At 43.1% G+C, this 71,008-nt stretch overlaps 3 protein-coding genes and 1 pseudogene across 9 annotated transcripts; all 4 read right to left on the minus strand.

The window, feature by feature from the left end:
* Nucleotides 1-330: 330 nt before the first annotated feature.
* CFP (complement factor properdin) lies at nt 331-6,519 on the minus strand. The gene is made up of 9 exons (XM_081563519.1): nt 6,364-6,519; nt 6,131-6,281; nt 4,750-4,928; nt 4,106-4,276; nt 3,777-3,968; nt 3,420-3,593; nt 2,977-3,168; nt 2,701-2,812; nt 331-1,327 (listed from the first exon to the last, which is right to left on the minus strand). Exons 1-9 carry the CDS (start codon nt 6,443-6,445, stop codon nt 1,177-1,179), a joined length of 1,404 nt encoding a protein of 467 aa, XP_081419645.1. The 5' UTR covers nt 6,446-6,519; the 3' UTR covers nt 331-1,176.
* Nucleotides 6,520-10,867: 4,348 nt separating this feature from the next.
* On the minus strand, nt 10,868-26,123 carry ELK1 (ETS transcription factor ELK1). 7 transcript variants are annotated; one of them, XM_081563523.1, is made up of 7 exons: nt 25,947-26,123; nt 25,256-25,303; nt 17,076-17,319; nt 14,243-14,686; nt 13,120-13,587; nt 12,348-12,449; nt 10,868-12,262 (listed from the first exon to the last, which is right to left on the minus strand). In XM_081563523.1, the coding sequence occupies exons 3-7, from the start codon at nt 17,283-17,285 to the stop codon at nt 12,164-12,166; spliced, it is 1,323 nt and encodes a 440-aa protein (XP_081419649.1). In that variant the 5' UTR covers nt 17,286-17,319; nt 25,256-25,303; nt 25,947-26,123; the 3' UTR covers nt 10,868-12,163. The 7 variants fall into 7 exon arrangements, with proteins under 7 accessions (XP_081419649.1, XP_081419652.1, XP_081419648.1 ...); XM_081563526.1 differs by having other exon boundaries at nt 14,243-14,401; nt 17,076-17,349; XM_081563522.1 differs by having other exon boundaries at nt 17,076-17,349.
* Nucleotides 26,124-28,096: 1,973 nt separating this feature from the next.
* Nucleotides 28,097-35,454, minus strand: UXT (ubiquitously expressed prefoldin like chaperone). Its single transcript, XM_081563528.1, has 7 exons — nt 35,399-35,454; nt 35,108-35,214; nt 34,031-34,112; nt 33,828-33,895; nt 33,454-33,561; nt 28,393-28,456; nt 28,097-28,187 (listed from the first exon to the last, which is right to left on the minus strand). The coding sequence occupies exons 2-7, from the start codon at nt 35,203-35,205 to the stop codon at nt 28,137-28,139; spliced, it is 471 nt and encodes a 156-aa protein (XP_081419654.1). The 5' UTR covers nt 35,206-35,214; nt 35,399-35,454; the 3' UTR covers nt 28,097-28,136.
* Nucleotides 35,455-48,830: 13,376 nt separating this feature from the next.
* The window catches only part of LOC145535695 (cyclin-C pseudogene), a 27,841-nt pseudogene continuing 5,663 nt past the window's right edge, over nt 48,831-71,008 (minus strand).

Genomic DNA, 71,008 nt, shown 5'->3' on the forward strand with positions numbered 1-71,008 from the left:
CTACCCATCAGTTGATCCATTTTATACAAGGGAAAATTGACCCAGAGAAGTGAGCAGCTTGCCAGACTCTGGGTGTCACAGATCTCCCATCTGAAACCCCTCCACTCACAGGACAAACTCCTAAACTCTGCTCCTGGCATGGTGTTTCCCAAATGTATAGCCCATTACCTTTCTATGCCTGTTCCCTCCTGGGTAAAATGCAGATAATAATATTGACCTCATATGTTCGTTGTGGGTTAAATGAATTCATGCTATGGGAAGTCTTAAAACACTACCAGGCACACATCCTTGTTCCCTTCACTGGGGAAATACATATCACTCTGACTCTTCTTCCCCATCTCCCATGATGTCCAACGCTATTATTAGTATACAGTAAGCATTGATAAATGTTAAATAAATGTTCGAATGAAAGGATCACCCATTCTTGTCTGTTCCCTCGCTCAGATGTCCTCTCTACCAGCCTTCCTTTACCAGAAGCCCAGACTTAGCTCTAGTATACAGTAGATGCTAATAAGTGTTGAATGAATGAACGAACGCTAAAGAAATGTCTTAGTGTCTTGGGGGCTCCTCCTGGCAGATGCTGACTAGAGCTTCTCTGCTCCTGTCCCAGTTTAGAGCCCCTCGTAGGCACTTCCTTGGTCCCCGCCACCCCCACCTTGCGGAGCTATTTGTCGCCCTGTAATTGTGGTGTTGGAGCTGAGCTGTTGGGAGTGGGTGGGTGCAGATGTTCGCTCTGCGGGGCTCCAACCCCAGCCACGCCTCTTCGCCGGATTGACGTGGAATCTGCCAGCTGAGGGAGCTTTAGTAGGGAGGAGAAGGAAAACAAGCACGCCAGCCAATCAGAAAGTGCCTGCCAGGGCATATAGCCAATCAGAAAGCTCGTAAATCAGAGCTCTGCAGAGGGACGTGCTGGGTGCCTCAGGGCCCTGAGAGAGAAGGGGACAGACATCGAGGCTACAGCAGGGATGGGTACTCGGAAACGCGCCTTCACTTCTGTCACACCGTGATCACAGTGGAAAATACTGTTTTTCACCACAGGCCACTGCGACTTTGCCTGTGCTGCGCTCTTTGGCCTAGAAGATGCTATGGCCCCACTCCTGGGGAAGAGGCTGGTTTATTGAAGTCTGAGAGGTCACGGGGTCAAAGTGGAAGAGAGAGATGTAAGAATTCTCATCCTCAGGGTTCTTTGCAGGGAGGCACGTGTAGACATGGCCGTGTCTCCTCCACCATCACCTTCTGCCCCTGCAGCACATCGCACAGTACCGACGGTTTCCCCCAGAAGGTCACATTCTTCTCACCCTGTCCTTCGACCATGGTAACGGTGGGCCTGGTGCATTAGTGGGGGTGGGGATGAAGAGGAAAAGCTCAGGGAAGGCAAGAATGCATTCAACAAACTCTTACTGAGTGGATACTATATATTTTTTTAGCTGGGAGATACTGGGAAATTTATCTCCTCTGTGCCTCAGTTTTCCTCATCTGAAAAATGGTAATAATAATACTCCCCTCACTGGGCTGAGTGAGGATAAATGAGTTGATTCAGGTAAAGTGCTCAGAGTCATGTCTGATACACAGTAAGTGCTCAATAAATGTTGGTAATTATTGATATGAGCTACCATCTCTTACCTTTAAAACCTTTCATTTCTTTCCCCATTGCCCACTGGACAGAATCCAAATGTCTTGCCTTGGCATTCAAAGCCTTGTTGTCGGGCCCAAATCTATGCCCCCAGGTCAATCTCTGGTTCTTTCTTCCACTTTATTTAGACTAAGCCCCATGTCCAAAATGGTCTTTGCCTCGGTTATTTCTTCCACTAGGCAAACCCTCCATTCACTCCCATCCTGATTCTCTCAATCAGTCCTTTTTCCATTCATTCCCTCCCTCTGTCAAGTCCTTCGTGCCTCCATTCAACACCCCTAACTCTTCTTCCAGACCCACTCTAAACCCCACACCTGGTGACCAGGTGGCAGGCCTTCCACGAGTTGGGAAGAGGCCACTTAACCTAGTAGTTTGATGTTCGTGGAAATAAGGAAAGGATAAGTGTTTTAACCCTCTCCAACACCTGGGCCACCCTGGCCATCTGGAAACATTTCAGGCAGCTGATTACCTGTGTCCAGGACTCCGCTCACACAGTTTTGATGGTGGGAAAGTGTTTCCCAACCCCTTCCTGCCAGGGGAGGCCCAATCAGCTTCCTGGACCCAGACCCAACATGCCAACCATTCCTCAGATGTCTTCTGTCAGGGTGGAGTGGGATTGAATCCCTTAGGGGAACCCATGGGATCTGGGTTCTGTGTGTTTGCAACTGTTGCCAAAAAGGCCTTAGAGCATCTTGGGGCACAGATGACAGAGGGAATGAGAGTGTGAATGGAGGCATGAGTGACTGAATGGGCAAATCAAAGCTTGGGTAACTGAGGGAGCAGAGCATATGGACACAGGAAGGACAGAGTGAATGGAAGAATGGCTGAGTGGCTGAAGCAGTGACTGAAGGGCACAGATGTTACTGATTCTCCCCTCAACATCCTCTTTCTCAGCTTCTTCTTTAGTTTCTCCCCTCTTCCTACAACTGGGAGATGACACTCAGCCAGTCAGGCACCGTGGACCCAGTGATAGAAGCCCTGTTTGGAGGTCACCAACCCTCCTGCCCTATCTGCTGACATATCACTATCATAACACCCCCCCCAAGGCATACTGCCCCCTCACTCACGAGAACTTGGGGAGTGTGGCCTGGCAGAGGCGCTGGCGGGTGCGGATGGGGTTGGGTCCACATGGGGGTATGCACAGCCCCCAGGTACTCCACTCCGACCAGGAGCCTTTCCCTGCAAAGAGGGGAGAGGTTCCTGAGTCAGAATTAGAGGTCTTGGTGGTGGGGGGTTGTGAGAGAGAGGCTTCAGGGACATGGTGTCCACAGCAGAGAGTCAGAAAGCCCCTGTCCCTGCACAGGCTGCCCCACCCTCGCAGCATGGTCCCTGGGGGCACTCACAGGAGCAGCGCTGGATGTTGTAGCAGTGCCGGATATCTTGCTGTTTCCCAACACATCGCTGTCCGTCAAATTTGCGGCCCTTGCAGATCCTGGAGCGTGTCTGCTGGCCTGGGATCTCCTGGCAGCTGATGTGTTTAATGCTTGGGCGGATGCAGTTGCTCCACTCTCCCCAGAGCCCCCACTGTCCATTCACTGCAGAGACAGGGGTAGCTGGGCTTGCACCAAAGAAAGGAGTCAGCGAGGGGGTTCAGAGGAAGGGATGGGGGCTGAGGAAGAGAATGGGAAGGATTGGATGTGGGAAAGGGGGACCAGACGTGGAATCAAGGCACTGGGGCCAGGAATGGAGGGATTAGAGGCAGGAACAAGGCATTAACAGCAGGAATCGGGCAGTAGAGATGGCCGGAGGCCTTAGGCATGGAAATGGGGCATCTTGGGGTGCTAACCAGGGCAGTGCACGGCCGTGTTGCAGATGTGCGTCCGCGTAGCATCACCGACACAGAAGGGGCCTCCGTGCTGGGGCACAGGGTGATCACATGTCCGTTGTTCCTGGACCTGACCCAGGCCGCAGGTCACAGGGCAGGGGCTCACAGCACCCCATGGCCCCCAGCCACCAGCCACTGTTGGGAGGACAGAAGTAAGGAGAAAGGCCACCTCAATCTCCCTGACTCAGCCACTAGACCCATGAGGCAGACTGCTCCCAAACGAAAAGCTCCATGGTCACATGGTCTCAGATCTCTGTCCCTTGAAATGTCAGAGCAATCTCCATCTAAGTTAAGAGCAGAGGTCTCATACCCCAGTACCTGGGCAGGGTGGCAGGCCGGTGCAGACCCGTTGCTCATAGGCTGACCCTGGGCAGGGATTCCCAGGAGGCTGTGTGGAGGGCTCAGGTGCAGAGCATGTGCGGCTTCGTCTCTCCACAGCTGCATTGGGTCCACCGTGGCAGGTGCCTGAGCAGGGGCCCCAAGGGCCCCAAGCACCCCAGGCCCCGTGTGCTGTGATGGGGTGGGGGTGGGGAGATACCAAGTGTGGTCATGCATGTTGAAGCCTTCTCACCATGGAAGTTCCCTGCTGTAACCCCCGGACCCACTCTGGGTGCCCACATCATTGCCCAGTGGTTGCCCTCACTCACTGGGGCAGACTTGTTTGGTGTCACAGGCCTCTGACTCCTGTGCCTCTCCTGTGCAGTGGCCCCCACACTTGGGGGTGGGGCGATTACATGCTCGACGACGAATCTGGGTCCCTCTAGAGCAGGTGACGGAGCAAGCTGCCCAGGGTCCCCAATCGGACCAGCCACCCATCTCTGTGGAAGAGAAAAGAAGGGACAAGATGGAGGTGGTAGTATTATTCAGGGGCCCAGGCTTCCTCATGTACCCCACATCAGCTTATCCTATCCCCACAGCTTCTGTCATACCTGGCCTACCATCATTGCTCATCTGGACTATTGCAGTAGCCTTCACACTGGTCCCTTTGCTTTGCTACTCAGCACATACAGTTTGTCTTCCTGATAGCAAAAGGGATGTGTCACAACCCAAATCAGATCACGTTTTTCTGCCATCACTACATCACTTAGAATAAAAGCTGACATCCTCACCATGACCTACAGGGGTCAGTCCCCCTCTGACCTCACCTCTCATCACTCTACTCCAACCACACCGGCCTCCTCCTTGACACCTCACAAACATCAAGCACAGTCCCACCTTCAGAGCTTTTGCCCTGATTGTTCCCAGTGCCAGGTAATTGACAGTGCTTGCCCGCCTTGCTGATCCTCCTCACCAGGACAGCATGGTTGGTCCTCACAGGCCTGTAGCTGCCACTGGAAGGTTCCAGGCTCCACCTTCTCAGGGGAGCATTGCTCACCCCAGCCTGTGCAGTGCCGGTGCCGCAGCTGGGAGCCCTCAGTGCAGGTCACTGAGCAGGGGCTCCATGCAGACCATGGTGACCATTGTGGGAGCCTGTAGGGAGAAGCACACGTCCCACCCTGGCACACTCTGGCAAGGATGGTATATGGGACCACAGAGTGTGTGTAGGCACAGGCGGGAGTGCGGGATAAATGTATGCAGAACAGAATGATGGGAGTACCTACCTCTTAGTGATGTTGGGGGATTGAATGGGAAGAGGTGAACACACAGTAAACACTTATCATTTACCTTCACGATCAGGTATCTGGAGTTACCCTTTGAAGTCTCCCAAGGACAGTGCCAGGCACGCAGTAAACAAGGATAAGGACTAGGGGCTCAGAACTGCTGTCAAAAGCCCACCAGGCCACAACTATGCATGGTAGCATGAAAACAGGAAGTGCTTAATAAATAGGAGCCATCATCCCAATGAGCTCAGAAACCCCACCCCCACCATGGTATAATGCTAAACAGATGAGACCTGTTGACAGCTAGGGGCCAAGAGCTGCCTTCAAAAATCCCCAAGCTACACATCCCTGTAGCTGTGTGTATCTGGTGTATACACAGTGTACCTGGTGGTGTATCTGGGACATATAGTAAGCAGTTAGAAAACATGTCTGACATACAGAAAGGGCTCAATATATGTCAGCGGGCATTATGATTAAGAGACTAGAGCCACCCTCAAAAATCCTCTAGCTACCCCCAACATCTGCAGTGAATCGGGATGCTGGAAGTACTCAATGAATGTGAAGTGTTATTATAATTTGGGGCTTGGAGTTGCCCTCAGAATTGCCCAAACACTCCCCCTCCTGCAATGTGTCTATACAGTAAACACTCCATATGAGCTGTTATCACCATTTGAGGGCTTGAGCTACCCTCAGAAATAGCCAAGCAGCACCCCACCCACAATGCTTCTGGTATGCAAGAAGTGCTCAGTATGTGTAAGCCATCTTGGTTCTCAACCAGGGGTGACTTTCACTTGTCTGGAGACATTTGAGTTGCTGCAGATTGCTACTGATAACTAGTGGGAGGCCAGTGATGCGATAACACATCCTGCCCTGCACAGGTCAGCCCTCTACAACAAATAATTTTCTGGCCCCCAAGTGTCAACAGAGCCGAGGCTGAGAGACCTGGAGCTACAGCTGTGATAAGGGCCTTGGAGCCATGCTGGAGAATCTCAGAGAAGGCAAGAGCCCAAGTTCTGTGTCGCCCTGTGTACAGTCCTTTTTGCCTCCCACAAACCCCAGGCTCCCCCTGACCTGCACGCCATACAGAGCTTGCTGTCAGGCTTCTGGAAGGCGTAGCCAGCATTGAGACAGCAGTCTTTCACACTGACCCCTCTCCCAAGGAGGTCCTTGCACTTGCCCGTAGATTCCTCATACTGGGTGAAGCAGTGTACAGAGTCTGAGCCTGTAACAGGGTTGGGGAGCATGGTCAGGGTTGTGAGGGGCTCAGGCACCCCTGGGGGCCAGCTGGGCCCCCACCCACTCACCTGTGGCTGGCAAGGTGAGCAGCAGCAGTGGCAGCAGCAGCAGCAGCAGCAGCAGCAGTAGGGCCTGCACTTGGGCGGGCATGTTGACCACTGTACCCTTGCAGCCCTGCCAGGGAGGAGGCCTGGCTTTATGTGGGCTGACCTGCTCTCAGAGTCAGTGGAAAAGAGGAACCAGGGGCAGGAGGAACTAGGAGGGCGAAGGGCAGTATGGGAGGGGAGGAGTGGGGGGAGGGGAGGGTATTGTGCTGGTCTCTTCAGCTCCAAACTCTCCCTGGCCACCTCTATCCCTGAGCTTCCTCCTCTCCTCTCCCCTCCCTACTTCCTGCTTCACTCTTGTGAAGTCCTGTTGTGTTTGTCACCATATCCCCAGCACCCCAGGCCCCGCCCAGCAGCCCATGGGCACTCAATCAATGCACCTTGGACAAGTTCTTACTGAGGGGGAAATGGAGCCTGGAAGTTGGAAGCAAGATAGAACTTCCTCATTGTGTGACCTTGAGCAAGTCACTTGAACCTCTCTGAGCCTCAGTTTCCCCACCTATAAAAAGCATGCCCTCTACCATGACAGAGCCAACCCCATGGGGGTGCTGAACACTAGTGAAGTGAGCGCGCTGTGCTCAGCGTGCCCTGCCTCATGGGGTGGGAACGGGCATCGAGGTAATTGCTTCATCCTCCATCGTGCCTTCACCACCACCCTCCTCTTTCCTGAAAGTGAGGTTCTTCGTGGTCAGCAATGTGGAGGGGAGGTCAGCACAAAGGAAGTGAGAAGGGGAAGTGGCAAGAGTGTGGGGAAAATTCAGGACTGAACTGGCGCTATCCACTGCCCCAGGGGGCAGCTGGGGGTACCTTCAGGTCCCAAGGAGGGGGTGGTTGGCTTGGCCATGTTCCATTGACTATCTTGGATAGGTAATAACTGCCCCCCTCCCCACCCCATACACAGCCTACATCATAGGGCATTTTGAGCAGATCTGGAGTTAAGGTATTTAAAAATCCTTAGCCTAGTGCCTGGCATACAGCAGGTGCTGTTTGTTAAATACTTTGATTCAACATTGAGCAACTACTGGGTGCCAAGTGCTGTTCTGTGCACTGGATGGAGCAGACAATAAGAAACCCCAAATGCTAGCATTCAAGGGACTTTTGTTCTAAGAGAGGCAGACAAGGTCACCTCCCTCACAGAAGGGTATCTGTCACTCTCTAGACCAGAGACTCTCAAATCTAAGTGTGCATCAGAATCATCTGGAAGGTTCGTTAAATCCAGATTGCCAGGCCCCACCCCAGTTTCTTATCCTACAGGTTTGAGGTGGGGCTCAAGAAGGTGAATTTCTAATAAGCCCCAGCTGACACTGATGTTGCTGTTCGGGGACCACACTTTAAGAGCCATCATTCTAGTTCCTGACCCTTTTCTCTGTGGGTCTCATGTAGGAAAACTGTTCTTTGTAGTTCTTATTTTACTGTTAATAATTAATTCCAATTCAGCCTAAGCTCCACAGAGCCTTTTTTTAAAAAATAAACCTAATAAGTGAAACTCCAGAGCCTGCTTTAAAAACAGAAATCTTTTTAATTAACAAAAAGGAGTCTAAGAAAGTTAGGAAGGCAATGTCTCATTTCCTCTGAATCCATGCAGGAGCACTATTTCGCAAATTAAAACACGGTTGAAGGATTTGATTCGGTCAGGTGTGTTAAAACAGAGCTTTCTCAAGAATATTGGTCTTACTTTACGGGTGATAAGGCGTGTTGACAATTCATATCCGTTACAGATGTACTGTTTCCTGATAACAGAAGCCTGTCTTTGTTCAAAGCTTCCAGGACTTCAATGCTGTTTGTTATCCTATGAAAACAAACTCCTCAAGAAACCTGTAATTCTGGTTGGTTGCTTTATCTAATCATCTGTTGCCCTGGTAATGATGTTATAATCAATACTTCATTTATTCCTAAACTCTGTACCTACTTACTGGTTCCCCTGGGAAGAGGACTGTCGCCACTTTCATCTTCTCCCACACGTTTAGGCAATAAAATGACTGCAGATTTCTTATTTAAACAAAGACTGAGAGTCTTATCTCATGTAATCATTGCAACACCACAATGCATTTGTTTCTTGTCTGTTGTTCCCACTACAATGCCAGCTCCACAAAGGCAGGTATTTGTGTCTGGTTTGTTAACCGCTGTGTCTGCAGGGCCTGGATGGGCACCAGCAAACAGTAGGCGCTCAATCATCTGCCGAATGGGTAAGTAAATGCAATAACAGTGCTTTCAAGATTCTGAAAAGCGCTTAGAGGAATAATCTGGATTGAAGGTAAAAATGTGATCATCATGGCGGGGAGAAGCAGTGTTTCAAGTGCTGGAACTGGACCAGACAATCTGGAGAGGGCTTGGCTTGTGAGAAGAGGGAAGGGAAGCCCAGGCTAAGCCCTGGGAAACTGCAGCATTTCATCTTTTGGAGAACTGGGAGAAGCCAACCCAGGGGCCTGAGGAGGAAGAGGACAGACAGAAGAGAGCTTTCCCCTAAGCCTGGCACAATCCATCCACCAGCTCTCACCCACTAATTCAGTTTCAGTCATTCTCTCTTGAGATCTTTTTACATATTTACACACACACTTCAGAATTCACAGCTTCTACCATGGCCACATACAAATAAGATCACATACATACTCAAACACACAGCCTCTCTCAGCCACTTTTTCAGGGAGTCATTTGCTGTCATTAACACCAGCCTTACTGTGGTCTTTCAAGAACAGTTTCCCACACAGTCACATCATCTAGCCTGTCTCCTTCAGCCAAGGCCACAATGACTCTCACTGGTCAGTTTTGCACATACACACAGAGTCATGCCTTTTTTGATGTTTCAACTGCTCATATGAGCCATCATTTTCTCCTATACACAAATGTTTGGTGATTTATAGCCACTGCTAGTCCCTCCAGAAGTTCCTTGCACACACATGATCACTCTCTCTCCCACCTCTCCATACTCATGCCCATTTCACACACCTGGAGTCCCTGACTATGCTGAATTTCACTCATGTACAATCACAGTGTCTCAGACACTGTCTTAGTCACCTAGTCTCGCATTTCTTTGCAAGCAGCTTCCAACATGCCCAGTCTTTGTTCTCCAGTCTTGAATTTAAAGTCTCTTTTAGGGTTTTACATAGACCCCAGCCTCTCAGACATTGTCACAGGTTCAGTGTCACAGTCACTTGCTCTCATTCACCCTCTGACATCCTGTAGTCACTAATTCACAACTGCTGCTAGGCTCTCTACAAGTCTCACACACACAGTCTCTCACGGCTCATCTTAGTTGTTTACCCCAGCCAGCCAGCCAGCGTATCCTGTACACTCAAACACAAGTACAGCCTCACCGGTTTCTTGCACAAACTGATCGCATAGTCAGTCTCTCAATGTCTCATTTGCTCAGTTTCATTTGCTCAGTTTTTCACCAGCATGTCATCTCTGGTTTACTGTCTCTCATGAAGTGTTTCACTCTCACACACTGCTCAGTCATCTGTTTTCTCTCATGTGGCGCTGACTTCCTTCTTTTTACTCCCAGCCTCTCACTCACAGTGAGGTGGTCTCTAGCACACTTCCACTCACTCTGTCTCACCATCATCTTCTCTTATACTTTCATGGTCCCTGAACCTGTTGGCTAGATTGGAGTGGTAACTGCATCCATCTGCCACTAGGCTCAGGAACACGAACACACACACACACACACACACACACACAAATTACAGCCTCTCACGCTCTCCCAGCTGCAGCCACTTTTTCTGTTTCTCATGCAGTCTTTGCTAGTTTAATCTCGCAGAAACAGTTTTTATACATACAATTGCGTATTCTGGTATCTTAAATCTCAGGCACCCATCTGGCCTCACAGCCATTTTCTCTCATACATCAACCTCTCACACATACGCTCTCATTACTTTAGTTGATCCAACAGCCTTGCGTGAACGGTTTCACACACAACCCATCTCCTAAACACAGTCACCTGCTTATTACAATGAAGTTTCTCACCTATGCACTGTCCCTGACAATCTCCACTGCACTTTCATGCCCACACAGGCTCTCACACGTTGTTCTGGTTACTCTCTCTTGCTCACCATCAGCTTGTCCAACAGTGACTAATGTGCAGTCCCCACTTCCTTCTCATAAACATTATTTCACACAAAGCACCAGTTTCTGGCATAGTATCTTAATCACTCATTCAGTCTTATTGTGTTTCTTTGCCACCCAGCCACAATTTCTCACACAGACACAACGTCAAGTTTGCGGTTACAACTTCCACTCTCTCAATACATGGCTTCACAAATGTACATGTGCAATCACAGCTTGCCAGAGTTTTCTCTTTTTCACACACCTGGTTACCAACCTACAGTCTTTACTGTTTCTGACACACACCATCATGCTCTCTCTCCCATGATCAATCTCATACCCTTATGGCCTTTCACACAGAGTCATGCCTTTGCACACAGTTATTCCCAACAGCTTCAGGGGAAAAAAAAGCTACCAGCCTCCAGCATCGCCTTTAAAAATATATATTTACAGGAACAATTCCCCATTCTCTGGGACTCTTAGAAAAAAAATCCATTTGGGGGGAAGTAAAACAAACAGCAGAGACAGGTGTAGCACCGTCCCCCAAATCACCAAGACCCAGGTCCCTAGGCCCGGGCTGGGACGGTGCTGATGGGAGGTGAACCCGGGAGTCCTTTGAACCCACACTTCTGCAGCCTGGAATTCCCACTGAGCAGGCTTTATGTCCCTCATCCCTCCCTCCCAACTCCAGGGACACACAAAGGGTCCTTTGTACCCGCCCGCAGGAAAATTGGGGGGCTGGGAGGGAGTTGAAAATACACATTTGGTATCAAAAATAAACACTTGGGGGTGGCAGGGAGATCCCCCAAATCCCTTCCTTCCCACCCACCCCATCTCAGATATAGGAAGAGATACCTCCCTCTCCCTTATTGAAAAGCCCTGTTTAAAAATAGATTATACTATCAAAATGGCAGGGGGTGGGGGGACAGGGAGACCTGGAGTACTGGCTGGAGGGGCCCCCCAGACGGGGACCACTCCCCCAAAATCCCTCCATTGGAAGGTAACAGGCAGGACCCCAGGAATTTGGCAGACACAGGAATGGCTTCTCAGGGGGAGAAGAACAAAAGGGGCATTCCTCCCTGGCTGAAAAGGTGGTTGAGAAAGGACAACCTGTCTGAGAGAAAGGCTGGGGAGGTGGAAATTCCCATCTCCAAGGGTGTGAGTCTTCCTTGGCCAAGACTCCCAAACCATTAAATGGCACAAATTCTTCCTGGACCCTTGGGAAGGGCCAGGAATAATAAACTACAACAAGCTAGCTCTTCTACCCATACCCCAAAGTGAAGACAGGGCTCCCTCAGCTCCCCAAGGGCAGGCTGAGAAATAAATAAAGAAAGGCCCGTCTCAAGCCAGACCCCGACTGTCTCATCTTGGGGAAAAAATGTGGAACACGGGGGAGATGCCCTTGCCACCCCCTCCAAAAGAGTTGGGCCAGGCTCCTCCCAGTGGCCTTCAAAAAATAAATAAATAAACCGTCCCCACCACTACAGTAGGAGACGTATAAGAGCGGCCACTGGGGGACTGATCAAAAAGAGAAAAGTTGAATGTTTTTTTTTTGTGGAAGGGTTATTGAGAGATCCTTCTTCCTAAGAATCCCTACCCAACCACAACTGGAGCACGAGTCTGTCAGCCGAACTATGTTTCTCCTTGAGACAGCTGGCTGGAGAGAAGTTCAGGGCATGGAAGGAATAACCCCAGAAAGGGGCTGTGGTGGTGGTGGTGATAGTCATGGCTTCTGGGGCCCTGGGGAGAGCACCACGGGGGTTGAGAGGCCATCCACGCTGATGGAAGGGATGTGCACCTGGGCGCTGCCACTGGACGGAAACTGAGGACAGAAATAGGGAGAGGTCATGGATGGGGATCGTGCTAGGGTCACTCACCCTTTCTGAGATGGGGGGAGCTGATCCTACCTGGAAGGAGAGCTTGGCCGGGCTACGGGGTGCAATGGGACTCAGGGTGCTCCAGAAGTGAATGCTGGGGGGCAGCGAGCTGGGCGTCAGCAGCACCGGGGTCTGTGGGGAAGGGGTGGTCAGAGCATAAGTGAGCAAGAAGGCAGCTGTGGGAAAACCAAGGAACTTGGTTCTGGCCCCACCTGATTTCCCACTCATACTTTCAAGATCACTCCTCAAAAGTGTACAGGCCTAGACCATAACTACTGAGGCCATGTCTGTGACAGCTCTGACTTCACACACAACCCCTTTTAACTCCGGAGGGCCCACCACAGCCTCACTAGGCAAGACCACCTCCAAGAACCCACCCACATGCTGTTTTCAAACCTCACCATCCCAGTAGCTCAGGATCAACTTCCAACTCTTATCCCCTACCTGCATACCTCACAGGAAACCCACTGAGAAAATCCCAGACCCAAAAGCCCCACTCAGGTTCCTCAAGCCATGCCTCAACCCAGGAACAGTTCCTGCACAAAGCCTTTCGGTCCCTGCCCACAAAACTCCCCAGAACTGCCTTTCTTTGGGCACCTGATCCTTGGCATTGCAGACTCCTCCATCCAGTAGCAATCAAGCCTGTCCCTCAGCGCAGCCAATTCCAATCGAAGGCTCCACCCTCCCACTCTTTCAGAGGTAATCGCATTGGCCTTCGCGGTAAGTCTAACTCCTCCCTCCCCCACCCCTTCCCAATCCCATTTGTTTCAGGTACCAGCCCCGCCCCTTCAAAAGTTCTCACCAATGTGTGCGTAGGTAGCAGGGAAGGCGTCAGCGCTGGACCTGGTGCCTGTAGACCCGAACCAGTTCCCGATCCCGGAGTCCGCTCGGGTCCTGGTCCACCCAGCAGGCTCGGGCTGAGTGGAAGCTCCAGGTCCCGGGGCTTCCGGCCCTTCTGAGGCTGGGCCATCTCCGTGCTGGGTGTTGTGGAAGCCGTGAGGCCGCCCACCTGCGCCGCAGTTTCCATTACGACGGCGGACAGCCGGGCTGGCACGCCCTCTGCTGGAGGGACTTCTGGGTCGACTTTGGGCTCAAAGGGCTCGGCCTTAACGGCTTCCAGCACAAACCCCGCCTCCCCACTGGCTGCAGCTTCTAACTCTTCCTTAGGCTCTTCCACTTTGACTTCTGGGGGCAGTGGCTGGCCCAACCCAGGCTCCATATTTGGCTCTTCGGATTTAAGGTTTGGGGCCTCGGGTGGTGTCAGGATGACCTGGGAGAGGAATGAGTGCAGAGGGGGTGCCTAAGGATTGCTGGGGTAGTGAAGCCAGTTATTTCCCATGGAAAGTGGGACCTGAGAGTAGGGGCAGGTCCTTTAACAAGATGTGGTACTTTGCCAAGAAAATGGGGCTTCTTCTGGTCCTCCTATCTGGGATGCCTTCAGAGGTGGGACTCCAGGAGATACTGCCCCCACTTATAAGAGCAGTGGTACTCAAAAATTTGCTTTATGGACCAGCAGGATACACCTCATCTGGAAATTTGTTAAAAATGTAGACTCTTGGGCCCATCCCCAGACTCACATAAAGAGAAACTCTGGGGGTGTCCCCCAGCACCTCTGGCTTAAAAAGCCCTCCAAGTGCTTTCTGATGAGTGCTAAAAATGTTAGAGCCAGTGCATTAAGCAAATACATTCAAGGGCACCTACTACATATTGGGTGTACTGCTAATTGTAGTGCACTCAATTTCCTTCTTCTTTCCCAGTGTTTGAATAGTTTTCCTCCCCATCTCTCTCCAAGGGGACTTCTGTGTCCCTCCTTCCACTATATCGTCTTTAACAGGACATTTATGTCCCTCCTCCTCCCAGTCCCTCTCTTCATTTGGGAACTGTACATCCCTCCTCTTGCTGAAATTCCATATTCCAGTCCTTACCTGCAGAGGCAGGCCAGCCTCCTCAGCCTCCAGGCAGGCCTCCAAGGGGTTTGGACTGGTGCTCCTGCTCCCCGAGGGAGGCACTGCTACTCCTGCAGGGCCGGTGTTGGGGAGCACTGTGGAAGGCCGAGGGTGAGAGGGCGGCTGTGGCTGCAGGGACTGGATGGTGAAGGTGGAATAGAGGCCTGAGCGCATGTAATCATTTCGGCTGCTGCGCGCCAAGCCACCTGGGCCTGCCATTCCTGCACCCTTGAGTGTGCCTGGCTTCCCAGAGGCAGTGTCCCCGGGGATGGCGTGTACAGCTGTGGCGCCTGCATTTGCCACCGTGGAGGTGACAGACACCTCAGGCTGAGGCAGGCAGTCCTCAGTGGAGCACCCTGCGACCTCAGGGTAGGACACAAACTTGTAGACAAACTTCTGGCCGCTCACTTTGCGGATGATGTTCTGGTAAGGGGGGAGAGACAGGATAGAGTGTCTTAGAAGAAAGGGCCAGAGAGAGAGAGAGTGGATGGTGAGGAGTGTCTCCTGGTGTTTTTTTTCCTTCATGTCCCTCTCTTGTCCTTTGACATATACACTGTCCCTGCTCAGTGTCTGTGTCCCCATAGGGTCCTCTTCCCAGCTTCTTTCACATCTCACTCATCTCTCAATCTGGGGCCTCCCTTCTCCCCTGCTTTCTACTACTTTTCCCCAACCCGATTTCCCTGTCTTCTCCCTCAGCTTCTTCCCCTTCTCTGTCTCCCTACTGCATAATCCTTCCTTTAGTCTACTGCCCTTCTCCCTTCCACATCTCAGTCCCATCCATCCCCCTCCAAGTCTCCCTCTGTCATACTCTCCTCATCTCCTTCTGTTCGATTCCCCCACCCCAACTTAGATACACATGGCCACGCCCACTGGCTCCTCTCCACACTGGGGCCCACCTAGGGAAGTAGATCTAGGAACAGGTTTTCCTCCTGGCTCCTGGAACCCGGGGTGTCTGTGGGCTAACAGGGCCAGGCCCTGGGGGTGGCTGCCAGGACATGGTTTTGGAGTCTAGCTAATGCAGTAAGACAGGGAAATGATGTCACTGATACAAATGTTGGAAGAGACTAAATGAATGTGGAAGAATATGGTGATGAATTGTTAATAAATATGAATTATTAGAGGATAATTTAAAGCTCTTGACACAGCCGTGAAACAGGGCAAAGTCATCAGGGTGGACAGGATGAGGAGCCTTATTCTTAACACCACTGGGGAGGTTTAAGCTGAGACAATTGGAAAATGAAGTAACTGATAGCAACTAACAAGAATTTAAAATATTGGTATAAATACTGTGGGAATCTTAAGGCTGGCTTGGGTGGGTCACAGAGCACATTTGGGGTATTTCAGGATAGCCCTGGAGGGTCTCAGAGATGTTCTGGTGGTTTCAGTGCATAGAGTGAGGCAGACTCATTATGAATAGTGTTCTGGAGGTTTGGGCTAAAGGATTAAAATATAAAAATGAAATAAATGCTGTAAGTAAGGGTGAGCAGCAGCACAGGTCTAGGGCTGTTCTGGGGGACAAGAGGCATCTGGGGTGCATTAGGGCACCGTGAGGACATCTTCATGTTGGCCATGAATGTCACAGGGTGAGTTTGTGTTTCTCAGAAAAGGAATGAAAAGGCAGACTCATTAATATTGTTTGGGAAGTTTCAGTGTGGGGTGAGAGGAAAGGGAATTGGATGAAGGCAGTCAAAAGGCACAAACCTCCAGTTATAAGAAAAGTAAGTACTAGGGATGTAATGCACAACATGATAAATATGATTCACACTGCTGTATGTTATATATGAAAGTTAAGAGTGTAAAGAATTTTTTCCTTTATATTTTGTATCTGTATGAGCTGGTGGATGTTCACTAAACTTACTGTGATAATTATTTCTTGATGTATACAAGTCAAATCTTTATGCTGTACACCTTAAACTTATACAGTAATGTGTGTCAATCATATTGCAATAAAACTGGAAGAAGAAAAACATTATTTTGGAAGTTTCAGGTAAAGAAATAAGAAAATGAAATAACTGGTATAAATGTGAGGGGGGACATCTAGATATCTAGCACTGGTTTGGCAGTCTGAGGGGAAAAGATAAGAAAATTTACAATTTTAGCTACAGGAATAAGATGATAAAATAATTGATATAAATATTGGAGAGCACTAGTGTTGCTCTGGGTTGCTCTGGGAATACAAGAGGATGGGGTGTTGAATGGGCATTATAAATGTTGTTTTGGAGGTCTTAGCTAACGAAATAAGATATGAAAATAATTGATAAAAATGTTGAGGGTCTTGGAGGATAAGATAGGCAAAGGTTAGGATAATGCTATCATGGAGGCTTTGATTCTAAGAATAAGGCTATTCTAGAATTCTTATTCTGGGATAAGAGCAGACCATGAAATACCTGGGGGAGCCCATGACTGTTCCAGGATGAGGAAGACTCATTACTAATAGTGTTTTCAAAAGTTTTGGTCAGAGGAATAAGGAATAAGGCAAGAAAATGAACTGTTGTGTGGGGTGTGGTTGGGACAGCAGGACTCTGGGGATCTCAGAAAGAATGGAGTGAGTAGGGGTCAGTATTAATGTTGCTTTGAAGGTTTTAGCCAAAGTTAAAATACAAGAAAGTAAAATAACTGGAATAAATGCTTGGAAGCCCCAACATTGGTCTGAGAGTACCAGAGGACGGGATAAGAAATGGTAAATTTTAATATTGTTTTCAAAATTAGAGCTAGATCAAATTAAGACAAGAAAATGAAATAACTGGTATAAATGTTTGGTGGTGTGGGGGTGGGGGGAGTGGGTTCACAGCCCTGGTCTCAGACACCTTACCTTGTCATAATAGTACCGCAAGGCTCGACTGAGCTTGTCATAATTCATGTTGGTCTTATTCTTGCGCAGCCCCCACAGCCGGGCCACCTCCTCAGCGTCCACCAGCTTGAACTCACCGCCATCCCGTGAGGTCCAGGAGATGATGTGGCCATTGCCTTGCTCTCTCAGCAGCTGCAGCAGAAACTGCCACAGCGTCACAGAAGGGTCCATCGCTGGGGAAGTGCTCACGCCATCCCAGGGGTACCTGGAGGGCAGACGGCTCAGAGCTGAGAGGCTGTGAATACAGAAAGGGAGGTCAGCAGAAGAAAGATTCCTTTCTTTCCACCTTACCTCCACCTCTGTCCCCAGCTGCCACCATCATTCCCTGAGTACCCACAGCCTGGCTTTGGATGACGGAGGGATGGGATGAGACTTTTGGAAATGATAGGATAGTGTGAATGCATTCTGCCTGTGGGACAAATGTGAACCTCTGGGGGCCAAAGGGCAGACTGTGCTAGGCAGAATAATGCCCCCCACTCAAAGATGTCCACATTCTAATTTCTGGAACCTGTGAATATGTTACATGGCAAAAGGAACTTTGCAGATGGATTTAAGGTTATGGATCTTAAGCTAGAGAGATGTTTGGGGAGCTCAATCTGATCACATGAAGCTTCCAGAAAGGAAAGTAGCCCTGCTAACACCTGGATTTTAGCCTGGTGAGACCTGTGCTGACCTCTGGCCTCCAGAACTCTTAAGAGAATAATTTGTGTTGTTTTAAGCAGTTAAACACAAGCTGGAATCAAGATTGCCAGGAGAAATAGCAATAACCTCAGATATGGAGATGACACCACCCTTATGGCAGAAAGTGAAGAAAAACTAAAGAGCTTCTTGATGCAAGTGAAAGACGAGAGTGAAAAAGTTGGCTTAAAACTCAACATTCAGAAAACTAAGATCATGGCATCTGGTCCCATCACTTCATGGCAAATAGATGGGGAAACAGTGGAAACAGTGACTTTATTTTTGGGGGTTCCAAAATCACTGCAGATGGTAACTGCAGCCATGAAATTAAAAGATGCCTGCTCCTTGGAAGAAAAGTTATGACCAACTCAGACAGCATATTAAAAAGCAGAGATATTACTTTGTCAACAAAGGTCCGTCTAGTCAAAGCTATGGTTTTTCCAGTAGTCATGTGTGGATGTGAGAGCTGGACTATAAAGAAAGCTGAGTGCCAGAGAATTGATGCTTTTGAACTGTGGTGTTGGAGAAGGTTTTTCAGAGTCCCCTGGACAGCAAGGAGATCCAACCAGTCCATCCTAAAGGAAATCAGTCCTGAATATTCATTGGAAGGACTGATGTTGAAGCTGAAACTCCAATAATTTGGCCACCTGATGTGAAGAGCTGACTCATTTGAAAAGACCCTGATGCTGGGAAAGATTGAAGGTGGGAGGAGAAAGGGATGACAAAGGATGAGATGGTTGGTTGGCATCACCAACTCAATGGACATGAGTTTGAGTAAACTCCGGGAGTTGGTGATCGACAGGGAGGCCTGGTGTGCTGCAGTCCATGGGGTTGCAAAGAGTCGGACACGACTGAGTGACTGAACTGAAAGAAGTTAAAAGTTTGTGATAATTTGTTACAGCATGAATAGAAAACCAGAATAATGCCCCTCACCTCAACATTTTCATTTGCCCTTCTACCACATCAAATACCAAGTTTCCCAGGAGGTTCCTTCTGTCAGCTTCTCATAAAGGCTGTTTACTCCATGCTGGGTTCCCTTCCTCTGCTTTCAAGTCTTCTCCATCGTCCAAGTCTCAGTCCCAAGGAGCCTTGACTTTATGAAAATTCCTGACACTGAAATATCTGCTCTCTTCTGTCTGTCTACCCCATGCTCCTTCGACCTGTTCCTGTCCTTCTGGTTCTCCTTCTTGACAACAGCAATAATGAACATCTACTGAGTGCTAAATATGTGCCAGGCATTGTACCAATTAGAGGCAATATTGCCTATTGGACAATCACCCAGACTCCAGAGCCAGACTGCCAGGGCTAGAATCCTCATTCTGCTACTTATTAGCAGTGTGACCCTGGGTGTTCTTTAACCTCTTTGTGCCTCATTTTTTTCCATCTCTAAAATAGATGGTAATACCACCTAGCTCACAGAGTTATTGTACAGATTAAATATACTATGCCTGGGGTATGATAAGCTCTTATAAAATATCCATTTCTAATTTGCTCCTTATTCCTTATCTGCTACTCTAAAACCTGATTTGAAACAAAGTTAAGGCCTTTTGTGGTCTTTATGGATCTTCACTTGGTGTGACTGTTCATACATCTTGCTACAGAAATCTGAATGTAGCTGATTACAGAGCCCACTAAGAGTATTATGTAATATCTTGTATGTGTACCTTGCTACTTTTCTAAAATCTGAAAAATTCAAAATTGTGAAACACATCTGGCCTCAAGGGTTTCAGATAAGGGCATGTAGACCTGGATTGCTATTTTTACAGCTATTGACTCATTTCTCTCTCATCACAACGTTGGGAAATAGGTACTCTTTTTATCTCTAATTTATAAAGGAGGAAGCTGAGGCACAAAATGTCTAAATGACATTTACATGCCACACAGCTCTAAGTGGCAGAGTCAAGATTTGGACCCAGGCAGCCAAGTTCCAGTTGTCTAAGCTTTTCAAACAATAGACTAAACTGCCCCTCATACTGACTACTCCCTCAGCATGTCATGCACAGAACAGGACCTTCCCTGGCCTTCTTCCCCCCAACCCATTACTGCTCCTTTTGCTGAGTGTGAGTTGGAAATAAACATGAGCTTCCTATTCCTTAAGGAAAGAGCTTTCATCAATCTCCCAGCTGGGACTGCTGGGTTAAGAAAGAACTTCTCTCTATTATTAATAGCTTGAGTCTTTAATCTGTAATGAAATACAGTCTGATCCTCTTATGTCTGAGCTGTTTCGAAGTTCATTCGGCAGACACAATTGTAGGCAATTATGTAAGTCACAAGGCCACAAAGAATCCAGATTACAGTCCCATCATCGGAGACCTTGCTGGGTTTATTTGGAAGGCCTGTTTGTTTCAGAGGCACAGAGTCCACTGTGACTCCTGGTGGTGACAACAGGCAATTTTACCAGTTCCCCTTTCAGCAGCCACAGAATCTATCACTTGAGGTGAAACCTGACAGTTGGCTTCAAGCCACAGCAGCACACGGGGTTTTGTATTTTGTTTATTATTACATCTCCCACATGACCCCTAACAAGAGTTCTAGTCATATGCCTCTCTCAGATGCATTTACTTCTCTTTATTTCATTCACTTAGCAAGCATTTATGGAGGGCCTGCTGTGGGCCAGATGCTGGGGAGACAGCAGTGGATACAACAAAAATCCCTGCTCTGGCATAACTCACGTTTTAGTGGGGAAGACAGACAAGAAGCAAGATAAACAAGAATTCTTCAGATGGTGAAAAGAGCTCTGGAAAAAAAAACAAACAAACAAAGAAGCAGGGGAGAAGTTATTTTCTGAAAAGGTAGTCACTGTGGAGGTGATATTTGAGCAAAGACCTAAGAGAGGTGAGGATGTCAGGTTTGTGATGACCTGGAAAGCAGTCATCCAGGCAGAGCTAGGGTGAAAGACCCTGAGGCTGGAGAGCCTGGCAGGTCAGAGGAAGGGAAAGGAGTCTGGCATGGTCAGAGAGAAAACAGTGAGGGGAAATTATCAACAGTAGGAGCTGAGAACAGAGGGGCAATGGAGGCCAGACTGTGTGAGGCTCTTTTAGGCCCAGAAGGGCTTTGACTTGACTGAATGAGATAGGAGCCATGAGATGGCTGTGAACAGAGAAGTGACAGGCTGTGACTTGGATTTTAACAGAATCCCTCAGGCTGTTGTGAGGAGAACCAACTGTAGGGGCTGAAGAGGCTACTGCAATAGTCCACGTAAGAGATGGTGGTGTTAGCAGTGGAACTGGTGAGAAGCGGCTGAATTCTGGATAAAACCTGAGGACAGAACGAATGGAATTTGTTGACAGATAGGATTGGGCGTGGGGTGGGGTGAGAGGTGACTCTAGGTTTGTGGCCTGATCACCTGAGATAGGAGCCCTTCAGGAGAGTAGGTTTTGAAGGGAGAACATGGGGTCAGTTTTGGAGATGGTCAGTCTCAGAGGCCTGTGAGACACCTACATGTATGCCAGGAATAATATTACCAATTTAAAAAACAGGAACCCGCCACATAGCCCTTACCATTTTAGTCATTTAACTCATTCAACCCTCAAACCAACACCATGGGTGGGCATTCTTATTACCCTCCCATGTTCCAGATGAGGAAATGGAGGCACAGAGAAGTAATATAACTTGTCTAAGGTCACACAGAGACAGGGATCAAACTCCGGCAGTTTGGCTCTAGGCAGTGATCCTAGCCACTTTGTTCCACCAGCTCTCCATAGAGTGAAACTGAAGGGTAAGATCCTAGAGGGGGACAGGGATGCTATTTTACACAGGGTGATCAGGGAGGGCTTCCCTGAGGAAGTGACATATGAGTAGAAATCTGAAGGAGGGGAGGTAGCAAGCCATGCTGACATCTGTGGGAAGGGTCTTTCAAGCACAGGGAACAGAATGTACAAAGGCTCTGAGGTGGACCGAAGCTTGGCATGTTATATTGTGGGCACCCTGAGTTCATCCAGTTTCCATCTCTAAGGATATGCATGTGCTGTTCTCCCTGCCAGGAGTATCCTTCCCTCTTCTCAACACACGACGAACCCTTTATTACACACATCATCAAGTTCTGGGATCTCCCAAGCAGAATTAATTCTTCCTCTGTGTGCTGAATAACCTGTCTACCCCAGCAGATCTGTTCTTCTCTCTGGCTTGCCAGCCTCATACTCCTCTGTCCTGTTCTAGCTCTGTGACCATGAGCAAGTTACTCAGCCTCTCTGGGTCTGTTCCCGTACCTATAAAATGGGGGATATGCCACTCTCAAAGTTAAGTATCTTCAAGATACACCTACTCTGAAAGGTTTCTGGGAGGATTAAATGTCAGTATATGCCAACATCCGCTGGATCATCGAAAAAGCAAGAGAGTTCCAGAAAACTCCTTTCCTTTACTGACTATGCCAAAGCCTTTGACTGTGTGGATCACAATAAACTGCGGAAAATTCTGAAAGAGATAGGCATACCAGACCACCTGACCTGCCTCTTGAGAAACCTGTATGCAGGTCAGGAAGCAACAGTTAGAACTGGACATGGAAAAACAGACTGGTTCCAAATACGAAAAGGAGTACATCAGGCTGTATATTGTCACCCTGCTTATTTAACTTATATGCAGAGTACATCATGAGAAACGCTGGGCTGGAGGAAGCACAAGCTGCAATCAAGATTGCTGGGAGAAGTATCAATAACCTCAGATATGCAGATGGCACCACCCTTATGGCAGAAAGTGAAGAAGAAATAAAGAGCCACTTGATGAAAGTGAAAGACGAGAGTGAAAAAGTTGGCTTAAAACTCAACATTCAGAAAACTAAGATCATGGCATCGGGTCCCATCACTTCATGGCAAAGAGATGGGGAAACAGTGGAAACAGTGGCTGACTTTATTTTCTTGGGCTCCAAAATCACTGCAGATGGTGACTGCAGCCCTAAAAAGAAAAGACGCTTACTCCTTGGAAAGAAAGTTACGACCAACCTAGACAGCATACTAAAAAGCAGAGATATTATCTTGTCAACAAAGGTCCGTCTAGTCAAGGCTATGCTTTTTCCAGTGGTCATGGATGGATGTGAGAGCTGGGCTATAAAGAAAGCTGAGCGCTGAAGAATTTATGCTTTTGAATTGTGGTGCTGGAGAAGACCCTTGAGAGTCCCTTGGACTGCAAGGAGATCCAACCAGTCCATCCTAAAGGAGATCAGTCCTGGGTGTTCATTGGAAGGACTGATGTTGAAGCTGAAACTCCAATACTTTGGCCACCTGATGGGAAGAGCTGACTCATTGCAAAAGACCCTGATGCTGGGAAAGATTGAGGGCAGGAGGAGAAGGGGACAACAGAGGATGAGATGGTTGGATGGCATCACCGACTCAATGGACATGAGTTTGGGTAAACTCCGGGAGTTGGTGATGGACAGGGAGGCCTCGCGTGCTGCGGTTCATGGGGTCGCAAAGAGTCGGACACAACTGAGCGATTGAACTGAATTGAACTGAACTGATATGTAAAGGACTTTTGCTCCAGCCACATTGGCCTCCTTCATGGCCCTTGAACACGACAGGCCCAATCCCTCCTCAGGGCCTTTGCATTGGCTGTTCCTTCTGCCTGGTACACCCTTCCCTTACACATCATGGGTCCCTTCCTGAATTCCTCCAAGCCTTAATTCAAGCATCACCTTCTAAATGAGGCCTGCCCTGTGCCTAAGATTTCAACCACCCTGATACTCTATTCCTACCTTCCCTTCTTCACGTTTCCTCCTTAGCACTTGTCTATCATACTAATTTGACTGACTGATTTATACAGTCTGCACTCTTAGCAAATGTCTGCTCCACAAATGCAGGAATTTCTGCCTGTTTTGTTTCCTTTCATATCCCCAGCACCTAGAAGAATGCCTGGTGCTCAGTAATTGTTGAATAAATAGTCCTGACTAACTAGCCTCTTAACTAACTCTCTTATGCCCTCTTCATCTCCATCTGTCCCCAACTCTGATTTGTCTGAAATTGTTATTTTCCCCATTCATTTGTGCAATAAATTCTTATCAAGTACTAAATAAGAATTTTAGGTGTTGGAGACCTAGCAGTGAATAAGCAGACAGAAAGAGTTCCTCATGGGACTTCCATTTTAACGGGGAAAGACAATAAATATGATAAACTGGTAAACAGAGTGCCTGACAGTGATAAAGGGCAAAAACACAAATAAAGCAGAAAAGGGGCCTGAGTCCTGCTAGGTGTGCAAGTTTAGATGGTCAGGGACAGGTGATATTTGAACAGAGTCCTTAAAGGAACCACAGAGGGATGGGGATAGACTGCTCCAGGCAGAAAAAAATTAGCTAAGGCAAAGACCCCAAGGCTGGATTGCTCCCGGTGTTTCTAAGGATGAGTGAGGTCATTGTGGCTGGAACAGAGTTGGGGGTGGGTAGGAGGTAAGGTCAGAGAAGTTACTTGTTTTATTAATTCACAAGGCAACCCACTCCAGTATTCTCACCTGGAAAATCCCATGGACAGCGGAGCCTGGCAGGCTACAGTCCATGGGTTCGCAAGAGAATAGGACATGACAGAGCAACTGCACACACACATTCTTTATTTACTCTGGAGAGGATTCTAGTTCTGATTCCCCCACTTTACCAGTGAGGAAACACAAGAAGACAGAAAGTGGTTAAATCACTAAGGTCACATAGCTGATGGGATCAGGTGTGGATCTGTCCTGAGACAAGGTGTGGAATGGAGACAGCTGAGGGAACAGCAAAAACCAAAGCGTGGAGATGGGAACTAATTTGGTTTTTATGGAATGGGGCCTCAAGTGGGGTGAGATGAAGTGAGAGAGGAAAGCATCAAAAATTATCCTATGTTCTGAGGAGGAACCTAATCTGATACCTGCTGGATCACCTTTGAGTAAGGTATCCCTATGGTGAACTTCCCTCAATACTTATCTTAAAGGTTGGATTAAGTGAGCTCATTAACATAAAGCATTTTGCCTGGTACAAGTAGGTGCTCAAGAACTGTTAGCTTCTATTGGCAATATCACTATCACTAACGTATTCATTTACTGGAGTGAGGTAGGATGTCTAAGTGGTTAAAAGTGTGTATGAGAAAATGTGTTCTAGTGTAAAAAAACCTAAGTTCAACAAGCACACAGGCTGATCCATGATTAAGAAGGAGGGAGGGTGGCAGGGAAGGCCATGGACTGATCCACCACCAGGAAAGGAGGGGGAAAATAAAAGCACACAGGTTGACCCTCCTGGAGGGATTACAAGCCACTGGACTCATAGGATGTTATACCAGAAGGGAAGGGTGTGAACGCAAACACATGGGTGGCAGGAAGGCCAATGAACAGATCCACAGTAAAGGTGTGTATGTGTGTAAAGGCTCACCTTATTTACTAGGAGCAAGGAGATCAGAAAGCACATTGACTCCTGCACAATAGTGGAGAGACATCCCACAGACTGATTAAAAGGAGAGGGGGACAAGGCCATGGACTGGGCTACTGAAAATGGGGAGATAAAACGCACTAACCTGATCCACTCTTAAGGAATGGAGAAGCCCAAGGACTGGAGTGACAGTCTGCAAAAAAAGGGAGAATAGGGCAATGGGCTAATAAGCAGGGGCACGTGAAAAACAAGCATGTAGACGGACCCACTGTAAAGTGGTGTGTGTGTGTGTGTGAGAGAGAGAGAGAGATAAAGCCATGAACTGATGCACTGGAGGCAGGAATACAAATTCACAGATTAACTCACTGTTGGGGGGTGGGTACAACGCTACGGATTGACTAACTACAGGAACAGTAAGGGTGGAAAAACAAGGCCACAGAAGAGGCCCCTGAAAGTTGAGGACAGGAGAAATACAAACACTCAGATGCACCTACGGTCAAGGAGTTGGACACTGCCGGAAACTGGTTCCCTATAAGCGTGGGGTGGGGGACAAGACCACAGACCAGTCTACTGTAAGGTGGGGTGGGGAGAAACACAAGCACGAAGACTGATCCATTATAAAACAGAAAGGGGGGTTAGGCCACGGTCAGATCCACTACAAGGGGCGATGGGAGGGGACAATGCCACAGGCAAGTCCACCAGCCGTAGTGGCGGCGGTGGGGAGCCGAACACCAGCAGGGCTTGGGCCAAGCCACATCTCCCCCCAACCCCGCGGGGGCGGGAAGGATACTTGGGGTCATGGACCGGGCCCTCCACCCTCCAGGCCCCGGACTCACCTGTGCGTAGAGCAGCGGCTGTGTTGGCAGCTCCGGGGGGCGGGGGCTCCATGCGCTGCCCCACCGCCCCCCAGGCCCGGGCTCCGAGGCTGCGGCGGCGGCGGCGGCGACGGCGGCGGCGGCAGCGGCGGCGGCGGCCGCGGTGGCACCTAGAAGCCGCCCCTGCGTTTCTTCACCGCTCACGTGGGCCAGTGAAGGAGGAGCCGAGAGTTCTGCCGCTCGCTAATTGGCCAAAGTACCGTGGATTGACCGCGCGGCTTCCAGGGCTGGGGGGGCGGGCACTACTCCACAGACCTATGCTGTGATTGGCCCGAGGAGAACTGATGGAACGCGGAGAGCCGCCTGGGTTCCGAAGAGGAGTGCTCGGCCCTGTGGTGCTTCACGCTGATTGGTTCAAGACTGACTGATAGGCCGGTGACGATTGACCAGGTTTTGGGGGCGCCTGCCTCGCATGGATTGGCCTATATGGGATTGATGGAAGACAGCCAGCCTCCGAGGATACGGGTGATTAGGTCCTGCTTTCTGCTGATTGGCTACCGAGCGACTCCTAGACAGCTGCCAAAACCCCAACGGTAGACAGCTGCCAAAACCCCAACGGGGCGGTGCCAAACTCCACACAGCTCAGCGGAAGCAAGACTTCTATAGAAGTACACAAGCATACCAGCCCGCAGGGAGGAGGTCTGGGTACTGCGTAGGCGGGCAGGGTAACTGTGTAGTGATTGGCTGGAAAGACGAATTTAGAACGGAGCAGCTGCCAGACATACGAAAGTGTGTGCTGAGTGGCGGAAACTAAATACCTACGGAGGCGGGGTCGACCTGTAACCAGTTACAAACAGGCGGAACCTGGCTTTGCATGGATTGGTGGAAGCTGGACTCAACCTAGAATACAGACCAGACTAGGGAGGGCGGGGTCAGCCCTACGCCCATTGCTGGAAGCTGGAACTACTTAGCAGCTGGGGCAAGGCCAAGGTTAAGCCTAGATGGGCGTGAGCGTAATTTAAGGTACCCGAGGAACGGCTCCAAAATCACTGCAGATGGTGACTGCAGCCATGAAATTAAAAGACGCTTACTCCTTGGAAGGAGTGGCTCAGATGGTAAAGCGTCTGCCTACAATGCGGGAGACCTGAGTTCAATCCCTCGGTTGGGAAGATCTCCTGGAGAAGGAAATAGCAACCCACTCCAGTAGTCTTGCCTGGAAAATCTCATGGACAGAGGATCCTGGCAGGCTACAGTCCATGGGGTCACCAAGAGTTGGACACGACTGAGTGACTTCACTTTCACTTTTCCTTGGAAGGAAAGTTATGACCAACCTAGACAGCATATTAAAAAGCAGAGACATTATTTTGCCAACAAAGGTCCATCTAGTCAAGGCTATGGTTTTTCCAGTGGTCATGTATGGATGTGAGAGGTGGACTATAAAGAAAGCTGAGAGCTGAAGAATTGATCCTTTTGAACTGTGGTGTTGGAGAAGACTCTTGAGAGTCCCTTGGACTGCAAGGAGATCCAACCAGTCCATCCTAAAGGAGATCAGTCCTGGGTGTTCATTGGAAGGATTGATGTTGAAGCTGAAACTCCAATACTTTGGCCACCTGATGGGAAGAGCTGACTCATTGGAAAAGACCCTGATGCTGGGAAAGATTGAGGGCAGGAGAAGGGGATGACAGAGAATGAGATGGCTGGATGGCATCATCAACTCGATGGACTTGGGTTTGGGTGGACTCAGGGAGTTGGTGATGGACAGGGAGGCCTGGTGTGCTGTGGTTCATGGGGTCGCAAAGAGTCGGACACGACTGAGTGACAACTGAACTGAACTGAGGAACGATTGGGGTGTGGGAAAAAGGTAAACCTTCTGGCCAGGAGTGAAAGGCTGAATTGCTTTGGGGAACAAACCTCCACCATGAATCGGCCCCTTCTCTGGTAATTCAGAGTAGTGTACATGAAAAGAAATAGAAGGGTCAGGTGGGGGCCCAGGTTGCCAAGGCAACGGTAGAGAGGGCACAGAAGAAAGTCAAATGGCAGGACTTCAGTGGTGCATTAATGGTCCCACACAGATCCGATCTCTGGGCTTCCTAGTACTTTGTGCTTTAGAAACAGGGCACTTTAGCAAACAGTAGGGGTTAAGGGGGGAAAGAAGGGCCGTGTGACTCAAAGACATTCAGGCTCTTTAATGTCAGGGGAGGTAGGAAGAAGTCAGTGCTGAGTCTCTGGGAAATTCTGCAGACCTTGTAGCTCTCTAAGCCCCTGAAAAAGAGAACATCAAAGACTGGGTACAGGCCCCATCCCAGGCTTGCTCGGAATTCTCTTCCCTCTGAGCCAGCCTGGCTCCAGTTTGACTCCAGAATAGAGGAAAATATGGTCCTTCCCATCTCTGGCTCTCTCTCCTTCTCAGGTCACCACCCTAAACATTTGAAGATAAGAGTCTGGGAATGTAGTGAGCTGCTCTCACCTCTAGCAACATGTGGATATGGGCCTTGATATTCATGGAGTCCTTGGTGAGGTTGTTGCTGAGCCTGGAGAAAAGAAACAAGAAAGTTGAAGTGGGCCCCACTTATGGTCAGGAGAATGATGCTTCTTCATCACTTCAAGAACTACCTACATTCTGCATGACTTCCACATGGTAGGTGGTAGGACATCCTACTACCTGAGCTGCTCCTATGCAGAGATGCCTGGCTGCCATCTGGACTGCACTGATTCAGAGACATTTATTGAGTGCCTACTCTACACCAGGTCGTTTTAGGTACTGGGAGATAGCAGCAAACACAGCAAACAAAAATCCTGGCCTTGTGGAACTCAAATTCTCATTATGGGGGACAAATGATGAGAATAAAATATGGAGTATGTCAGATGGTTATAAGTACAATGAAAAAATTAAATGTCAAGAGAGGATAATGAGTGCAAGAGTGGGGGCTGTAATTCTAATTAGAGTGCTTAGGGATGGCTTCACTGAGAAGCACGTTTGAATAAAGACTTAAAATGAAGAAGCGAATGTGTAGCTAGATGGAGGATGAGTGTTCCAGACTCAAGGGGCAGCAAATGCAGAGGCTCTGAGGTGGGAGTGCACCTGGCATGTCTGAGGTACAGCAGAGAGACCAGCAGGACTGGAGAAGGATAGTGAAGGGGGGTTGTAGAAGGTGAGGTCACAGAGGTAAGCAGGGGAGAAAGACCATGTAAGACCTACCAGGCCATGGTAAGGACTCTGGCTTTTATTCTAAGTGAGATGGGAGCCAGAGGAGGATTGTGATCAGAGAAGGGATGTGAAATCACTAGGGTTTAAGAGTATCCATCTGGCTGCTATGTGGAGAACTGACTGGGGATAAGGACAGCTAGTGTGGAAAAGGAAGTCCAGTGAGGAGGCTACTGAAGTAGTCCAGGTGAGAGAGGCAGACTCAGACCACAGTGGCAGCAGTTGAGGTGATGAGAAATGACTAGATTTGCGATTCATTTTGAAGGTAAAGTCAACAGGATTTACCAAAGGAGGGTGTTGGGTGTGAGAGAGAGAACTCAAGGAAGACACCAAGGCCTAAGTGACTGAGAAGCCGGAGCTGCCTGAAACCATGCCGGCTCTGGGCTGTTGAGTTACATGAAAGAAAAAAAGTGGAAGTGTTGGTTGGTCAGTCATGTCTGACTCTTTTGCAACCCCATGGACTGGGGCTCACCAGGCTCCTCCATCCATGGAATTCTCCAGGCAAGAATACTGGAGTGGGTTGCCATTTACATGAACCAGTCACTATTTTCTCTCTATGTCAACTGGGACCAGACAAGTCTCACCCAAAGAATCCTAATTCACCCAAAGGATCAAGGAAGGCCTTTGAAGAATGAGTAAAACAGTAGGATAGTCTTTTCCACAAAAAGTCCAAAAGGCAGGAAAGAGCTTTTTAAGGAGTAGTCAGGAGGCCAGAGTGTTAGAAACTAAGCGAATGGTGGGAAGAAAAGTGGCACAAGTTAGGATCCAAGAGGTAGGTAGGGGACAGATCATGTAATCTTGATATTATGAGAGGAATATGGATTTTACTGTGTTGAGCTGTCAATGTAAGAGTCAGTTTCAGGGAAATGAAATACTGTTAAGAAAAGTAGAATGGGATGGGGAGGGAGGTGGGTGGGGGGTCCGGGAAGGGGAACACATGTAAACCCATGGCTGATTCATGTCAATGTATGGCAAAAACTATTACAATATTGTAAAGTAATTAGCCCCCAACTAAAATAAATAAATTTATAAAAAAAAAAAAAAAGTAAAAAAAAAAAAAAAGTAAAAAAAAAAAAAAGAAAAGTAGAAGGCAACGACAAAGGATGTTAAATTGGGAAAAAATAGTATGAACCCGTTTATATATCACTCTCTCTCAAAGTTGTATTTTCTTTCTTTCTTTTTTTTTTTCAAAGTTATATTTTCAGTCTAGCCCTCTCTCCCGAATTCCAGCTTTGGGAATTTTAACTACATCTTCAGAAAACTTACTTCAATGTTTAATGATCACCTCATACTTAACAGGTCCCAGGCTGAACTCCTGATTTTCCCCTCCAAATCTGCTCTCCCCTTATCTTCTCCATCTCATAAAAGGGCAATTCCATCCTTTGCTCAGCCGAAAACCTGGACTCCTTTTTCTCACACCCCACTTCCAATCAAGCATTCTATTTATAATTGCAACTGCTCCATCCCAAGCAATGTTTCTAGTCTCCAATCCTTGCTGTTCTCTGCACCACTGTCAACCTGTGACATACTACATCCTTTACTTATTTGTTTATTGTCTCCCCTGAATAGAATGTAAGCTGTGTGGGCCGAGATTTGGTCAGCTCTGCTCCCCCCTGTACTCTCAGGAACCAAAAAGTATGTGGCACATAGTATACACTCAGTGTATAAGCTTAGACTCTGAAAGGTTTCAGCACTTAAAAAAAAAAAAGGAGAAAAGTATAAAGTTCACCAAATGCTAGTTGTAACAAAAGGGATATGTTTAATTTATTGCTACTGATTTAATACGTAAGGCTGTGTTAACAGTCAAATGGTTATTCTATTTTTTCTGTAATCATGTCTACTTATGGGTGTGGATGTGTACTCCTTTCTGTGTTACCAGAAAGAATATATAGAGACCTGATCCTTCTACTCCTCAAACAGAGAAATAGACTAAAAACAGGAAGTACTGATAGGCCATTTTGGTTACATAAAATAACCTGAAGGAAAGTTATTTAAAGTGTTTATCAAATAACCACATATTTTAAAGAAGAGAATGAGCTACACAGACTCAAATCTTCATCTCCTAGAAAGATTCAATTACTAGGGAGTCCTACTAATTATAATAAAGTGGTAAGAGATTCATGGGCTTCCCAGGTGGCACTAGTGGTAAAGAACCCGCCTGCCAATGTAGATTTAAGAGATGTGGGTTCAATCCCTGGGTCGGGAAGATCACCTGGAGGAGGGCATGGCAACCTACTCCAGTATTCTTGCCTGGAGAATTCCATGGATAGAGGAACCTGGCGGGCTACAGTCCATGAGGTTGCAGAGTCGGACACAACTGAAGCGACTTAACACAGTAAGGAATTCACATTTCTCATCACACTAATAGACCAGATCAATAAATCAGAAAAACCAAACAGGGGACAGGTAATGACAAATACCTCATTCTGGGGAAAGACATCAAGTCTCGGAAAATTAAAATCTATTTGAAAGGCTCAGGAATCCGGTGACATAACAAGGAAAGCTTTGTCATTAAAAAAAAAAAAAAAAAAAAAAAAAAGACTTGGTCTAAATGGCTACTGGTTCAGAACTATACTGGCCTATTAAAGCAGGCCCCTCAACCAAACTATTCACCAAATGATCTGATCACTAAGATTTAGAAATCTCCACAGGTCTGAGGCTCATTTGAGTTTATGAACACTGAAACCTCGAAAAGGTCTGAAAAGAGAAGAATTACTGAAACCTAAGGTAGGCAACTCTGGAAGAACTAAATGAGACATAAAGGGAAATATAACCTAGAAGGTAGAATTTTAGATCAGTAGTATTCACACTTGTGAGATGTTGTTAATCTAAGTGTATTTGCTCAGCGTCCCCTCACTCACTCCATCTGAGTGACTGAATGCTCACCATTCTCAGCAGTTCCTCTAATATGGCAGGCACACTGGTCCCCTTGCCAGGAATGCTCTTCTCTAGAGAGCACTATGGTTTGTTCACTCAACCAAGTAACTCAAATGTTGCTTCCTCTGGAAGGACTTCCCTAGCCACATTTCAGAAATCTCTCCACAATCACAATTCCCTTTCCCTGCCTAGAAGCTTTGGAGAAGGAAATGGCAACCCACTCCAGTGTTCTTGCCTGGAGAATCCCAGGGACGGCAGAGCCTGGTGGGCTGCCGCCTATGGGGTCACACAGAGTCGGACACGACTGAAGCGACTTAGCAGCAGCAGCAGCAGAAGCATAGGACCTTACACTCAGTCAGAGTTCATCCTTTATCCCCACATTACCTCCATCACCACCAACAGAGATCTACCAATACTTCAGTCTCCACTTAAATCTATTTCCAGCATATGCTTTGAAATTCATTCAACAAACACAGGGTGCCTTGTATATGCTATGTGCTATTCTAGTGACTTGAGATGTAGAGAAAATCTCTCCCTTTGCAAAGCTTATATCCTAATGGGAACAGGCAATGAACATTATAAAAAAGTAAATTACACAGTAAACATTAGGAGGTCATAAGTGCTAGGGCAAAAAAGAAAAAAGTAGAACAAGGGAGGGGAATCAGGAGTGCCAAGGGTTGCAATTTTCAAGTTAGGTTATAGGAAGTGACATTTAAGCATGACTTCAAGTGAATAAGGAGAAAGGAAGCCATGCAGGTATCAGGGGGGAAAGTGCTGTAGGCAGACAGAACAGTTACTGCAATTGTGCTGAGGTGGGATCACTCTGTGGGCATTTAAAGAAGCCTGTGAAGGTTAGTGCGGAGAAGGCAATGGCACCCCACTCCAGTACTCTTGCCTGGAGAATCCCAGGGATGGCGGAGCCTGGTGGGCTGCCGTCTATGGGGTCGCACAGAGTCAGACACGACTGAAGCGACTTAGCAGCAGCAGCAGTGAAGGTTAGTGTGATGAGAGCACAGTGAATGAGCAGGAAAATTAGCAGGAGGTGAAGTCAGAGGTAACTTGTTTTACTGTTACTGATTTACAGGCGGAGACCTCCAGGATCTGGTCAAAACTATGCTGATGTGTAACAGTTATAGGCCTTCTAGAATGTAAGCTTTCAAGGAATCCTTCTGTCTTGTTCATGCTGCCTCCCCAACACCAAGCACAGAGCCTGCCATACAGCAAATGCCCAATAAATTTTTGTGTGAGTGAACAATACAGAGACCATTTATGGAGTACTTATTATGTGCTACACTTGGGGCTAAGCTTTGCATCCCCACTGTCCTCTCCCCTAGAGAGAGGGGAAAGTGGTTCCTAGGAACCATCCCAGGTAGCCAGGGTGAAAGGGGGAAGAAGGATGTTACAAATGGTGGTGTTTTAGACAGTATCCTCATGCAATGGACTTACTCTGTTAGGAGACTGCTCTTACGATCAATGAACTTCAGAGCTTCTGCCAGTGTCAACTCCAGGAAAAAACCATATCCAAGGGCCACATAGATCCGTGAAGTGTCTGAGCTAAGAAAACAGTGGTGATAGGAAGTGGAGAAGTCCTTATCACTGTTTAGCATACCACACAGTTTAATATTTTTTTTACTCCCCACCCCCCACCTTCCCCAAACTGAAGGTCAGGGTGGGCAGAGAATTTGTCCTATTTTATTTACTGTCACATCTTCAGCACCGAGCAGTGTCTGGTTCATAGCAAATACTAACAAAAATATTTGTTGAATGAAGGAAAGGGGAAGCTGAACCCTGTGGGCTCAGAGGGGCAGGTAGACACTCACACCACTGTGTCAACGAAGAAGTTACAGCCCAAATCCACCTGCATATATAACTCCGAGTGATTAGCTTCCTGTGGGGCCAGGGAAAAAGAGGTAGGGGTCAGTAGTCAACTTTTAGGTCAAGTGACAGGTTTTGGTCTTGGATATCTCCTCTCTCTCCCCTCCTTTGCCCACAAAAATACAGTACCTAACCCTGGCATCTTTACCTGGAGTCGCTCAATGACATTTCTCAGTTGAAGGTATTTGGCCAGCTGCTCATATACCTTGTCGCGATGGTCCAGGACCTTTCTGATGGGACATGACAGGACAAGAGTAAAATAGTGACCAAGAGGAAACCCTGTCCTTCTTGGACTATCTCACATCATGACCCCCTGAGACTCTCCTGTCACCAGGGTCTAAACAGGAATTTTAGTGCAGAAGTCAAGGTTTGGACTCTGGGTCAGATTGCTTCGGTTTGAATCCAGGCTTTCCATTTTACTAGCTGTGTGACTTTGGCAAGTGAGTAACCTCTTTGGAACTCAATTTCCCCATCTTTAAAATAGGAATGACGAGTATTACTTCATAGAGTCATTAGGAGGATTAAATGAGTATTTACTATAAGGCATTTAGAATAGTGCCCGACAAACAGAAAGTTCTCTATATGCGTCAGCTCTTATTTATGAGTATTATTATTACACTCTACTCCCAATGCCTCCCTCCAATCAGAATTTGCCATTCTCACCCTAGAAAAAAATCCTCCGTCTCTTTTAGGATGCTCATAATCCTAGACCTAAACACTCTCCTTCCTGCTCAGATTAATAATGATAGTAATAATAATTTTTTATACTCATTGAGCCTCTAGTATCCAAGTTAAACCGTTTACAAGAACTGAATACACTGAAAACCCAAACCCACCGCCGTGAGGAAGGTTACATTAACTTCCCCATTTCGCAGATGAGGAAACTGAGGCACAGAGAGTGGAGGCAAAGTACGTGTTCACACGGAAAGCGAAATGGTCAAGCCAGGACTCGAACCTGAAAACTCCAGCTTCAGAACTCTAATTCTTAACCCTTTAGGGTCATCGGAAGTTGCACATGCGTGGACACAGGCTCCATTAAACCACCATGTCTCCCTCCTCACCCCACGTTGCACCCCGGCTATCGCCCCTCCTTCCTCCTCGAATGGCGCACGGGGCCGGGCTCTGAACGCCTCACCCACCAATCAGAATGCTAGGCCCTGACTTCCAACGCCCCGCTCACCACGTGGACCGCTCCAAGCGCTCCGCCCCCCGTTCTGTCACTTACTGCAGGTCCCGCTGCAGCACGTCAGAGATGAAAGCCTCGTAGCGCAGCACTTTCTCTGCCGTGGCCTCCACCGCCCGCCGTTTAGGGGGCGTCGCCATGATGGGCTCCTGAGGAATGGGGAGGGAGAAGACCACGTTGAAGACCACTGGTCTCAGTTTGGTCTTAAGCACAGTACAACTGCACCTTTTCAGCGTTGGCAGTTGGGTGGTCCGGCTTATGCCGAGGGTTCAGCCTTCCGCCCTCCCAGCTCTGGGACCCCATCACACAGGGACACCCAAGTCTCGCCGTTACCTGAGAGCCGCCGGCAAAAAGAACTATTAGTAAGAACCGTGGCTTCCGGGTGGCGCGGGTAAATGACGTATTGCGGGGGCGCTGGCCAACCAAATAACCAGGTGGGGTGAGGCGGTCCTGAACGGAAAAAAAACGCCGGAGAGAAGGAAAGGGCGGGGCTTTATGAAATCCGCTGATTATGGAAGGCTGCAGAGTGTGGGAACCTGACTGCACAACAAGCCTATGGGGATAGTGCACTGTTGCTGGGGGTGGGGTTTAATGGGATTTGGCGGGTTGCGGAGGAGGCGGGACGCACAGAGCGAGTAGAGCGTTTGGTATTTAAGTCAGAGCTTCAGAAGCAGTCGGGCAAGACAAGATTATGAATCTGGTCTGTAAAAAGGAAAGTACAGCCTTGCATCGCCCTGGATTTTGATTTTTCACAAGGGAAGCTTGGGTTTGACTTCCAATAATGGAAATAAATGTGAGCATTTAAAAAAACGTTTTGAAAAGGAGACAAATTTTCTGACATGCACCTTTGACGACTCCAGCTCTGTAGCCCACAGTCCATGACTGGGGTTCAAGCAGAGGTTGATAACGCACTATGTCTAATCACATCATTTAATTGGGGCATCAAATGGGGGGTTGCTGAAGTACTCTGCCCAAGATAGATTATCTTGTAGTTAGAAAGAGTTCCTATGTTTTTATTTAAATGTGTAAACTTTATTTATTTTTATGTACTCAAATTACTGAATGGATTTATTTCCTATGTTAGATTTTCAAGTAATAGCATCTAACTCAGTAAGTCCAGGCCTGAGCCTGAAGGAGAACTCCAATGCTGGATCCCCCAAATGATACTCCCGCCTTCAGGCCCTAGAGCACCCACTGTATCAGGGAAGTCTTCCCAGATAATTTGTGGGTTTGCTGTCTAAAACCAAGCTTTGTTTCAAATGCTCAAAACCTGAGCAAGTCAAACTTTTCTTTACCCTTAGAACAAGATGATTGCAAGCAAAACTTTGTGAGTTTAAAAAAATTATTTTTGGTAAATCATCTCATGTTACATATAGTTATAATTATATTTAGTTTGATGAAAACAGACAGTAGGTAGGTAGACAAATATTATACAATTAATCTATACAATTTTCCTGTGATAAAAGGGTGTTACATTTATTATCTTTATTTAACATGGAGAGCACAGAGTTCTGATGAGCTGGAGATGGGTTTGTGCAAGTTTATTAGCTTACATTTCACAAAAAGCATTTTTTTAATTATGGAGTCCATGTAAGATTTCTTTTTTTTTTGAAACTTTTTTTCTTTTTCAAGACGTTTTCAACTTCATTTTAAAATTTCAAACCTACACGAAAGTTGGCACTGAATGCCCATATAGCCTTTACTTAGATTCACCAAATGTTAATATTTGACAGCATTTGCTTTCTCTCGTTTCAGACCATTCAATAATTGTTGACATGGCTGCATAGCATTCCATCTTTTGGATGACCTCAGATTTTTGAGCCAGTCTTCTGTTCCTCAATGTTTGGATGTGTCCAGTTTTTTTCATTGTTATAATCCAGAATAAGATAACAGTCTTTGATTTCAAAATTTTGTGTGCAACCATGTTTGTTTTCTTGTGACAAACTTCTAGAACTTAATTTATTGATCTAAGGGAGATCATTGCAATGTAAAGCAAGTGTTAAGTGACAATTGTACATCTACTTCCAATAACAAACTTCCTGATCCAAGTTTTACATCAAGGTCAGCACACTGTGGCCCAGTTTGCTGACCCTTGTTTTACTACTGTCTTCAAGCTAAGAGTACTATTTCCATCTTTTAGAGGCTTGAAAAAAAGTAAAAAGAGTATTTTGTGACATATGTGAAGGAAAGTTACACAGCTCAAAATAGCCTGGAGTTAAAACTCCCCTCCGGTCCTCCCCACCATTCTATGCAAAACAAAGAACTCTCTCACCTGAAGAAAAAAATGGACATTAAGGTTGATTACACCCAGCTCCCAGCTGGTCCTAGCCTCTGGCCGAGCTCCAGAACTCCTTGCTCTAGCTGTTTAAGAGATAACTAATCCGAACAACCTTGGAGAAGAACAGGCCCCCTTAAGACAGTAGCTTTCCACATATATGCCTATATATACTTACTCTTTTCTTGGGTTAGTGCAGCAGCTCACTAATCTGACTGCTGCCCCTTTTCACCTCATTAAAGGTGATCTGTTCCTGTAAAGTGCCGGTCTCATTCTTTCTCCAAACCTCGCTTTCTCTAATTCCCTTACCCTACAATATGAAAATTATATGAAATTCAAATTTCAGTGTCCAGCAATAAAATTTTAAACATAGCCACACTCATTCACTTACTCTGATGAAAGAAATTTTCACACATTGAGGTATGGGGAAGTCAATCCAGCTTATACATGAGTTAACTTGAATTTTATGCTAACTAAAACAGCCTGTTTGTGGCCTATCAAATTTACATGGTACATCTGCTTTAATTATTAAAGAAAAAGGCACACTGACCAGAAGTAAAGAAAATGCAAATAAGATAAATGCTAAATGCCTCCTTTTCTGGATGCCAATGCTGGTATTCCTTCAATGATAAGACTCCCTTCCCAGGTGCCAAGGCCATACTGACTTGCTCTGTACATGCTGACCTGTTTTGGTTTTTTTAAAAATTTTGTAGGAATGTATCCCTGACTTGTTTGATGTTCTTTATTCTGACAAGATATAAAACTGCCCTGAACATGGAAGCAACCTAGATGTCCATCAGCAGACAAACGGATAAGGAAGCTGTGGTACATATACACAATGGAATATTGCTCAGCCATTAAAAAGAATACACTTGAATCAGTTCTATTGAGATGGATGAAACTGGAGCCCATTATACAGAGTGAAGTAAGCCAGAAAGAAAAACACCAATACAGTATACTAATGCATATATATGGAATTTGAAAGATGATAACAATAACCCTATATGTGAGACAGAATAAGAGACACAGATGCATAGAACAGTCTTACGGACTCTGAGGGAGAAGGTGAGGGTGGGACGTTCTGGGACAATAGCATTGAAACATGTATATTATCATATGTGAAACAGAACACCATTCCAGGTTCAATGCATGAGACAAATGCTCAGGGCTGGGGCAATGGGATGACCCAGAGGGATGGGATGGGGAGGGAGGTGGGAGGGGGATTCAGGATGGGGAACACACGTAAACCCATGGCTGATTCATGTCAATGTATGGCAAAAACCACTACAATATTGTAAAGTATTTAGCCCCCAACTAAAATAAATAAATTTATTTTAAAAAAAAGAGGAAAAAAAAAACCAAAACAAAACAAAAAAAAAACTGCCCTGAAAATCAAGCTTCTCCAGAGCAGTTCCTCAGAGTTATCTAAGAGCTGTCTTCTGGGCTGCAGTGCTCAGTTTGGCTCAGTTTTACTCTTTTATATTCCTCTTCCTGGGCTTTCCAGGTGGCTCTACTGGTAAAGAACCTGCCTACTAATGCAGGAGACACAAGAGACTGAGGTTCTATCTCTAGGTTGGGAAGATCCCCTGGAGGAGGAAATGGCAACCCACTCCAGTATACTTGCCTGGAGAATCCCATGGGCATAGGAGCCTGGTGGGCTACAGCCCATAGGGTCGCAAAGAGTCAGACACGACTGAAGTGACTTGGCATGCAAACTGTGATTATTCCATTATAATTTAAATTTGTCGTCATTACAATGGCAGAGTTGAGTAGTTGCCAAAGAAACCATATGGCCTGAAAATTCTAAAGTATTTACTATCTGGCCCATTCCAGAAAAAAATTTTCCAACCTTAGCTTTACACAATCATATCAGTTATATCAATCATATCAATACATAGGTTGGAGCTATAAGCATGTGGGCCTCCTTGGCTTCAACTTGCAACCTGTTACCTAGCCTACGGGTGGGTGTTTTCAGGCTTCTGGGAGATATGAGGCTCTCATATCTCTATCTTCTCTTCCTCCCATCCAACCTTCTATTCCGTAACCTCCCATAGGTCTGACTTAGAGATCTCTGCCTTTGCCTTTACCCAAGAAGAGCAAGAAGTGACTGAAACCCAGAAGAGTTATAGCGCAGTTGTTCATTTACCACCTACTTTATTTTCCACTGGATATTTTGAACCTGCAAAAATACATCCCATTAAATTGAAAACTAAAGGCAGGATCACAGAAAACATAAAGCAAGCAAAATATTAACATCAGAGAAGATTGGGACGTAGGCATGAAATTCACATCTATGTGTAGCTGTGAATTTGTCTTTGATTTTCTTACAGCTGTAGCAAAAAGGGTCAGTTATGTTGATGAAAATAATCAATAAGCAATCTATAACAGGAATAGAAAAGAGTTTTATTTGAGCCTAATTCAGGACGATAGACTGGAAGGCAATCTCTCTCAGATAGCTCTAAGGAACTGCTCCGGAGCAGCATGGTTTTCAGCCCAGTTTTATATCTTGTCAGAACCAAGAACATCAAACAAGTCAAGGATACTTTCTTCAAAGTTTGTAAAAAAATAAACAGATCAGCATGTATACAGCAAGTCTGTATGTTCTTGGCACCTGGGAAGGGAGTCTTATCATTGAAGGAATACCAGCACTGGCATCCCAGGAAAGGAGGCAGTTAGTCTTTATCTTATCTGGATATTATTTACTTCTGGTCAATGTGCCCTTTTCTTTAATAATTGAAGCAGATGTACAATGTAAGTTTCATAGGTCACTAACAAACTGTATTAGTTAGCATAAAATTCAAGTTAACTTATGTATAAACCAGGATGACTTCTCTATACCTCAGTATGTAAAAGTTTCTTTCATCAGTTATGTAATTTGTATTGTTTATGAGGGAAAATCATACCAATTTATCAGGAGGAAATATTTCATGGCACTCAGCAGGAAACTATAAAATGAGAAATCTCCTTCACTTCCTACACTAAAATGAATGCCAGATGGGTTAAAGATTTAAATGTAAAAATAAAACTATGAGCATGGTAGAAGAAAAAAATGAAAGAATCTTTCTTTTATTATTTTCTTATAGTGAAGTCCTTTCTAATCATAACAAAATTATCAGGTCATGAGAGAATATATTGGTATATTGTGTACATAAAATTAATATATGCAGTTCAGTTCAGTCGTTCAGTTGTGTCCGACTCTTTGTGACCCCATGAACCGCAGCACACCAGGCCTCCCTATCCATCACCAACTCCCTGAGTCCACCCAAACTCATGTCCACTGAGTCGGTGATGCCATCCAACCATCTCATCCTCTGTTGTCCCCTTCTCCTCCTGCCCTCAATCTTTCCCAGCATCAGGGTCTTTTCAAATGAGTCAGCTCTTCACATCAGGTGGCCAAAGTATTGGAGTTTCAGCTTCAACATCAATCCTTCCAATGAACACCCAGGACTGATCTCCTTTAGGATGGACTGGTTGGGTCTCTCTGTAGTCCAAAGGACTCTCAAGAGTCTTCTCCAACACCACAGATCAAAAGCATCAATTCTTCGGTGCTCAGCTTTCTTTACAGTCCAACTCTCACATTCATCCATGACTACTGGAAAAACCATAGCCTTGACTAGATGGACCTTTGTTGGCAAAGTAATGTCTCTGCTTTATAATATGCTGTCTAGGTTGGTCATAACTTTCCTTCCAAGGAGTAAACATCTTTTAATTTGATGGCTGCAGTCATCATCTACAGTGATTTTGGAGCCCAAAAGAATAAAGTCAACCACTGTTTCCCCATCTACCTGCCATGAAGTGATGGGACCCAATGCCATGATTTTAGTTTTCTGAATGTTGAGCTTTAAGCCAACTTTTTCACTCTCCTCTTTCACTTTCATCAAGAGGCTCTTTAGTTCTTCTTCACTTTCTGCCATAAGGGTGGTGTCATCTGCATATTCGAGGTTACTGATATTTCTCCTGGCAATCTTGATTCTAGCTTGTGCTTCTTCCAGCCCAGCGTTTCTCATGATGTACTCTGTATATAAGTTAAATAAGCAGGGTGACAATATACAGCCTTGATGTACTCCTTTTACTATTTGGAACCAGTCTGTTGTTCCATGTCCAATTCTATCTGTTGCTTCCTGACCTGCATACAGGTTTCTCAAGAGGCAGGTCCTGATTAACTTAAAAAGCCATAAAGTCAAATGAGAAATGCAAAGAAAAAATTTCAAGAGAGAAAACCAATAGATGGTTTACTCAATACATAAAGAGCTCTTATAGATCAATATAAAAGGCCAGTAATTTAAAAGAAACTAGACAGAGACAATTCATTGATACACAAATCACTTTCAAATACATGAAATCGTGTTCATTCTAAATCATAATAGAGAAATGCAAGATAAAGATATGAAATTCTCTTTCATCTATCAGGCTGGAAAAGACCAGAAACATTTGTAACGCAGTTGGTCCTTGAACAACAGGGTTATAGTTTGATATGCATAGGTCTTATAAATATATTGGAATAATTTTTGGAGGTTTGCAACAACTTGAAAAAACTTGCAGATGGAACATGTAGACTAGAAATATTGAAAAAAAATTAAGAAAAACATATATAATGAATGCGTAAAATACATGTAGATACTAGTCTGTCCTTACACAGGCATAAGGTGATAATTAATATAAAATTAATAGTGTTAGTTTTCTTGTTATTGTTGTTCAGTCACTAAGTCATATCTGATTGTTTGCGACCCCATGGACTGCAGTACACCAGGCTTCCCTGTCTTTCACTGTCTCCCAGAGTTTGCCCAAACTCATGTCCATTGAGTCAATGATGCCATCCTACCATCTCATCCTCTGTCACCCCCTCCTACTCATGCCCTCAACTTTTCCCAGTATCAGGGTTTTTTCCAATGAGTCAGCTCTTCGCATCAGGTGGCCACAGTATCGGAGCTTCAGCTTCAGCAACAGTCCTTCCAATGAATATTCAGGGTTAATTTCCTTTAGGATTGACTGGTTTGATCTCCTTGCTGTTCAAGGGACTTTCAAGAGTCTTCCCCAGCACCACAGTTCGAAAGCATCAATTCTTCAGCACTCAGCATTCTTTATGGTCCAACTCTTACATCCCTACATGACTACTGGAAAAACAATAGTTTTGACTATATGGACGTTTGTCAGCAAAGTGATGTCTCTGCTTTTTAATATGCTGTCTAAGTTTGTCATAGATTTCCTTCCAGGGAGCAAGTGTCTTTTAATTTTATGGCTGCAGTCACCATCCACAGTGACTTTGAAGCCCAAGAAAATAAAATATGTCACTGTTCCCATTTTATAATAGGTGCTCAATAAATGCTTGCTACACCTGAAATCAGTCTACTAAAGAAGCATTTATTTCTATGCTTGGGTAAAGATTTCACCAGCTTTATCATCAAATCTGTGAGAAATCATGTTTGCCACAATGTTTCAGAGGCAAGTAGATAAAGAAAGATGAGTCCTTCTTAGAAGTCTTTTGACAAAGGTGACTGTGTCAGAAAGATGCCCTAGAGAAGGAAATGGCAACCCAATCCAGTATTATTGCCTGTGAAATCCTGTGGACAGAGGAGCCTGGCGGGCTACAGTCCATAGGATTGCAAAGAGTCGGACACGACTGAAGCCACTTAGCATGCACAGACACACAAACATCCATACACACACACACACACACACACACTTTATTTTTGGCTGTGTTGGGTCTTCATTGCTGAGTGGGTTTTTCTCTAGTTGTGTTGAGTGATGGCTACTCTCAAGCTGCGGTGTGCAGGCTTCTCATTGCAGTGGCTTCTCTTCTTGTGGAGCATGGGCTTTAGGGCATGCGGGCTTCAGTAGTTGCAGCACATGGCCTCAGTAGTTGTTGTGAACAGGCTTAGTTGCTACACAGCATGTGGGATCTTCCCCGACAAGGGATAGAACCTGTGTCTCCTGCATTGGCAGGCGGATTCTTTTACCACTGAGCCACCAGGGAAGTCCAGGGAGATATATATATATTAATGTTAACATTTTATTTTGTTTATTGAGGTAAAATATACATAAAATTTACCATTTTAACTATTTTAAAATGTACTTCAGTGGCATTAAGTACATTCACATTGTTCTACAACCATCACCACTATCCATGTCCAGAACTTTTTCATTTAGAACATCTTTAACAACTTTACAGCACACATAACTCTTTGACCCAGCAATTCCAATTCTAGGAATTTATCTTACAGGTATATTAGCACTATTATGTATTGAAATATAACCAAAACATGCATAGCAGCATTGTGTGTATTAGAGAAATATTAGAAACAACCTAAACGTCCATCAATGGAGGATGGGTCTAATTAAGGTACATCTATATAACAGAACATGAACAATTAACCAGAAAATTATAATCCAGGGCCTGTATGTACTCAACAACATGGCCTCAAAATAACAAAGTATAAAAATAAAATTCTAAAACTTCTTTTATGATTTCTTGTAAGCCAGATCACCCAGCAAAGAATTCTCTTAGTCTCTGTTTCTCTAGAAATGTATTTTGTCTTTGTTAAATTTTTTAAATTTTGAAACAATTGTAGATTTACTAGAATTTGCAAAAATAGCACAGAGAAGTCTTGTGCACTTTCACCCAGTTTCCTGCAATGGATAAATCTTACGTAACTATAGTACGATATGAAACAGAGGAAATTGACATCAGTATGATGTATGTATACAGTTCTATGCTATTTTATTACATGTGCAGATTCAATAACCTCTACTACAATCAGGATACAGAAATATCCTCTTGCTGAAATTATCTGCCTCATGCCACCCTTTCCCAGTCACACCCACCTCTCTCCCTAGTATCTCTTAACTCCTGGCAACCACTAAACTGTTTTCCATTTCTATAATTTTTTTTCATTTTGAGACTGTCTTATAAATGGAATTATACACTCAATGTAATGCCCTTGAGATCCATCCAAGTTGTTGGTATCAATGCTTCCTTCCTTTTGTTGCTGAGTAGTATTCTCTGATCTGGATGTATTACAGTGTGTTAACTCTTCACTTTTTCAGAAAAAAAGTTTTCAGAAAACTAAGATCATGGCATCTGGTCCCATCATTTCATGGCAAATAGAAGGGGAAAAAGTGGAAGCAGTGACAGATTTTATTTCCTTGGGCTCCAAAATCACTGCAGATGGTGACTGCAGCCATGAAATTAAAAGCCACTTGCTCCTTGGAAGAAAAGCTATGACAAACCTAGACAGCATATTAAAAAGCAGAGACACCACTTTGTCGACAAAGGTCCATTTAGTCAAGGCTATAGTTTCTCCAGTAGTCATGTGTGGATGTGTGAGTTGGACCATAAAGAAGGCTGAGTGCTGAAGAATCGATGCTTTCGAACTATGGTGCTGGAGAAGACTCGTAGAGTCTCTTGGACAGCAAGGAGATCAAACCAGTCAATCCTAAAGGAAATTAACCCTGAATATTCATTGGAATGACTGTTGCTGAAATTGAAGATCTAGTACTTTGGCCACCTGATGGGAAGAGTCAACTCATTGGAAAAGACTCTGATGCTAGGAAAGATTGAAGGCAAAAGCAGAAGGGGGTGGCAGAGGATGAGATGGTTAGATAGCATCACTGACTCAATGGATATGAATCTGAGCAAACTCAGAGAGATAGTGAGGACAGAGGAGTCTGGTGTGCTGCAGTCCATGGGGTAGCAGAGTCAGACATAACCTAGCAACTGAACAACAATAACAACAACAACAACACTCATTCACCTATTGAGGGACATTTAGGTTGTTTCCTATTTTGGGCTATAACCAATAAGGCTGCTATGAGCAATTGCATACAGGTTTTTGTGTGGATTTAAGTTTTCATGACTCTGGTATAAATGTCCAGGGATACAATTGTTGGACTGCATGGTAGTATATGTTCAACTTATTTAAGAAACTACCAAACTGTGTTTCCAGAGTGGCTGTATCATTTTATAGTCCCACCAGCAATATATGAATGACCCAGTTTATCTGCACCCTCTCTAGCATTTGGTGTTGAAAGTGAAAGTGTTAGTTGCTCAGTCATGTCTGACTCTTTGCGACTCCATGGACTGTAGCCTGCCAAGCCCATCAGGCTCCTCTGTCTATGGGATTTTCCAAGCAAGAATACTGGAGTGGGTTGCCATTTCCTTCTCCAGGAGATCTTCCTGACCCAGATATCGAATCTGGGCCTCTGGCATTGCGGGCAGACTCTTTACCATCTGAGCTACCAGGGAAGCCAGCATTTGGTGTTGTCGCTATTTAAAAAAAAATTTAGCCATCTAATAGGTGTGTGTTAGTATCTCATTGTGGCTTTAGTTTGCATTTCCCTGATAGCTGAATATGTGGAACATTTTGTCCTGTGCTTGTTTGTCATTTGTATATCCTCTCTGGTGAAATGTCTTTTCACATCCTTTGCTCATTTTCTAATTAGATTTTTTAAAAAACTTTTCAGTTTTCAGAGTTATTTAGACATTCTTGATACAAATCCTTTGTCATTTATATGGTTTGCAAATATTTTCTCCATCTCTCTTTTTGTCCTCTTAATGGAGTCTTCTACAGAGCAAAAGTTGTTAATTTTTGAAGTCCAAGTTATTGATTGTTTTTCTTTTTGGATTAGCTTTTGGTGTTACATCTTCACAAGCCTAGCTCCCAAATAATTTTTCTTGTGTTTTATTCTAAAAGCTGTGTAGTGTTATGTTTTACACTTAAGATTGAAATGTTTTTAAAAACAGCCTTTTTGAGATATAATTCACATGCCATAAAATCCATACATTTGAAGTGTACAATTCAATGGTTTTTAGTATATTCACAGAGTTGTGCAACATCACTACGATCTAACTTTAAAACATTTTCAACACCCCAAATCGAACTCTTGTGCCCAGTCTTCAGTCCACTCCAGCCCTAAGCAAGCACAAATTTATTTCCTGTTTCTATAGAGATGCATATTCTAGACAGTTCATATAAATGGAAACATGTGATATGTGACCTTTTGTATCTAGTTTCTTTCACTTATAATGTTTCCAAGGTTCATTCATCCATGTTTTAACATTTATTTGTATTTTATTCCTTCTTATGGCTAAATAATATTCCATTGTGTGTATGTACCATGTTTTTTCCCTACTTTGCCAGTAGAGTAAAATGTAAAGTCCTTTTCTCTGTTTGTTTCTTTATACTCCTCCTTTTACAATATTAAGTATTTCCTCTACATACATTGAAAACCACATCAAACAATGTTATAATTTTTGCTTCAACCACCAAACGTGATTCAGAAAACTCAAGAGATGTCAAATCTATTTTATTTATCCTGGTTTTACTCCTTCAGTTTTCTGACTTCCATTCCTGTGCTCCAAGATTTCTTTTTTTTTTTAATCATTACTTTTTTCCTTTAGCCATATTTTCAAAATAGGTCTGCTGGTGACAAATTTTCTTATATTTTTTTTCATCTGAGAATGTCTCGATCTCCCTTTTATTCCTAAAGGATATTTTTGCTGGTTAAAGACTTGTTGGTTGACATTTCTTTTACTTCATCACTTTAAAAATGCTATGCCAATTCCTTCTGGTCCCCATGTTTTCTGATGAGATTTACTGTCATCCGAATTGTTTCCCCTTGTATATAAAGTATTGTTTCTCTCTCTTTTCTTTCAGGAATTTTTGTGTTTAGTTTTTCAGAAGTTTGAGAATGATGTGTCCTGAATGGGACATGGGTTTCTTTAGATCTACTCTATTTAGAGTTTGCTCAGTCTTTTGAATCTGTAGGTTTGTATTTTTTCACCAAAGATGGCAAAATTTCAAATACTTTTTCAGACCTTCCCTCTTTCACCTCTCCTTCCAGGACTTTGATGACACAAATGTTGGAGTTTATTGTTCTATTAGTTCCTGAGGCTCCACTCATTGTTTTCAATCTATTTTTTCCCTGTTTTCAGATTGGGTATTTTCTATTGTTCTATTTTTGGGTTCCCTGATTCTTTCTTCTGTCCTCTCCATTCTGTTTTTGACCCCATCCATTGAGTTTTTTTTTAAGCTGGAGAATTTACTTTTATTCTTGCAGTTTTATACTTGGAAGTCAACATTTAATTTAATAATCTATTTTTCACAGTTGATTTATGAAAAATTTTAATCCTTAAATTATACATCAATATCCTATGACTCCAAATTTTATTTATCACTCTCCTTCAAGTCTGAAGAAAACAATCATGTAATTTAATAACTTCTACAGACAGCAAAGTCCCACTGATGTAACATTTAGTCTGAAGTCCTACACACAGATGAGAATTAAGAACAGCCAGTATCTAACTGGCCTGAAACCTGATTGTGTTCCTGGCTCAGGATTCCTGTAGTAAATCTGTTCCTGACCCAGGAATCAAACCGGTGTCTCCTGCATTGCAGGCAGATTCTTTACCAACTGAACTATCAGGGAAGCCCTGTAAGTCCACACTAAGACACAAAATAAACTAGGGTTTGTATATCATGGGAAAGGAAAGGGAAAGGGGAAGTCACTCAGTCGTGTCCGACTCTTTGTGACCCCGTGGACTGTAGCCTACCAGGCTCCTCCGTCCATGGGATTCTCCAGGCAAGAATACTGGAGTGGTTTGCCATTTCCTTCTCCAGGGGATCTTCCCGACCCAGGGATCGAACCCAGGTCTCTCTCACTGGAGGCAGACGCTTTAACCTCTGAGCCACCAGGGAAGTCCGGTATATCATAAAAAACTTCACAGTAAAAATAACATTAAAATGTTATCAAATTTCAACCATATTACAGTTTTTATCCAATTAGCTTTCAAAATGTCTGATTAACTGAAGTAAATACAAATTTTTAAAAATGTTTGCCCAGCATTTCAAAATAGTTGTGGAGTATAACTTTTAAAATGTCAAAGTATGCTGTACATATTGTACTTTTCTGCTAGGCTGGGCTGGTATCCTCCATGGAAAGATACCAAAACTACTGAATAAAATACACTTTAAAATCATAAGTAATTGATTAATTTTCCTGAAATTATCATCATCACCAAAACCTTCTAGGATTTTGTAAGATTTGATTCCTTAAATACAGTTTTAAAGTTTAACTTAAGGAGGGGAAAAAAAACCCTCATATATTAGACTTATTTCCTTTTTTGGTCATTCAGTGACCAAAGAAAATTTTAAACAAATTATTCTTCATATTTTCTGGCTTAATAAAAAGCTACAATCTCTATTATCCAAATTAAGAAAAATTTTACTAATCAGAAGCTATTAATTTTCAAAAGTCTATGTATGTCTCTCTGTAGGTCCCTTTAGAACCTTTCCAAACTTTCATAAACATCATATTTTAATCAATTATGTACTAGAATCAAATTAAGTAAGCAAAGCATTTTGCAAAAATAAAATCACTTCCCAACATGCTTGACAGAAACAAGCTATTCATTTGTGTTCCATTGAAGACATTACTGAAATCTGTCCAGTGGTTTATTTCCAACTGGTCCACTATGAAATTCTTCAGAATGTTTCAAGATTGGCTGTAGCTAGAGTTCTGACTTTCATTTGGACCTTGTTCTCCTTCACTCTTTGGAGGAGGTTTTGGTTTCTGTATCTTACTAAGAATAGTTGCCATCTTTTCTCTCATCAAAATTTTTCCACTGCTCATACAGTTTTAAAATAACCCTGATTATTTCCAAAATCTCTCCATATCCACAGAAAGCTTAGCAAACCACTGTCTGGCATCTTTCTGCTGCAGAACAAAGGCTACATGCAGCAAGCTAAAGCTATCATGAAAGAATACAGTAGGCAAAGATCCCTTCTGTAGGTATCGTTCACTATCCTCCATGCAAGGAGAAGCAAAATGTGTTCTTGGCCCATGTCCTGCACATCCTGGAGCAAAGGTCTATGAGGATGATAGACTATCAAGCAAAAATCCATTAATTCTAAAAGACATAACTCACATTCTAATATATGGTTCACCCTATAAGGAAATTCCTTTGGAAAGGCATATGAAACTCTAGTTTTCGAAACAGAAGTAGCAGCAGAAATCAATCTTGTATTTGAGACTACTCCAAATTCCTCTACTTTGGATGTGCCAAAAGCACATAGGTAGGAGACATTAATACAGGATCTATACTTTTCAGAGAATACCTTACATAGAATCTCTTGAAATAGACCGTAGCAGTGGCAAGAACTTGTCTTAATTTAAGATGTTCACCTAATGCTTGGATAACATTTGTAAAAAAAATCTGTAATTTTTAATACTCTTCTTCTGAGAGAAACTTTAAATCTTTTTGACATCCTTCAACAGATCTTGTTTATCCAAAATCCATTGCAAATAGTGGGAGCTCTGCCAAAAGTTCCCTGCCGTGGGACACAGCTTGCCCTGATAAAAAAGCACCAGCCGGCTGAGCAGCCCACGGAGCCACCATAGACCCAGCCTGCCAGGTTACTGCGCTCCTTGATCTGATGGGCTCAGCTCTGCTTCGCGGCAGCGATGGTGAGAGCACCTTGGGTTTTTTTTTTTTTTTTTTTGTAATTCAGTTATTGTATTTTTCTTTTTTGGTCAGAGTTTTACTGAGATACAGTTTACACATTTAATGTGGATAAATACTCAGAAGAGGTTCAATTTCTCCACAATCTGTATTTTTCAGTTATAAAATTTGTTTGGTTTTTATCTATATCTTTTTGTTGCTTATGCTTAGATTCTCTATTTTTTTCACTTGTTTCAAGTGTGTTCATAATTGAAGCATTTTTATGGTGGATGCTTTAAAATTCTTGTCAGACAATTTTAACATTTGTATCATCTTGATGTTGGCATCTGTTGATTATTTTTCTTTATTCAACTTAAGATTTTCCTCATTCCTAGTATTGTGAGTGATTTTCCATTGCATCCTTCACTTTTTGGTATTATGGTATGAGACACTGTGCAGGTAGCAAAAAGGGAGTATTACCCCATCACAACCAGGTTGTGGTCAAAGTCGTAGTTACCCCACGGCCTCTGTTGATACTCTGGATGGGGGTACCTCATTACTGGTGGGTAGAGATGGGAGTTAATACCAACCATTAAGGCTCAGAGGGTAAAGCCTCTGCCTGCAATGCGGGAGACTCCGGTTCCATCCCTGGGTCGGGAAGATCCCCTGGAGAAGGAAATGGCAACCCACTCCAGTACTCTTGCCTGGAGAATCTCATGGACAGAGAAGCCTGGTAGGCTACAGTCCATGGGGTCGCAAAGAGTCGGACACGATTGAGTCGGACACGATTGAGTGACTTCACTTTCACTTTCACTAAGCCTCTGCAGACACTGCCCTGGCTAGGAAGGGGTTAGGGTCTCATTGCTGCTTCCCATATGGCCTCCACTGACACCAGTGGTAGGATCTTTGTTACTGCTGGGTGTGGAAGTCCAGGTTCCTTGCAGAGTGTCTAGGTGTCTGCTAGCATTACAAGGAGATGCAGTCTCATTCATTACTTCAGGGCAGGCATGAAAATCCTGGCTTCCCATACAACTTTCCCTGAAACTACAGTGGCATGAATAGGCAGAGATACTATTTTGCCTTTGTTTTGAAGTACAAACTTGATATAGTTATTGATTGACAGTGTTTTTCTTTCAGCACTTTTAATATTATTCCATTGCCTTCTGCCCTGCATTGTTTCTGATGACGTTAGCTTTAATTTCATTGTGGTTCATTTTTTCTGTGATATTGTTTTTTTTCTTGACAGTTTCCTGGTTTTTCTCTTTCAGCAATTTAACTATGGTGTATTTAAAAGGTGTGGGTCTGTCTGGATTTTCCCTTCTTAGAGTTTGTTGAGCTTGTTGGACAAGTAGGTTAACGTTTTTCATCAAATTTAGAAAGTTATTGGACATAATTTTTCAAATATTTTTTTCTTCCTTATTCATTCTCTTCTCTTTCTGAGACTCCTTTTATACATATATTGGTACATTTGATGTTGTCCTATAGGTCTCTGGTGCTGTCTTCATTTTTCTTCATTCTTCTTTGATCTATCTTCAAATTCACTGATTCTTTTTTCTACCAGGTCAAGTCTGTTGTTGAGATCCTACAGTGAAATTTTCATTTCAGTTGTTATACTTTTTAGCTCCAAAATTTTCATTTGTTACTTTAAAAAATAACTATCTTTCCTCATGGATATTCTTTATTTGATAAATTGTTGCCATCATACTTACCTTTAATTCTCTAAACATAGTTAACCTTTATTTATAATAGCTGTTTTGAAGTCTTTGTCTACTAAGTGCAAATATGGACCCCTTCATAGACAGCTTCTATTGAATACTTTTTTCCTGTATATAAGTCATACTTCTCTGTTTTCTTGCATGTCTCATAATTTTTTTATTGTTTTTTGGGGGAGGTGTGAAAACAGGATATTTTAGATAATACATGGTAACAACTCTGTATTCTGATCCTCCCATCCTCTACAGGATGGTTTTGTTTGTTTTCTGACTTGCTCGGAATAATTCTGAAGAGTGTTTTCCTCAGTGTCTAGCTGCTTATTTCTGCTCAGTGTTTATAAACATTGTTTTCACTGTATGACCTTGTTAGGGTAGTCCCTGGGTCAGCACAGATTGTCAGTCAATGATTGGTCAAAGATTATACTTAGACACCTTGAGGCACTAAGGCAGCTACCTTTTGCTGATGGATCTGTTATATAGCTTGGGAGAACACATTAAAAGTGCAGCTATTTTCCAAGTATCTCCTGGCTTTTACTCTCTACATTTACAGTGTTTTATGTTCAACTTTCTAGAGCTAGCTCCAGTTTCTCCTGAAGATGCATGCCTATTTGCTCGTGTGTACAGTACTTCTAGATCACTTGATAATTAAGGTTTTTATCAGGGGGTGACTTGTCTGTGTCATTCCCTGGATCTCTCTGTTAAATTTATGACAGACTTGCTGGTTTATTGCTTGCCCCAATCAGTATTGAGGCCTCAGGCTAGCTAGCTATAATGTTGACACTTCCTGACTGTAAACCACTGAGATCACTGATGTTTTTTGATAATGCCCCTGGGCCTGGAATCTTCCTCACTCTCCTCCTGCAGCTTAGCTGCTTGTCCTTGGGGACTCTTTGTTCCTAGTGATGCTTCTGTGTCTCAGAGCTAGAGGGGGCAGGAACAGTTCCAGGTTAAAACACTATAGACTCTCATCATTCTTACTGAGATTCAAGTAGATTTTCTTGAATAAGCACTTTTCAATTTGTTGTATAATTTTGGTCAACGTCCAGAGTCTTTAACTTGTTGTCTTTTGACAATTTTTTTCCACTTTTGTAATTGCTTTTGAGGGAGAGGATTTGCCAAGCTTGTCATTTAGCCATTCTAGAAGTCTCTCCCTTCCTGAAACTGGATTTTTTTTATTGCATCATTTAAAAAGTATTAGTATGCTTAATGAAAATTTGTGCCAGTATAAATTAACAGTTTTGATACAAATAACTTATGCATGCTGTGACTTAGACTCTTGATCAGTTCCAAAAAACGCTTAATACCATGCATTGTCTGTATTTTTATATGTGATGATTATGACACATAAGAATTGAGAGATATTGCATTATTCCTTATAAAGGGTGATAATAGTTTGAGGTATCAATAAATGAATAACATTATTATTCTCCTTATTAATGATGCCTTTATTTCAGGAACTAGTCTTTTTTTCATGTGTTACTTCTGTTTGACACTCTTTTCTCACTTCTGGGGGAAAAATGTGTTTCTCCTTTAATATCCTTCATAGCAGATAAAATATTGCCTCCTCTTCATGGACATCTGCAGTTCAAACATTAAAATGCTCAATCAGATGGTGTTTAAAATATATTCATACTTACATAAGGAAAGTAGATACTACTTTAAGCTTCCTATACTACTTATTTCTCTTTTTAAATTATAGTTGATTTACAAGATTGTGTTAGTTTCAGGTATACAACAAAATGAATCAGTTATACATATACATATATCTACTCTTTTTACGATTCTTTTCTCATATAGGTTACTACAGAGTACTGAGTAGACTTCCCTGTGCTATAAGTAGGTCCTTATTAGTTATCTATTTTATTTTATATATTGTACTACTTATTTCTTAAGCAGTTACCTTAGATTGGGTAATAGGAAGAGTTTTGTGGTTTTATTTTTCTGTAACCAACTGTAAGAAGAATTAGTGTCATATTCTAATATGTTCTGAAAATTTAAAGGCTTTAATTTAAAATTGTGGTTTCCAAGATGATTTCATCTAAAATGATTCTCTTAGTATCGTAAAGTGAAAGCAAGCTCTACAGAAGGTGAATGTTGTTCTTTTTTTTATTTCCCTGCACCATGAAGCTTGTGAGATCTTAGTTCTCTGACCAGGGATTGAACCCGCTCTTGGTAGTGAGAGTATGGAGTCCTAACCACTGGACCACCAGGGAATTCCCAGTGAATGAATGTTATTCTTGTTATTACAGGTATCTGGTTGAGATTTTTCTTACCCATCTTAAGAATATTTCTAATTCAGAGAAGACTAATTTTAGACTCTTATCTGTTTCCCTGTAAATATTCTATAATATTTATTCAACAAGTGTAAGTTCTGAAAATGCCTTTGTAGACATAAGTTGTAGATAATATCAACATCTCAATTTATGGCCTTACAAATGAATTGTAATTTGTTTCTTTTTTTGTTACTTTGTCATCTGCAATGGTTATACACAAATACTTCTTTGAGTTATTTTTATTTCTGTTTTTGTTAGTTGTGTTTGAAACTAAGCACTATGAGAAAATTAGCAATCCATTAAAAATTGCTTTAAAAAGCCCACCAGTATATTCATTTGAAAATTTGACTTTGTCAAGTGATTTTTTAAAAAATAGTTTTTGTACAAACATAAAATAGCAATCATTTGACTTCATAAAGTGAAATATTTAAGATTACTTGCTGAACAACGTTTGAAAACTAATTTGTTTGTGGATAATATAAAAAGAGTTATTTAGAATCCTGGACATGTAGTTTGTCAACAAAAATTCAATTTAACTATCCAGTTAAGAAGAAAAAAAAGGGAATTTTATTTGAGCTAAACTGAGGATTATAACCAGGGAAACAGATTCTCAGAAAGCTGTTAGAAGTCAAAGGCACAGTCATACACATTTTTGAGACAAAAGATTGTACATAAAAATGACATACTGATATTTTATATAAAGTTCACCAAGGATATGTAGTCCAGGTGAGCACACGTAAAGTGAGCAGCAAGTCAACATGACCCCCTACAGAGGTGGGAAAGAATGGTATTCTTTTAAGGAGTTACAATGTTGGCGTCAGAAGAAAGAAAAAAAAATTGATCTTTATGGTTGAGCAGGAACTCCCATCCTTGAGGAACTCTGGTTAATGTGCAGACTGCACATTAGGGAGGGAGGGAAGAGGTCCAAACAGAGAATTTATGTTTAATTTTTTTCTTGTTCTGCCTTAAAATATAAATTTTATTTCATTTCAATGCCCATAGGTTTAATACATAGTGGAAATACATGCTTCCTGATCTTTTATTATTATCTAGTCTGCTGAATTCCTGCTAATCAAAATTATAAATGTTTCTTTATGACTGTGTTCTAATGGAAAATAGGCATAATTTAGTCGTATACTAGACCATTCAGATATGACTTAAATCAAATCCCGCATGATTATACAGTGGAGGTGACAAATAGATTCAATGGATTAGATCTGGTAGACAGAGTGCCTGAAGAACTATGGATGGAGGTTCATAACATTGTGCAGGAGGTGGTGACCAAAACCATCCCCAAGAGAAAGAAATGCAAGAAGGTAAACTGGTTGTCTGAGAGACTTTACAAACAGCTGAGGAAAGAAGAGAAGTGAAACGCAAGGGAGAAAGGGAAAGACATACCCAACTGAATGCAGAGTTCCAGACAAGAGAAAGGAGAGATAATAAGGCCTTCTTCCATGAACAGTTCAAAGAAGTAGAGGAAAAGAACAGAACAGGAAAGACCAGAGATCTCTTCAAGAAAAGTGGAAATATCAAGGGAACATTTCATGTAAAGGACAGAAAAGGTAAGGACCTAACAGAAGCAGAAGAGTTTAAGATGAGGTGGCAAGAACACACAGAAGAACTATACAAAAAGGTCTTAATGACCCAGATAACCACGATGGTGTGATCACTAACCTAGAGCCAGACATCTGGAGTGTGAAATCAAGCAGGTCTTAGAAAGCATTACTACAAACAAAGCTAGTGGAGATGATGGAATTCTAGCTGAGCTATTTAAAATCCTAAAAGATGATGCTGTTTAAAGTGCTACTCCCAATATTTCAGCAGATTTGGAAAACTCAACAGTGGCCACAGGACTGGAAAAGGTCAATTTTCATTCCAATCCCAAAGAAAGTCAGTGCCAAAGAATGTTCAGACTACGGGACAATTGCGCTCATTTAGCATGCTAGTAAGGCTATGCTCAAAATCCTTCCAGCCAGGCTTCAACAGTACATGAACCAAGAACTTCCAGATGTGCAAGCTGGATTTAGAAAAGGCAGAGGAACCAGAGATCAAATTGCCAACATTCATTGCATCACAGAGAAAGCAAGGGAATTCCAGTAAAACAGCTACTTCTGCTTCATTGACTATGAAGCCACACAGCCTTTGACTGTGTGGATCGCAACAAACTATGGAAAATTCTTAAAGAGATGGGAATACCAGACCACCTTACCTGTCTCATAAGAAACCTGTATGTGGGTCAAGAAGCAACAGTTAGGACCTTACATGGAACAACTGATTGGTTCAAAATTGGAAAAGGAATAACACAAGGCTGTATATTGTCACCCTGCTTATTTAACTTGTATGCAGAGTACATCATGTGAAATGCAGGCTGGATGACTCAAGCTGGATCAAGACTGCCAGGAGAAATATCAACAACTTGTGGCTTAGATGGTAAAGAATCTGCCAGCAATGCAGGGGACCCAGGTTCAATCCTTGGGTCAGGAATATCCCCTGGAGAAGAGAATGGCAACACATCAAGTATTCTTGCCTGGAGAAGTCAATGGACAGAGGAGCCTGGTGAACTACAGTCTGTGGGGTTGCAAAGACTCGGACACGGCTGGGTGACTAGCACTTTCACTTTCAGATATGCAGACAATACCATTCTAATTGCAAAAAGTGAAGAGGAACTAAAGAGCCTCCTGATGAGGGTGAAAGAGGAGAGTGAAAAAGCTGGCTTAAAACTCAACATTCTAAAAACTAAGATCATGGCGTCTAGTTTCATCACTTCAAGGCAAATAGAAGGGGAAAAAGTGGAAACAGTGACAGACTTTATTTTCTTGGGCTCTGAAATCACTGTGGACCGTAACTGCAGCCATGAAATTAAAAGAGGCTTGCTCCTTGGAAGAAAAGCTATGACAAACCTAGACAGAGATAACCCTGTATGCGAGACATCAAAAGAGACACAGCTAAATAGAACAGTATTATGGACTCTGTGGGAGAGGGCGAGGGCGGGAGGATATGGGAGAATGGCATTGAAACATGTAAATTATATGTGAAATGAATCGCCAGTCCAGGTTTGATGCATGATGCAGGGTGCTTGGGGCTGGTGTACTGGGATGACCTGGAGGGATGGGATGGGGAGAGAGGTGGAAGGGGGGTTCTGGAAGTGAAAAACATGTATACCCATGGTGGATTCATGTCAATGTATGGCAAAACAAATACAATATTGTAAAGTTAAAAAATAGAAAATAAACTAATTAAAAATAAATAAAAAATAAGAAAAAAAAAAAGGAAAGACATCACTTTGCTGACAAAGATCCATATAGTCAAAGCTATAATTTTTCCAGTAGTCACATACAGTTGTGAGATTTGGACTGTAAAGAAGGCTGAGCACTGAAGAATTGATGCTTTCGAACTGTGGTGCTGGAGAAGACTCTTGAGAGTCCCTTGGAGAGCAAGGAGATCAAACCAGTCAATCCTAAAGGAAATCAATCCTGAATATTCATTGGAAGGACTGTTGCTGAAGCTGAAGCTCCAATACTTTGGCCACCTGATGGGAAGAGCCAACTCTTTGGAAAAGACCTGATGTTAGGAAAAATTGAAGGCAAAAGCAAAAGGGGGTGGCAGAAGATGAAATGGTTAGATAGCATCACTGACTCAATGGACATGAATCTTGGCACATATCACTGGTTGTGCTTCAAAGAAACTCCTGAAAAGGGAAGCATGTCATCAGGCTTACTCTCTTCACATTTTTCTCTTTGTCTCTTCCCATTGTTCTTGTTGGAAGAGTAGGTACAATGCCCAGGGTTGGAGGAGCAATTTATAGCCATAAGGATTATCTCCATTTGCTCAGGCAGTGTAACAAAATATCATTAACTGAGTGGCTTACAAAAACTAGACATTTATTTCTCACAGTTTTGGAAGCTAGAAGTCTGAGATCAGGATGCCAGTACATTGTGTTTTAGTGAGGGCCCTCTTCTGGGTTGCATACTGTTAACCTCTAACTGTATCCCCACATGGCTGAGAGTAGAGCAGAAGAAGCAAACTCTCTTGTGATATTTATGAGGCCACTAATCCCATTCATGAGTGCTCCACCCTATGACTTCATCTAATCCCAATTACTTCCCAAAGGCCCCACTTCCAAATACCATCACATTGGGAGGTAGAGTTTCAATATATGACTTTTGGGAGGACATAAACATTAGGTCCATAACAAGGGTTAAAACTATAGGCCAAAGATGGAGTTACAAAAAACACATTATCTTGGCCCCACAATGCTATCTTTGAGTGGCTACATCAATCCCAGACCGCCTATTTCTGGACTTCTTATGACATGATATAAATAAACTTGCTTTTGGTTTAGATCATCATTTCATGTGTAGAATCGTGTTTGTCACAGCTGAATGAAACCCCAGAGCAGGATTTTTTCTATAAAAATTATGCATACTTGATTGAAAAATGTATATTCTATAATTTTAGTACAAATTTTCATAAATATGTTTGTGCTTGTTAAATGTGTTTTCAAGTATAATGTGTACCACTGAATTTTTATTTCAATTTGTCACTTACTGCTAGACATATGTTGAAATCTTCTCTTTTGATTATGGATTGTTAAGTTCCCCTTGTAATCTTGGCATGTTTTTCTTGTTCTCTGAGGCAGTTTTACTTCGTACAAAAAAATTTAGACATTTAATTTCTTTCTGGTTAATTGTTCCTTTTATGCTTATGTAGCAAATCTTTTTGAACTAACAATGAATTTTCATTCATTCATCTTCCCCTCATGGTGCTTACATTATAGTTGGCAGGGTTAGGGTAGGGTGGGAGAAGGTGCATGATAAATCAGTAAGTCCAGGGTAAGAGACTACAGAAGGAGATAAAGAATGGGGAGGTTGAGGTTTATATTCTGTAGAGGATGGGCAAGGAAAACCTCCCAGGTAAGGGATTTGAAGAGATCAAAGTGAATTGAGAGAGAAAAGTTTCTGAAGCTGCATATGGGGTGTTACAGCAATTGCAAAGAGGACAGTGAGCCTGAAGTTGAGCAAATAAAGGCAAGGGTGGAAAGAGGTAAAATCAGAGATGTAGCACGTCCTGATCATATAAGTCCTCATAAGTCACTATAAGAACTTTGCCTTTTACTTTCAATGAGGTGAGGATCCATTAGAGGGTTCTGAGCAGAGATATTGATGATATCACTTATGTTTTAAAAGGACCATTATGGCTATTATGGTTAGAATTGACTGTAGAGAGATGAGGGCAGAAGCAGGAAGACCAGTTGGGAGGCTGTTATGAAATCCAGGTGAGAAATAATAGTGATTTGCACTAGGGTGGCAGCAGTTGTCAGATTCTGGATACATTTTCAAGATAGAACCCTTGACAATGTTTTCTGATGGGATGGATGTGGTATGTGAGAGAAAAAGTAAGTAAAAAGTGACACAATTAGAGGCTAAGTACTTCTGACATGGGCAAATCAGAATATCAAAGTTTCTAGTTCCTTAGGGGGAAAGGCTGTGGGAATATCAGGCATGGGTGGCATCAGTAAGGAGAAAGTTTAGTTGTTAACATGTTAAATCAAACATGCCTATATGGCATCTAAAGTGGAGAATGTCTGTGTACAGTTTTCCATGAGTCTGGATGTAGAGATAAAGCTATAGATATAAATTTGAGGGTCTTGAGCCTATAAATGGTACTTAAAGCCATGAGACTAGATGTTAATCACCTAGAGAATGAGTATAGATAGGAAAGAAAAGAGGTCTGGGGACTGAGCCCTGGGATACTGCAACTTTTACAGCTTGAGGAGTAACATGCAAAGGAGATTGAGAGTGGAGAAATAAGAAAATCATATCTAGGAAAGCAGTGATTAATATGTTTCAAGAAGAGAACGATCAACTTTAACAAATGATGCTAGGTCAGGTAAGATGAGGAATTAGCATTGGACTGACCATTGTGAAGGTCATTGGTGACTTTGTCAAAGGCTGATTCAGTAGTGATAGGGACAAAATCTTGATTGGGGTGGGTTAGAAAGTGGAAGGACAGGAATTGGAGACAGTCGGGAGAGAGAGCATTTCTTTTTGCCCTTAATGTCTATTTTGTCTAGTATCCATATAGCCATATCAACTTTTTTGTTATTATTTATTTGGCATATCTCCCTTCTTTTTTATTGTGGTAAAATATACATAATATAAAATCTGCCATTTTAATCATGCTTACTTTTCCCATTCTTTTAACTTTCAATGTTTCTGGGAATTTATGTTTTTATTGTACCCTTTGTAAACAGGTGAAAAATCATGCTGGGATTTAAAATGTTCAAGTCTTTTGTACTATTTTGATATAGGTAAAATATTCACAGGTATTTACATGGTTATGGATGCTTAAAAGCTCAAACAGCCCTTAGAAGAAGAGACATAAATAACTTACAAGTCAGAACATGGAAAATAGGATAGAAATCTGAGAACAAAAAACTTTGTTCTTAAAAAAAGGGCTAGAAAGCAAGAAAAAGAAACAAAAATAGAAAAAGTAGGACAAATAGAAAGCATGCAATAAGATAGTAGAAATAAATCCCACAATGTTAATAATCATAATAAATGTAATAGAATAAATTTCCCAGATAAAATATTAAATATTGTCACTGGAATAAAAAAATGCAAGTTACCATCTGTTTATAGAAGACATCTAAAACATAAGGACAGAAAAGGTGGAAAGTCAAAGGGGTGAGGTTATAATAAGAGCAGACAATACAGAGTTTAAGGCCAAAAATACCAAAAATAAAGAGAATAACTGTATAATGATAAAGAGTTCAGTTCACTGAGAAGTTTTAATTCTAAAATCATATGAATTAATCTGTAATAGTCTTGTGTTTTCCAAGGGGAAGGAGGGTGGGATAGGATAGTATTGAGAGTTTGGGATTAGCAGATACAATTATATATAGGATGGGTAAACAACAAGGTCCTACTGTATAGCACAGGGAACTATATTCAATATCCTGTGATAAACCATAACGGAAAAGAATATGAAAAAGAATATTTAAGATTATGAATGTATACATAGAACTGAGTCACTTTGTTGGACAGCAGAAATTAATAGAGTGTAAATCAACTATACTTCAATAAAATTAAAAAAAAAACATACAAGGCAAAAGTTGACAGTACTACTGGGAAAAAGAAAAGAACTCTACTGTATATCACACATTGCTGCGCTCAGCTATCACTTGTACTTGTTTAGGATGTTAGGGGACAGCTCAGACTAGCTGTCTCTACTGAGCACCTTCAAGTAGCACCCCAGCATGTAGAGATATTTGGTTCTACCATAGAATTTATGTGAATTCAGGCATGTTAACCTAAGCTCTCTAAGCTATAGTTTTGTCATCAGCAAAACAATAATAAAAATATCTATCCCTTGGCGATATAGTGGGGAATAAACTATATGGTGCATATGTTGGAAAGTGTTTTCTGCCCATCACTTTCCTAGCTGGTTTTGCCTAGATGAAATGCCAAGATTCAGCAGAGTCTCCCTTCCAAAGTTCCATTACCCTTCTAGGTGCTCAGCAGGTATCCAGCAGATTTCCTTCTATAGGGGACTTATGAGTGTACTGGGCCATGGAAAACAGGGTTGTCACAAGAAGTTTTCATAATATGTGCCACAGGGATGACATATTTATCATAGCAGAATGTGGACACTATGTTCACTTGTGGCCAGTTACAGTGAAGTGCTCTAAGTGTTTTATCTCTTCCTAGTTGCAATTCCAACAGCTATGCCCCATAAGCCCTGGGAAAGACTGAACATGATTATTCGCTAATTGAGACCTGGAATTAGAGAAGGCAATGGTACCCCACTCCAGCACTCTTGCCTGGGAAACCCCATGGACGGAGGAGACTGGTGGGCTGCAGTCCATGGGGTCGCGAAGAGTCAGACACAACTGAGTGACTCCACTTTCACTTTTCCCTTTCATGCACTGGAGAAGGAAATGGCAACCCACTCCAATATTCTTGCCTGGAGAATCCGAGGGACGAAGGAGCCTGGTGGGGTTGCTGTCTATGGGGTCGCACAGAGTCGGACACGACTGAAGCGACTTAGCAGCAGCAGCAGCAGCAGCAGAGACCTGGAATGCTCATAGCTAGGTCCTCTGCCCCTTTGCCATTTCCTAACTTTTTCTAGTCTCATCAGCTGAACAAGAAACTGGACCTAGGATCTCTCTGTGACCAACCTACCCAAAATATATCAGAGAAAATCCCTGCTTTGTGGGGTGCAGAAATACCTTCATTTTGGTACTTCGCTGGGGGCACTTGCTCTGGAAATCTCTCACTCTGTTATCCTGAAGTTGCTAAAAAAATTTTTTAAAACCTGTCAAAAGTTGCTTATTTTTTGTTTATCTTTCTAGCTCCCCTATATTAGCTACAAGGACCACGACCAGCTTCACAACTACACTCCTTTCCAAGTTGCACTTTTCTTTCTCTTTCAGTGACTTTGGGCTTCCTGTTTTCCCTCCTTGACCATCTATAACACAAGAAAGAAGTTAACGGTAGAGTTACAATACATCCAGTAAATCTTAGATTCATTTGCAATAGGGAAAAATAGGAAACAGTCCAACTATCCATCAACTGGTGCATGGAAAAACTGTGATACATCCATACAATGGCATATTACTCAGCAGTAAAAAGAAACAAAAGTGTTATGTTGAGTGAAAGAAGCCAGGCACAAAAGATAGTGCTGTGTGACCCCATATATCTGGACTCCATATGACTCTATGACTCCATATGCTTGTAGATCTCTTCCCATGATCTCCCTCTCCATTGGATTCTCAGCAGATCTATCCCAAGAGTCAGTATTCAGCGGATTTTACATAGACATGCATACAAATAACTGTTTTGCTGGTACAAACAGATCTAAAATAAACATTCCCATAGTATTTCTGATTGTTTTCTTTACTGGGATATAATTTACATGCAATAAGATGCTGCCATCTTAGGGTATATAGGGTGTTGAGTTTTCACAATATATAGACTCATGTAACCTCAACCCCTATCAAGGTATTTCTATCACTCCAGAAAGTTTCATCATGATCACTTCCCAATCAATCCTCCACACCCAGTAGTAACCATTATTCTGCCTTCTATCACAACAGATTAGTTTTGCTTTTCTAATACTTCAAGTAAATGGAATCATACAGAATGTACTCTTTTCTTTATGGCTTCTTTTGTGCAGCATATGGCTTTTGAGGTTCCTCCATGCTGTTGCTTTCCAGGTAGCACTAGTGGTAAAGAACCCGCCTGCCAACGCAGGAGATGCAAGAGATGTGGATTTGATCCCTGGGTCGGGAAGATCCCATGGAGGAGGGCACGGCAACCCACTCCAGTATTCTTGCCTGGAGAATCCCATGGGCAGAGGAGCCTGGTGGCCTACAGTCCATAGAGTTGCAAAGAGTCGGACATGAAGTGACTTAGCACACACACACACCACGCTGTTGCAAATATCAGTTTTTTGTTAGTTATTGCTGAATAGTATTTCATTGTATGGATGTATCAGAGGTTGCTAACCCATTGTTGAATAGTTTGGACCTATTACACATAATGTTGCTACGCACATCCTTGAAGGGCACTGAGTTGGTTTCTGAAATGAAAGCCATAATATCCTTCAGGAATGGTCAGTGTTTGGCTACACCATAAGTCAGTTTTAGAAACTATGTGGGTCATTAATTGGCAGTCTGGGGGAAGATGGATAATTGGAAACCTGCATTGCATGTGGCACTGGTGTGCTTGTGTTGGATATTAATCAAGATTGCCATGGTCACCATTATGGATTAATAATAGGAGCCTGGCCATGCTAGTGATTAGGGTACTTTGAAGTGTCCTCTGGCAGTCCCTGTAGTCCAGCCATGGGTGGCTTCTGCTGGTCATTGAATGATTGGCAGCCAGAGGAATCAGGGGCATAGTCCTGGGGACCTGAAGTGACCAGAGACCAACTTTTTTGAGTTGGTCAGTCACAGGGGGACTTGGTGCACACCTGGTTTCCAGTGTCTAAGAAAGGAGTGGGGAGAGTGAGTCTGAGTTTTTACCTATATCAGAAGAGGGAGGGCTAGGCAGGTTGCTGTGGATGTGTACTACTGAAATATGCAGAAACTCAGTTTATGCCCGCAAGATGTTGTCTTCCTTCAGCCTGAGCAATTTGAAGATGATGGAAATAAGGATATTGTTTATTGGGAGCTGATCCAGTATAGGGTTCAGAATCACAGACTGACTTTGGAGTCATCTGACTTGGCTTAAGTATTTCCTGATCCTTCTACTTGCTAGCAGTGTGACCTTGGAGTAAATAACTTAGCCTCACTGTGCTTCAACAGCTTCTGCTGTCAAATGGTCCTAATGATAATCATTGTCATGTAGCTGGCTAGGTTACAGTGAAAATTAAATGAGGTACCTGATATTGATCACCAGGGCCTCAGGGCAGGGCAAGTGTGTCATAGGAGGAGCAGATTCCAGACTCGCTGCCCCTGAGACAGTTCACCATTCCCCTGCTGAGGGGAGCACCACGTGGCTGGTTTCCCACATCCAGAGCCCTGAATATTTCAGTGGAAAATGTGATGCAGCTGATGGAGGAAAGGTGGGATGGAAGGGTCAGCCCCACATCCTAGGGGAGAGGGATGCAGCTCCCTGTAGGGTGTCTGCAGGTGAGGTCTGTCTGTAAGTGAGGTCTGGGTGGGGGTGACTATTGGCCCCAGCCATGGAGACACTATGCTTGATGCCCAGCATAGACCCTCCACTCCCCACTGGCCCTGTGCTTGTGCTCAGCTGATCCCCACTAGAGCCTGCCTTCCCCCCAGCACAATATTGTTAATTAATCTATAGACCTAATTCAGATTTCACCATTTTCCCCACTAATGTTATTTTTTTGTTTTAAGATCTTCTACAACCTTTAACAGTTTGTCTTTGTCTTTAATGACCTTGAAGCTTCTGAAGAGTAAAATTCAGGTATTTTGTAGAATGTCTCTCAATTTACATTTGTCTGATATTTTCTCATGATTACATTGAGGTTTTGCATTTTAGGAAGAATGCCACAGTAATGTCCTTCTCATTAGGAGGTATGTGATGTTGATGTTAACCTTGATCATTTGGTTAAGGTAACATCTGTTGGTTTCTCCATTGTAAAGATTCTATTTTTCATATTGTGCTTAATAAATACCTTGAAGAAGATACTTAGAGACTATGAAAATATTCTGTTTATAGTCAATCTTTTGCCCACTAATTTTAGCATCCATAAGTGAATTTTGCCTATAATTATTACTATGGTGCTAGAGCTAAGTTGCTAAGTTGTCTGACTCTATGTGACCCTATGGACTGTAGCCTGCCAGGCTCCTTTGTCCATGGGATTCTCCAGGCAAGAATACTGGGGTGGGTTGCCATTTCCTCCTCCAGGGGATCTTCCCAATTCAGGGATCAAACCCACATCTCTTATGTCTTCTGCATTGGCAGGTGGGTTCTTTACCACTAGCACCACCTGGGAAGCCTATTACTATGGTGTTTGCCCAACAGTGGTTTCACATTTCACTCATTCCTTCTACATTTATTAATTGAAATTATTCTATTAATATAAGAATATTATATTAATAATATAATGTAATTATTGTATTATTTACTTGTTTATTCACTTTTTAATTTATATCAGTATGGACACATGGATATTTATTTTATTCTCTTGGTTATCCTCCAGTATAGTAGTCCTTCCTTATCTGCAGTTCAGTTGTCCACATTTCAGTTACTCATGGTAAAATGTGGTCCCAAAATATTGAATGGAACATTCCAGAAATAGACTCTTTATAAGTGTTAAATTGTGTGCCATTCTGAGTAGTGTGATTAAATCTCCCACCATCCTGCTTGGTCCTGCCTGGAGCTGTGAATCATCCCTTCACTCCATGTATCCACTCATTTGTTGCAATATCACAGTGATTGTGTTCAAGTAACCATTATTTTACTTAGTAATGGCTGCAAAGTGCAAGAGTAGTGATGCTAACAGTTTGGCTATTCTCCTACTGTGCCTAATTTATAAATTAAACTATTTCATATGTATGTATGTATAAGGAAAAATAGTATGTATAAGGTTCCATACTATCTGTGATTTCAGGCATCCGTTGGGGATCTTGGGACATAACCCCTATTGATAAGGCAGGGACGACTGAAATAGCATCATTTATTGTGATGCTAAAATTGTTTCAGCTGTGTCCATTGGGAGCTCCTTCAGGTTGGCTCCTGTGTCCTTTTTTATTGTTTAAATAAACTTAAAAAACCTACGATAGCTTTAGATTTATTTTTTTAAAAAAAGTTTTAAAGATAATACAGAGAGTTCCCATATACTCTTCATCCAGTTTTCCCTATTGTTAACATCCTGCATTGCTGTGGCATGTTTGTCACAACTAAGGAACCAACATTGGTACATTACTAATATTAACTAAACTACACACTGTATTTGCATTTCCCAGCTTTAATGTCCTTTTTATGCTCCAGTATCTCATCCAGGACACCACATTACATTTATTCATCATGTCCCTTTGACTTCTCCTAGACTGTGACAGTTCCTCAAACTTTCCTTGTTTGTGATGACCTTGACAGTTTTGAGGAGTAATGGTCAGGTGGACTGAACATTCTTCAATTGGTTTTATTTGACATTTTCTTCATGACCAGACTAGGGTTTGAGATTTTAGGAGAAATACCACAGAAGTGAAGTACCATTTTCATCACTTCCTATCAGTGGTACATGCTATCAATGTGACTTATCACAAATAATGTTAATCTTGATCAATTCCTTAGTATATATTTGCCAGATTTCTCCACTATAAAATTTCTCCCCATCCCCTTTCTATACTCTATTCTTAGGAGAAAGCAAGTTTTTAAACACACACACCCGCCAACCCCCAGGGATGAAGACAAGATTTTAACTACCACCTCTTGGAAGGGAGAGTATCTACACATATTATTTGAAATTCTCTAAATAATTTGTCTCATCTTTCCCATTTACTAATTTGTTTAATCATGTATTCATATCAGTATGGACTTATGGATATTTATATTTATTTTATGGGTTATAATCCAATATTATCATTGTTTATTTTGTTGCTCAAATTTCCAATTTTTGTCATTAGGAGCTTCTCTGAGTTGGCTCCTGTATCTTTTTGACATGCCCTGAGGTATTTTTTTAATTTTATTTTTAATTGGAGGATAATTGCTTTACAATGTTGTATTAGTTTCTGCCATACAACAGCATGAATCAGCCACAAGTATACATATGCCCCTTCCCTCTTGAACCTCCCTCTCACCACCTACTCCATCCCACCACTCTAGGCTGTCACAGAGCACCGGGTTGAGCTCCCTGTGTTATACAGTAAATTTCCACTAGCCATCTATTTTACATATGGTAATGTATGTATTATATATGGTAATGTATGCTACTCTCTCAATTCATCCCACCCTCTTCTTCCCCATGCTGTGCCCACAAGTCACCCGGTGTCTTTTGTTGTTGTTGTTGTTGTTAACTATTTATTTATTATTTTTTGCTGCACTGGGTCTTCTTTGGTGCGTGCTGGCTTTCTCTAGTTGTGGCAAGTGGTGGCTACTCTGTAGTTGTGGTGTGTGGGCTTCTTCTTTCAGTAGCTTATCTTGTTGCAGAACACAGGCTCTAGGGCATGCGGGCTCAGTAGTTGAAGCTCGTGGGCTCTGGAGTGTAGGCTCAGTAGTTGTGGGGGCATGGGCTTAGTTGCTCCACGGCATATGGGATCTTCCCAGATCAGGGATCAAACCCTTGTCCTCTGCATTGAGTATGTTCTTACTTTTGGCACCACAAAATGTTTTCAGGTTCATCTTGCAGTTTCCCTCCTCCAATCCTGGACTCAACCACTTCTCCAAAAAGCCCTAATTCCTTTTATTGGAGAATGGTATTGAGAAACCAGATCTGGGCACTAAGTCTGTTTACTGAGAATTTTGTTTTTCTGTTTCCAATGTTACCTAATGCATTCTTAGAGCCCAATTAAGAGAAACCACACAGTAGTTTGTAGAGAGCATATTTAATATAAGTAACTAACTATAACGGGAAATTGGAGTAATGGGAGATTGGCTAGTAAGAGGTAAAGAGAACTTCAAAGAATAGCAACCATGGATAATAGCTTTTGTCCTCAGTGCTCAGATTAAGCACTTGCAAAAGAGGCCATTCCGCATCTCTCCACCCTGGCTTAGAAATCTGATCTCATTAGAAAGGGCATGACCATATGACCTACTGGATGGCAGAGAAGTTTGCTGAACTGGTTGGCAGGGCTTGATGGAAATCTGCCCTCTGAGATGATGGGGGAAGGTGTTTATGGAATGTGCCACATGCTCATGGCTGCTGGGTATTGCTGTCCACCTAGGGATGTGTTGCAGAAGCCATGGGTGCTGCAAGAGCCTGGTGAGAGCAGCACACCAGAACCGGGAAGAGAAGTCTATTCCTCCTTCAGTGTCTTTCTAGTGCCCTCTACTGATACCTGGAATACTTAGGCTAATTTCTTTTCTCTCCCATCCTCTTCAGTGTTATACTTTTTTTTTTGGGAGGGGGGTGTATTTTTAGATTACTTTTTAATATAAAGATATTTTATTTTTATACTATTCATTTTAAATATAGGTAGGCTCATTCGGTAGTTTGTATGTCATTTAAGATTCACCCTCACATTGTAGTTAATTTTAATTTTTGTTTGGGATATGGGAAACAGTATGGTTCCATGAGTTAGAGCTACACAAAAAGGTATATTCAGAGAAAGATCATTCACCTCCTTGTTCCTACTATCCCTTTCCCATCCCCTATTGGTAAGTGAGCTCTTTAGTTTATCCTCCAGTATTTCTTTTGCAAGAACATGTATGTCTTCTTATATTCTCTTCTTTCTATGAAGGGTAGCGCACTCTAGATACTCTTTAAAGATTTGCTTTTTTCATTTAACAGTATGAAATCTCTCCATATCCATTCATAATCTTCCTTTTGTTGGAGATCTTCAGGGTAAATTTCTAGATGTGGGATTACTGATTCAAGAGGTAAGAATAAAGGTAGTTTAGTTAGATAATGCCCAATTCCTCACCAGAAGGATTGAACCAGTTTGTATTCCCACCAGAAATACACTAGAATGCTTGTTTCCCCACAGCCCCACCAACTTCTGTCATATTTTTAATTGTTACCATTCTGACAAATGTGAAATGGCATCTCAGTGTTATTTTAATGTGCATTTTTCTAATTATAAGTTTGAACTTTGAAAACATGTTTGGTCGCCATCTTACACCTCTTTTTCTTTCTGTGAATTGTCTGTTCATATTTTTCTTTCTTTTTTAGATTTTGCCTGCTATAGGTCTTCATTGTGGCATGTGGGCTTTCTCTAGCTGTGATATGTGGGTGCTTCTCTAGTTACGGTGTGTAGGCTTCTCTTGTTGTGGAGCATGGGCTCTAAAGTTGTGGGCTCTTAGTAGTTGTAGCATGCAGGCTTAGTTACTTCGAAGCATGTGAGATCTTAGTTCCCCAACCAGGGATCAAACTCATGTCCCTTGCACTGGGAGACGGATTCTTAACCACTGGGCTACCAAGGGAAGTTCCCCCTACCCCCGCCACCAGTTTTTATAAACCAAGTTTTATTGAAACACAGCCAGACATTTATTTACATTTTGTCTCTGCAGCTTTCACTCTGCAACTGTAGAGTTGATTGTTAAAGAGACCGAAATAAGAAATATTTACTATTGGGCTTTTTATAGAAAAAACTTGCTGGCTCCTGTTTTATATCTTAAAGACTAGTCCTTGTCTGTGATATATGTTACAAATATTTTCTACCAGTTTGCCTTTTGATTTTATAATGTATTTTGCCACACACATTAACAAATTTTAAATCCAGTCAAATGTATCAATCTTTTCTCTTACTGTGTCTGGATTTTGGGTCATAGTTAGAAATTCTTTCCCATGATGACTTGGAATCCATTGGTTCTTCTAGTATTTGTACATTTTTTTACATTTAGGTTCTTAATTCATTTGGAGTTTATTCTTGTATGGTATGAGATATGAATCTAATTTTACCTTTTCCTAAATGGCTACCCAGTTTCCCCAAAACCAATTACAAAAAACTCTGTCTCTTTTTTCTCCATTTTGTGTGTGAAAGTGATTTTTTAATTTGAAGTATAGTTGATTTGAAATATTGTGTTAGTCTCAGGTATACAGCATAGTGATTCAGTATTTTTTCAGATTATATTGCATTATAGGTTATATAGTAGTTTGTATCTCATACATCTAATTTGTCCATCCCCACTTCCCTTTCCCCTTTGGTAACCCAAATTTGTTATCTATAAGTATGTTCCTGTTTTGTACATACATTCATTTGTATTAATTTTATAGATTCCACATATAAGTGATATCATTTAGTACTTGCTTTTCTCTGAATTATTCCACTAAGCACAGTATTCTCTAGGCCTATCAACATTGCTTCAAATGGCAGTATTTCACTTTTATGGTTATATGGACCACATCTTCTTCATCCAGTCATCTGTTAATTGGCACTTGAGTTGCTTCCATGTCTTGTATATTGTAAATAGTGCTGCTATGAACAGTGGGGTATATGTATGATTGTACAGGAAGTGGTGACCAAAGCTGTCCCCAGAAAAACAAATGCAACAAGGCAAAATGGTTGTATGGGGAGGCATTACAAATAGCTGAGGAAAGAAGAGAAGTGAAAGGCAAAGGAGAAAAGGAAAGATATACCCATCTGAATGCAGAGTTCCAAAGAATAGCAAGGAGAGATAAGAAAGCCTTTGTAAGTGAACAATGGAAAGAAATAGAGGAAAATTATAGAATGGGAAAGACACGAGATCTCTTCAAGAAAACTGGAAATATCAAAGGAATATTTCATGCAAAGATAGGCACAATAAAGGACAGAAACAGTGTGTATCTAAAAGAAGCAGAAGGGATTAAGATGAGGTGGCAAGAATACACAGAAGAATTGTACTAAAAAGATCTTAATGGTCCAGATAACCACTATGGTGTGACCACTCACCTAGAGCTAGACATCCTGGAGTATGAAGTCAAGTGGGCCTTGGGAAGCATTGCCACGAACAAAGCTAGTGGAGCTGATGGAATTCCAGCTGAGCTATTTCAAACTTTAAAAGATGATGCTGTTAAAGTGCTGCACTCAATATGCCAGCAAATTTGGAAAACTCAGCAGTGGCCACAGGACTGGCAAAGGTCAGTTGTCATTCCAATCCCAAAGAAAGGAAATACCAAATAATGTTCAAACTA

This window comes from Giraffa tippelskirchi, chromosome X (assembly GCF_054371585.1).
Source record: "Giraffa tippelskirchi isolate mGirTip1 chromosome X, T2T-mGirTip1v1.2.pri, whole genome shotgun sequence".
In the NCBI taxonomy this organism is placed as follows: Eukaryota; Metazoa; Chordata; class Mammalia; order Artiodactyla; family Giraffidae; genus Giraffa; species Giraffa tippelskirchi.

Excerpts from the sequence above, each read along its gene's own strand:
- UXT (XM_081563528.1), bottom strand. The coding sequence starts at position 35,205 with ATGGCGACGCCCCCTAAACGGCGGGCGGTGGAGGCCACGGCAGAGAAA. Across the intron at positions 33,896-34,030 it reads ATGTCATTGAGCGACTCCAG|GAAGCTAATCACTCGGAGTT; the intron begins GTAAAGATGCCA and ends CTGGCCCCACAG. Across the intron at positions 33,562-33,827 it reads TTCTTCGTTGACACAGTGGT|CTCAGACACTTCACGGATCT; the intron begins GTGAGTGTCTAC and ends CTGTTTTCTTAG.
- CFP (XM_081563519.1), bottom strand. The coding sequence starts at position 6,445 with ATGCCCGCCCAAGTGCAGGCCCTACTGCTGCTGCTGCTGCTGCTGCTG. Across the intron at positions 6,282-6,363 it reads GCTCACCTTGCCAGCCACAG|GCTCAGACTCTGTACACTGC; the intron begins GTGAGTGGGTGG and ends ACCCTGTTACAG. Across the intron at positions 2,813-2,976 it reads CAACATCCAGCGCTGCTCCT|GGAAAGGCTCCTGGTCGGAG; the intron begins GTGAGTGCCCCC and ends CCCTCTTTGCAG.
- ELK1 (XM_081563524.1), bottom strand. The coding sequence starts at position 17,285 with ATGGACCCTTCTGTGACGCTGTGGCAGTTTCTGCTGCAGCTGCTGAGA. Across the intron at positions 12,450-13,119 it reads TGCTACCTACGCACACATTG|ACCCCGGTGCTGCTGACGCC; the intron begins GTGAGAACTTTT and ends CCTTCCCCACAG. Across the intron at positions 12,263-12,347 it reads CGGCCAAGCTCTCCTTCCAG|TTTCCGTCCAGTGGCAGCGC; the intron begins GTAGGATCAGCT and ends TTCTGTCCTCAG.